The sequence below is a fragment of the Eretmochelys imbricata genome, chromosome 16, assembly GCF_965152235.1.
Source record: "Eretmochelys imbricata isolate rEreImb1 chromosome 16, rEreImb1.hap1, whole genome shotgun sequence".
Lineage (NCBI taxonomy): Eukaryota > Metazoa > Chordata > Testudines > Cheloniidae > Eretmochelys > Eretmochelys imbricata.
In genome coordinates this window covers 6,569,956-6,641,773 of record NC_135587.1, presented here as the reverse complement: position 1 = coordinate 6,641,773, position 71,818 = coordinate 6,569,956, and the positions used below count along the sequence as shown (strand labels likewise).

General features: G+C 48.3%; 1 protein-coding gene across 2 annotated transcripts; it reads right to left on the bottom strand.

Moving 5' to 3' along the window:
- Positions 1-26,059: 26,059 nt before the first annotated feature.
- TOR4A (torsin family 4 member A) lies at positions 26,060-59,180 on the bottom strand. Of its 2 annotated transcripts, XM_077836136.1 has the most exons (4): positions 59,071-59,174; positions 55,245-55,345; positions 41,174-41,463; positions 26,060-30,057 (listed from the first exon to the last, which is right to left on the bottom strand). In XM_077836136.1, exon 4 carries the CDS (start codon positions 30,018-30,020, stop codon positions 28,740-28,742), a length of 1,281 nt encoding a protein of 426 aa, XP_077692262.1. In that variant the 5' UTR covers positions 30,021-30,057; positions 41,174-41,463; positions 55,245-55,345; positions 59,071-59,174; the 3' UTR covers positions 26,060-28,739. The 2 variants fall into 2 exon arrangements, with proteins under 2 accessions (XP_077692262.1, XP_077692261.1); XM_077836135.1 differs by lacking the exon at positions 55,245-55,345 and having other exon boundaries at positions 59,071-59,180.
- Between the last annotated feature and the right edge of the window lie 12,638 nt (positions 59,181-71,818).

Below are 71,818 nucleotides of genomic sequence, written 5' to 3'. Positions count from 1 at the left end.
ACCATGTATAGTATTTTAAAAGATACACTCACCAGAGGTCCCTTCTCCAACTGGCGGGTCCGGGAGGCAGCCTTGGGTGAGTCCGGGGGGACTGCCTCCAGGTCCAGGGTGAGAAACAGTTCCTGGCTGTCGAGAAAACTGGTTTCTCCGCTTGCTTGCTGTGAGCTATCTACAACTTCATCATCATCATCTTCCTCATCCCCAAAACCTGCTTCTGTGTTGCCTCCATCTCCATTGAAGGAGTCAAACAACACGGCTGGGGTCATGGTGGCTGAACCCCCTAAAATGGCATGCAGCTCATCATAGAAGCAGCATGTTTGGGGCTCTGACCCGGAGCGGCCGTTTGCCTCTCTGGTTTTCTGGTAGGCTTGCCTCAGCTCCTTAAGTTTCACGCGGCATTGCTATGGCCTCTGTCCTTCATGCCCTGGGAGATTTTGACAAATGTTTTGGCATTTCGAAAACTGGAACAGAGTTCTGATAGCACGGATTCCTCTCCCCATAGAGCAATCAGATCCCATACCTTCCGTTCGGTCCATGCTGGAGCTCTTTTGCAATTCTGGGACTCCATCATGGTCACCTCTGCTGATGAGCTCTGGCCAGCGTGCTGGCAAGCTCTGGCCAGCTCTGGCAAGCTGCAGGTGACCATGCAAACAGGAAATTGAAATTCAAAAGTTCGCAGGCCTTTTCCTATCTACCTGGCCAATGCATCTAAGTTGAGAGTGCTGTCCAGAGCGGTCACAATGGAGCACTCTGGGATAGCTCCCGGCGGCCAATACCGTCTAATTGCATCCACAGTACCCCAAATTCGACCCGGCAAGGCCGATTTAAGCACTAATCCACTTGTCAGAGGTGGATTAAGGAAATCGATTTTAAGAGCCCTTTATGTTGAAAAAAAGGGCTTCATCGTGTGGACGGGTGCAGGTTTACATTGATTTAAAGCTGCTAAATTCGACCTAGACTCCTAGTGTAGACCTGGGCTTAGATAAAGGTTTCTTAGAAAAGCATGTAATTCTTACCTGTGTATTCCATGCCTAGGTACTATGGTGACAGATGCTGTAAGCAGGCAGACAGATAGCTACACTCTGGAGCAGTGAGTCGCAATGAGACCTGTAAGGGGGCCCAGGACTGGAATACCAGTGTGTGCTGCAGGTCCAGACTGTAGTGCAGTGACACACTTGCCACGAGGAGAGGGGTTTGCACAGCCCCTGCCACTAGAGCGGGGTGAAGAACAGAGTTTTCGGTTCACTGGAAATTCTGAAACATCTGAAAACATAATTTGAGGTAGAACCAAAAATGAAATTTTTTCCAAACTTTTGGCAAATTGAAAACAAAAGAAAATGGTTTGGGGTTGAACGAAATCTTTTGTTTAAAAAAAAAATTTTTTTAGATTTTTTACTATTTTTAAACATTTTTGATTAAAAAAATAAAAGTAAAGGGAATTTTTAAATGAAAAGTCATTTTGGACCAAAAAATTGAAATGCGTCAGAAAATGTTAAAACATTTAGGGGGGGTTTTGGTATGGTTTTTAGGTGAAGGGCGTTAAGCCAAAACAATTTGGTGAAAGAGACACAATTTTGCAAAATCTGTGTTGCCATATCTGATTTTTCTCCAAAAAATGTTTCCTACATACAATTTCACCCAGCTCTAGCTGCCCCCTTGCTGAGGGTCCAGAATGCTCAGGCCTTCATTTAGCGATTCACGTTCAGGTCCCCGACATCTCCCTTACTCCTTGAGTTCCCTCAAGCAGAGCAACTCAGAGTATTATGGAAGAAACAGGGGGAGCCAGGTGGAACCCTTCCCTCAACCTCTGCCCCAGACCATGAATGCTCAATGCTATTCATTTGTCTCTACTCTCTCATTGGTTCTTATTCCTTTAATGAAACCTAACGGGGTTCTGGTTTTGCATCAGGTTCTCTATGGAATCTCAATATTTTTGCCCCTTCTTTTGAAATAACCTCCACCAAGCAATTGCCTCAGCATTGTCCTCATGAGGAGCCCACTGGCTAATAGTGATGCAATAATCCCATGCACATATAAGGTTCAGAAACAGGTGTTGAGTCTGTACTTCTGCACAGCTAGCAGGGTAATAATAACCTGCTTCTAAATATAGAAAAATATAATTAGAGAATATAGAACCAAGGTGTTTTCAAATGCTGCCTGCCCCAATGCACAAGTATTTCCTTCAGGTGACCATAAATCCTTTGATTCAGATCTAGGCGTATATTCTAAAATTACCTCTCATAGTTATCAAACACATGAATCATTAGGGAGAGGAAAACATTAAGCTGGATTAAATGTTCATCTTTCAGGTGGGGTTTGCAGTCAGGAGTCCTGTCAATCACCAGCCATTCTCACAGAGCACCTAGATTAGAACAAGCGAGAGCATTATTTATATGGATAATCATAATGTTGGATGAGTCACTGGCCATTGTAGTATATCCCAGCTAGTTTGTAGGGTGTGGAATACAAAGGTGTATTCCATCACAACATGTCTGCCCTCCGTCTTCTCTTCTTCACACTAAACAAACCCAATTTTTTCAATCTTTCCTTGCAGGTCATGTTTTCTAGACCTTTAATCATTTTTGTTGCTGTAATCTGGACTTTCTCCAATTTATTCACATCTTTCCCAAAATGTTGGGCCCAGATCTTGCCATTTTTGTCAGGATTTCAGTTTACCCTCCCTGTTCTCCTTCATACTCCATTTGCAAGATTAGAGCCATACCCCCATCTGACTCCTCCTCCTCCTGGCATTGTACTTGGTGTTTCCTATTATTTCTGGTTGGGCTAGAAGTACAGTGTTTCAGTTGATCTCTATGCAGTACCCCCACAGGACTTCCTTTCTCTGGTTGAATTGTAGAGACTGGAGGTTCTGGGTTTCTATGAGCATCTACCATGTAGAGACTTGACTTCCACTTGTCCTATATTTTATTACTCCTTCAATGCTTATGGTTACATACCAGTACACGATCACCAGGTCTGATGAGAGCCCCCATAAGTCCTTTCTCTGCTTTGTGCTGTTTTGGGCTCTGCTGAGAGCAATTTCAGGCCATCCTCTGTCTTTCATGGTGACCTTTGATCCAGTCATCCAAGTTGGTCACATCTTCCTCCTTGGGACCTTCTTTGCTCAGGATGTCCAGTGGCAACCTGGGATCTCTCCTGAACATGAGGTAAAAGAGAGGGTAACCTGAGGAAGAGTGAACACGACCATTGTAAGTCAAAACTAACACAGGGAGGTGCTCCTTACATGTTCACTTCTTTTTGGGTGGAAGTGTCCTTAACATGCTGTGCATCGTCCTGTTAAATCTCTCACACTGAGGTTTTCCTTGCAGGTGGTGGGGTGTTGTCTGACTCTGAGATATGTCATACAGTTTACACAATTTGGCGATAATCTCTGACTCAAACGTAATCTCAGACTTCCCCTGGTCTGAATGCAATCATGATGGACAACCATAACATAGGAACCAGTGCCTTAGGAGAGCCTGGGCAGCCAGTATGGTTTCTGGTTGGAACAGCAATGGTAAACCAGGGAAACATGTCAGTGAGGACTCATACGCTTTCATACCCTTCTGAAGACCTTCCTTGCAGGGTGCAGTCCATTGCTACAACTCATACTGGGGCTGTAACGTTGGTGCAAGTTAAAGGAGCGCTGATACGAGGAAATACATCCTTGGCTAAGGCACATCGCTTGCGCTGCTTAACCCAGCACTGGACATCATTAAATATAGTGGGCCAGTAATAACTTCTCATCTCAAGGGTGCTCCTATCTCTGAAATGCCCTCGGTGGTCATGTTTAGCCTTGTTAACTTGTTGAGTAGTGATACTGGTACTACCGGTTGCTACACCTCTTCTCCATCTCTTTGGTCATATATCACCCAGAATAACACTCCATGGTGCAACTTAAGCTGTTCCCACTACTGGGTTAATTTCTTGGGCTGCGAGTGCTTGATTCCAAATGTCTGGTTAGGCTTTGTTTGCTTCATGACTGCTTCTAGGACTGATCCGATGTCACCCTGCTGCTGCAGAACCTGAATCTCTTCTCGGGGGTATCCTGAAGTTGTTAGGCCAATCCTAGAAGACACAGGATTTTCTCCCCAGTGCATTCTGGGAAGCCTGCCTTACACCTCTATCACCCTCAGGTTCAGGCTGCTCCTGCAACAGGAAGGCCGGCATGGCATCTTCAGGAATTATTAGGAAATATTTTTCCAAGTCCTCACTCTCCTCTGGTTCCTCTGTGAGGGGCAGTCTAGACAGCATGTTGGCATTGATGTTTTGTCTTTGTGGTTTGTAATGCACTTCAGAAATAAATCCTGTGAGCTGGGCCACCAATCTGTGCTCAGCAGCACCCAGGTATCAGTCAGGTATCAGAGAGGATTGTAGTGTCCACCATGAACTTTGAACATATCAAATAGTCCTTCAACTTTTCTGAGACAGCCCACTGGAGGGCAAGCAGCTCCAGCTTAAAGTCACTGTAGTTCTTGTTGTTTTTCTCTGAATGCCTTAACCCAGGGCTCGCATATACAACCACATGTTCAGCCCCTCCCGCCCCCCAATCCCTTTGTTTTTGACTGAGTACTGCACTTGTTCTGTGGAAGCTCCCATTTGTGGTTACTATGGAAGGCAGAGGTTTGCAAGTACAGGTGGTGTGCTTAACCATCATCTCAACTCATTGAAGGCTTCTTGATAGGTGTCGTCCCACACAGAGCGTAGCACTTGGTCCTTCCCCTTCTTTCAGATCAGTTTGGCCACTAGCTGATGTAAAGGTGCAGTAATGTGTGTGAATTTTGGGATGAATCGTCTGTAGTAACTCATGAAACCCAACACCCGTCTCACTTGCTTGGCATTCTTAGAGACAGGCCAGTTTTTCAATGCCTTGATCTTCTCTTTGTGTGCCTGGATGTCATCTCTCGAGATCGCATGGCTGAAGAATTTGACTTCTGCTTGTAGGAAGCAACACTTGCTAGGTTTCAGTTTCAAGCCATGATCCTTCAAATGTGTGAAGACAATCCAGCTTTTCCATATGACTTTTGAAGTATCTGGAGAACACAGTAATATTTAGATATGTCAACAAGGTGCCCAGAATGTCGTCTTCCAATGCTCCTTCCATTAGCTTCTGGAACATAGTGAAAGTGTTGCTCAAGTCAAATGGCATATGTGTCCATTCTAACAGCCCAAAAAGAGTTGTCATTGTGGTCTTTTCCCTGTCTTGTTCCTCCACTGCTACTTGGAAATAGCCTGAAGTCAGAGCAAGATTTGAGAACATTCTTGCATTTCCTAATGCATCTAATGATTCCTCCACACAAGGCAGTGAGTAGACATCCTTGCATGTCACTTCATTCAGTTTCCTGAATTCACAGTGGTACCACAGTCCACCATCCTTTTTCATCATGATTATTACAGGTGATGCTCAGGGACTGTGGTTTTCTTCAGGAACACTTTGTGATACCAGATCCCGGACATGCTTTTTAACCTCTTGAAACACTTGTGAAGAAATTCTATGATGTCTCTGCTTTATCGGGGTGATGTCACCAGTAGTTATATGATGCATTACCATGGTGATATAGCCGAAGTCTTGCTCATCCTAATAAAAGACTTCTCAATGTTTCTATAGCAACACTCTTAAGTCGGTCACCTGCACAGGAGTCAGACCTCAGAGCTCTGCTTGAACTGGAACTGGCAATTTCCAAAACATGTCTTCCTAGAGACGAAGCAACTTGTTTTCTTTCTCCGTCTTGTCGCCTGCAGCTCATTTCCATTCTGTTCAAAGGCCACCTTCACCGGAGGGACCACTTCTTCAGGAAGTGTACCTTTGCAACTCTGGTTCAAGGATACAACTCCATAGCCTTCATACTCGAGATTAGAAGTCTCATGATACCCTTCCTTTGATGGCATTAGCTAGTACATTGTCTATCAGGAGCCCATTAGGTAGGCTCACCCCAGAGGTAGGTTCTAAAACCCATGGTACTTTGGAATACTGCTTGACGTTTTCTCCTTTATCACCATCATCAGTATCTCCCCCTGCCGTATATCCAGTTTTTGTATATCCTCATTTAAGCTTTCTAATGTTAACTATGTCTGTGAAAAAGCTCTTTCCACGGCAGCTGAATTCACTCTGCCTCCACTCCTTGTACAGCACTTGGGCCCAGAATCACCCTTCACATGGATCTCTTCTTCTTCAGACCGCATAACATCAGCTTACATGGGACCATGGAATTTTTCGTCCGGCTGCTCCTTAGCTTTCCTCTTCATTTCATGCTGGAGGGAATCATCTCTGATTTCCATGACTGGCAGCTCCTTCAGCACTGGATCCACATCGGGAACTGGTCTTGAGTCCCAGTGCTCTACCTTTCTCATTCTCTCCTGGAGGTCATATGCACAGCCTGAATGGTCTCACCTGGATTCTGTGTCCTCTTCTAAAATTCCTTGAGTCTGGTTCCAATAGCCACTTTGTTTCCATACACTTCTAAGAATAGCTGAAATATGTTCCCTACATCTGTCTTGTCACTGTGGATCTGGCCAGGCCTTTGACATGCTCTCCCAAAAAACCATGTGATCTTCGGGTACTCTCAACACCTGCAGAGCTTCCTTCACTGACTTGAACCATTCTTCTTTTGTGATGTCCCCTGGCTTAGTTGAGAAGTTACTGAACATGGAGATCTTCCAGTCTCATGGAACATAAATGGTAGCTGCAGCCGCTTGCTGGTCTATCACTGCCTTGACCAATGATAAAACTTTCCTCTACTCAGTTCAAGCTGGCTGTGACACTGCAGGTTGGTCAGACAGCCTGCTCGGAAGTTTAGCAAGCTGGGCGCATAACTTCTCAATTTCAGCCATGGTGGGACTCCCAACCAGACCTGACACCTACAAGGACTCTGCACTGGAGAGCACGACCTTAGAACCTAACCAATTGACCACATGAGCGGACGCTATGGATAGGATCTTGTTTGTGATGCCAAAATGTACCATAGTTGGGGAATTTCTCTAAGCACACAGTATCCTGGCTGAACCGAGTGACAAAAGGATCCGAGTTCCCACCCCAATTCACTTCTCCCTGGTACTGCCCACCTTGACTTTCCCTCCGAGTGAGCAGGACTCGCACCACACAGGGAGGAGTGAGCCCAGGGCTTCCTGGGTGTTTACCTCAGTCTCTCCATGGGCAACTTTGGGCAGGGACGAGGGTGCTGCTACTCCAGGATACTCCTCATGCACCTGTTACCCTTTTAACCCTTACTCACTGCAATTCACTTAAACACACAGGCAATGTGTTGACACCAAAAACCGTTTCTTCGGGGAGAACAGAAGCCTTCACAGCACCAGCACTGAAATAAATGGCTTGGGAGTGGCTCAATGCAGCAGTCTCTAAAGTGCAATAAACCTTACCCCAGATTTAGGAGTGTGGCGTCTCCTTCCCAAGCCTGGAGATGCTGCTGTGACGCTGCTGGTGTAGCACTTCTCCAAGGCGGGCCGGACTTTGTGACAGAACCTGCTCTCCACCTTCAGTTCTGGCCTCCTGTCAGGCCACGTCCCAGTCTGGCATTTAATAGCTTCTTGACAGACGGTGGGAAAGGGCCCGTCTCTCCCTCTCCCCTAGACCAATGCACAGGACCCTGCTGCGAGAGCAGGAGACCCATGCCCCCACTATCGCCCTGATGCTTCTCCAGCTCCAGCTCTGGGCTGCTGCACACACTTCAGCTCTGCCCTGGCAGCCCCCGCTCACATGGACGATGGGCCCTGGGCTCTCAGCTGCCTCACTGGCTTGCTCACCCTGTCAATCCAGCTGACATGGAGTGCTGGCCTCTCCCCATTAGCCCTGCGGCCATGTCAGCCCCAGGATCCTGACTCGTCTTTGGCCTTTCCCTTTCTCCTGGTGTTGGGAGAGGGCCAACCAAAAAACACTAAGTTTCAGTGAAAGGCCAACAGCTCCCTGACACAAGGCAAATAAAAAAGGCTAATGTTGTGCCCATCTTTTAAAAAGGAAAGAAGGAGGATCCAGGGAACCACAGGCCAGTCAGCCTCACCTCAGTCCCTGGAAAAATCATGGAGCAGGTACTCAAGGAATCAATTCTGAAGCACTTAGAGGAGAGGAAAGTGATCAGAAACAGTCAGCATGGATTCACCAAGGACAAGTCATGCCTAACTAAGCTAATTGCCTTCTATGATGAGATAACTGGCTCTGTGGATGAAGGGAAAGCAGTGGACGTGTTGTTCCTTGACTTTAGCAAAGCTTTTTACACGGTCTCCCACAGTATTTTTGCCAGCAAGTTAAAGAAGTCTGGGCTGGATGAATGGACTATAAGGTGGGTAGAAAGTTGGCTAGATCGTTGGGCTCAACGGGTAGTGATCAATGGCTCCATGTCTAGTTGGCAGCCGGTATCAAGTGGAGTGCCCCAAGGGTCAGTCCTGGGGCCAGTTTTGTTCAATATCTTCATAAATGATCTGGAGGATGGTGTGGATTGCACCCTCAGCAAGTTTGTGGATGACACTAAACTGGGAGGAGTGGTAGATACGCTGGAGGGTAGGGATAGGATACAGAGGGACCTAGACAAATTGGAGGATTGGGCCAAAAGAAATCTGATGAGGTTCAACAAGGACAAGTGCAGAGTCCTGCACTTAGGACGGAAGAATCCCATGCACCGCTACAGACTAGGGACCGAATGGCTAGGCAACAGTTCTGCAAAGAAGGACCTATGGGTGACAGTGGACAAGAAGCTGGATATGAGTCAACAGTGTGCCCTTGTTGCCAAGAAGGCCAATGGCATTTTGGGGTGTATAAGTAGGGGCATTGCCAGCAGATCGAGGGACATGATCGTTCCCCTCTATTCGACTTTGGTGAGGCCTCATCTGGGGTACTGTGTCCAGTTTTGGGCCCCACACTACAAGAAGGATGTGGAGAAATTGGAGAGAGTCCAGTGAAGGGCAACAAAAATGATTAGGGGACTGGAACACATGACTTATGAGGAGAGGCTGAGGGAACTGGGATTGTTTAGTCTACGGAAGAGAAGAATGAGGAGGGATTTGATAGCTGCTTTTAACTACCTGAAAGGTGGATCCAAAGAGGATGGATCTAGACTATTCTCAGTGATAGCAGATGACAGAACAAGGAGTAATGGTCTCAAGTTGCAGTGGGGGAGGTTTAGGTTGGATATTAGGAAAAACTTTTTCACTAGGACGGTGGTGAAACACTGGAATGCGTTACCTAGGGAGGTGGTGGAATCTCCTTCCTTAGATGTTTTTAAGGTCAGGCTTGACAAAGGCTTGGCTGGGATTGGTTGGGATTGGTCCTGCTCTGGGCAGGGGGTTGGACTAGATGGCCTCCAGAGGTCCTTTCCAACTCTGTTATTCTATGATTCTATGACAAAGTCCTGGCTGGGATGATTTAGTTGGGGATTAGTCCTGCTTTGAGCAGGGGGTTGGACTCGATGACCTCCTGAGGTCCCTTCCAACCCTGATATTCTATGATTCTATTATTCTAACCCAGCATTGGTTATTTTTCAGTTTCTCCTGATTTCTAAGCTAATATCTTGAGGTTTTGAACCTGATGTGGGGTGGGCAATACGGACTCCTCTCAAAGAACAATTACCTAACTGGAAATAGGGCTGGTGCATAGGACTCCTGAAATGAAACCATAACTCATTCACATTTTAAACATGTAGCTCCAGCAGCTTGAGCGCCAGTAGAATCCCTTGGCCCTTTACACCAATTTTCTAATTCATCAGGAATCTCACTTATGTGGCTGTCCTTTTCAGACACTCAAACAAGCACAGCCCAAGATGCTCAGAAATGGAGGCCTGAAGGGAGGCTCTGACAGGCATGTTGAGGCATCTGGTAGGAAGCTGGATTGTTGAAAGAGCTGAGCCACAGGCAGCTCCCAGCCAAGAAGGCCAGTGGAAGCCAGTGACTCTGAGAACCAGGCAGAGGAAAAGATGGGCTAGTGAGGGAGAAATGGAGCTCGGGAACAGGTTTGCTGAACTGGAAAATGAAGAGGCAGGCAGTAACTGAAGGTGGGAGGGCCAGGAAGAAGAGAACAGCGGCTAGCCCTACAAGAAGAGGGGACATGTCAATGGAGATAGCCGGAGTTCAGAGCCCCAGGAGGACAGAGGATGACTTGCAGAAGATTGCAAGAGAGAACAAAAGACAAGAGGATTACAGCTAGAAAGAACAGAAAGAGGAATGCCGGAGAATTGCACCAAGACCAAGAAGAGACAGGTCTACTTGACTGGAGACTCCCTACTAAGAAGAACAGACAGGCCCATCACCAGAGCTGATCTGGGGAAAAGAAGGGTGTGCTGTCTGCCAGGAGCTAAGATATGGGATGTGGGGAAGAAAGCTAACAGAGGCCCCAGTGGGATAGCACTTGGGGTATGCTATAGACCCCCAGGATCCAATTTGGATATGGATAGAGACCTCTTTAATATTTTTAATGAAATAAACACTATTGGGAATTGTGTGATTATGGGAGACCTCAATTTCCCTGGCATAGATTAGAGGAAAAATGCTACTCATAATGGTAGGATCCAGATATTCCTGGGTGTGATAGCTGACAGATTTCTTCACCAAATAGTCACCAAACCAACAAGATGTGATACCATTTTGGATTTAATATTGGTAGAAGAACTGAGTGTAGAGGACAACCTTGGTTCAAGTGATCATGAGATAATTCAGTTTGGACTAAATGGAAGGAGGAACAAAAATAGGTCTTTGATTTCAAAAGGGCAAACTTTAAAAAATTTAGGGAAGTGGACTGGACTGAAGAACTCAAGGATCTGAATGTGGAGGAAGCTTGGAATTACTTCAAGTCAAAGTTGCAGAACCTATCTGAAGCCTGCATCCTAAGCAAGGAGAAAAAATTCATAGGGAAGAGTTGCAGATCAAACTGGATAAACAAGCACCTCAAATTGGTTGTTAAGAGAAAGTAGAAAGTCTATAAGGAATGAAACGTGTGATGGATCCACACAAGGAAAGCTACCTCTTGGAGGTCAGAAAGTGCAGGGGGAAAGTGAGACCTGCCAAACCTTCCCCAGGGTGAAGTCTGGATTGCTGGACAGCTATGTCCTCTCAACTTTTCCAATTGGAGTGCCTTTTAAACAGCTTCACTGTGAGAACTACCATTCCTGGTATGTTTACACACAGCCTCTAGTATGCAAAATCACTTGCAGCTGAATGATATGAGAGCTTCTAGCCAGCAAATCCTGATTTATATTGCAGAGTGACACCAGCAAAATCCCAGTGCCAGACTTGTCCCTAGAAATCTGTGTCTTGTATTGCCCAGTTCTTTCCTTTTGTGCAGTACAAGCTCATAGAAAGTCCATGATTTCATTAATAGAAAATGATATGTACAAACCCTGTTATCTCAAATGGAAGTTTCCTAACACTTCAATCCAAACACACACTGGTTTAAATAAAACAATAAAACAAGTTTATTGACTACAGAAAAATAGCTTTTAAATGATTACAAGTAATGAGGCATAAAAGTCAGAATAGGTTAAAAAGAAATCAAAGATAAAATGCAGACTGATACCTAACTTAACAAGCTAAGTGAACTTGAAACATGCTCACAGCAGTCTGACTGAATCTCTCAGCCAGGACAGCTCCCCCAGTTCAATGATGCTTCTTTTGTCTTTCAAACGTTGTTGATGCTGTGAATAGATATTAGGAGAGAGGTGATTTGTGTCCTCTGTTCACCCTTCTTATAGCATTTTTTTTCTTCTTTGAGAATCATCTCCAGTTGGGGTTCAGATGACAGCACGTCTGTCTGCCACAATGTAAATTTCTTGCTCATATCCTTCCTCCCAAAGAATGGCCACTCAACCTGGTAATAATCCACTTAATTATGTTGCCATTTGGCCAAGGTGCTGATTAACCTTTTGTCTCTGAGGAACTGTTTGGGTTGCTTTTCTAAACTTGAAGCATGTCTCAGCAATGTTGTACAGTAAAATATTATAACTTTACAACAATGTTGCTACACCCAATTTACCAAGATAATAATGTTCAGTAGATTATGAGTTTTCAAATGGTATCTCACAAGGCATACTCTTTACAAAATTTATCATAATCTTGTAAAAGTGGTGAAAATAAAGGTACAGTCTTTCACACCAGCAGAGTGAAGGTCTGGAACAACCTACCAAGGGGAGCAATGGGGGCAAAAAACCTAAATGGTTTCAAGACTGAGTTTGATAACTTTATGGAAATATTGCCTTCTCCAAATTCCAAGCACCATCGTGATACAGATCCTTTTGGTCAGGAATTTTTATTCCCTTCACCCAGAGTTCAAACTGTGACAGGATGAGGGTTTGTGCATCTCCCCTCTTCATGGGTTTGGGGAGGAGCAATCAACAAAGTCTTTTGTCCACTGACGTTCCACAATGGCTTGTCTGGTGTCTATAGACCTTCCTCTGTTGGGCAGGAGATGACATCCCCTATTATATTAGCAGGAGTGTTGTAAGCAAAACACAAGAAGTAATTTTTCCATTCTACTCCACGCTGATTAGGCCTCAACTGGAGTATTGTGTCCAGTTCTGGGTGCCACATGTCAGGAAAATTGAATGTGGACAAATTGAAGAAAGTCCAGAAAAGAGCAACAAAAATGATTAAAGGACAAGAAAATATGACCTATGAGGGAATATTGAAAAAATTGGGTTTGTTTAGTCTGGAGAAGGGATGACAGAGAGGGGATATGATAACAGTTTTCAAGTACATAAAAGGTTGTTACAAGGAGGAGAGAGAAAAACGGTTCTCTGTAACCTCTGAGGACAGGACAAGAAGCAATGGGCTTAAATTGCAGCAAGGGAGGTTTAGGTTGGACATTAGAAAAAACTTCCTAACTGTCAGGGTGGTTAAGCACTGGAATAAATTGCCTAGGGAGGTTGTGGAGTCTCCAACATTGGGGATTTTTAAGGGCGGTTAGACAAATATCTGTCAGGGATGGTCTAGATCAGGGGTTCTCAACCTTTTTCTTTCTGAGCCCCCCTCCCAGCCCCTCAAATATGCTATAAAAACTCCACGGCCCCCCTGTGCCGCAACAACTGGTTTGCTGCATGTAAAAGCCAGGGCCGGCATTAAGGGGTAGCAAGCCGGGCAATTGCCCAGGGCCCCTGGCCTCAGGGGGCACCATGAAGCTAAGTTGCTCAGGCTTCTGCTTCAGCCCCAGGTGGTGGGCTCAGGGCTACAGGCTTCAGCCCCATGCAGTGGGACTCCAGCTTTCTGTCCTGTACCCCAACAAGTCTAACGCTGGCCCTGCTTGGTGGACCTCTTGAAATCTGCTCGTGGCCCCCAGGGGTCCTGGACCCCTGGGTGAAAACCACTGGTCTAGATAATACTTAGTCCTGCAATGAGTGCAGGGGACTGAACTAGATGACCTCTCGAGGTCCCTTCCAGCCCTACAAATCTATGATTCTATATCCTATGGTAAACTAGTATTTCACCCTTGGTAATGCTTCTCTCCTGATTGTGAGGGTTTCCAGTTTCATAGCAAACACTTCTACAGTTACAAAGCAAACCCTGAAGTATTATCCTATAACATGGGATACACATATTATCAGTGAGATTAATGCATGCAAATCCAAAAACTACACACAGCTCCATAAGTCTAATAGCTATTTTAACACTACTAACACCCAGATGAGTCAGACCAGTTTCCTGCTGGGCATTTATCAGTGTTCAGTGATGCGTAGGGCTCTGCCAGCGTCACAAACCAAATTCTTTTAGAACCCACTTATACTTTCGGCCTTCACGACAATGAACTTCACAGGTTGGCTGTGCGTTATGTAAGTACTTCCTTATGTGTGTTTTAAACCTTATGCCTATTAATTCCATTAGGTGATCCCAGGTGCTTGCGTTACGTGAATAGTGTGTGTGTGTTGGGAAGCGTGTGTGTGTGTCCCTGAGTGAGAGTGTCAGAGCACTGTCTCTTTAAGAAGAGCATTCAGGAGCTTGTACAGCAGCACCAGCAGCTCCCACTCCGCACCCAGAGGCTCCAGCACAGACACACTCCCCCGACCACACCCCAGCTCAGCGGAGACCAGGTACACAGGTTGGGGGAGGGGGACACCCTGACATCAGCCCCACCCCCCACCCTCCCGCTCTGCACAGCAGACAGGAGCCAGGCTCCAGGTCCCCAGCTTGACCTGGGTGGCTCCATGGGCGGGTGGGGGGGGGGGCAGGAGCAGTGGGTGGCTGCAGATGGCAGTGGAGCAGGGTGGTGGGGGAGGAGGGGCAGCCCCGCTTGGGAGGAATCAGCTGGTGGGTCCAGCTGCCCCCCTGCAGCTCGGTCCATCTCTCTTCTCCAGATGCTGTCGTGCTTGCCTGGCTGCCGCTAAGCCCCACTAGCTGTGGGGCAGGGAGGTACCAGCACAGCGCCCCCTTGAATACCGACACCCTAGGCCCGCCCAACCCTAAGGCCAGCCAAGGCCCTCACAGTCTCACACATCTCTAGCTCTCCTTTCCCTGGCTCTGTCCCTTTGCCCCTCCCAGTCCACTGTTGTCATAATCAGGCCGACAGATTTACCAGTACCGGGACTCAACAATGAGAAGTGAGTGAAAGTGCGTATAATGTCACAATAACCTACAATATCAAATATTGGTGTGGAAAGGTGCAAAAGGGCGACAGAAAGACTGAATTAGTCCAGACAAAAAGGCCTCTTGATATTACTCAAGGACCGTGTTGAGATCATGCCTGGTAAACAAGAGAAGTGTGGCAGTGGAAATTAATGAACCAAAATCAGGTGTCAGAAATCAGGCCTAGTTGACAAATCAAATGAGAAAATGGGCTATTCCACCCATCGCTTCCTTTGAGGGTTCTTAAAAAGAGACTTTGGGGAAAAATTAGTGGATACTGGCCAACTGGGAGAACAAAAGGACTAACTGTCACCATGTTGGCTGAAAACCCCTGCCATCTCCTCAGACCATGGGATCCACTGGAACACTGCTGGGCCTTCATCATCCTGATCCTAAGAGATGTGCTGACCAGACCAGGCCAGAAGGTGGGACCCAGACAACATCACCACCTCCATTGCCTCTGGCTAAATCCCAGATACCACCAGGGATGTGAGCCTTTGTCATTTCTTTTCCCCTCCTTGTGTTTTTTTCCTTCCCCACTTTATTTCTTATTTTTTCTATCCCCTACTTTTGCCTTCAGTCTGCTGAGCCAGCCAAGACTGTGTGTATTTTTCTGTAAGCCTGTAAACAAAGAGGCAGCTAAAAGTAATGCCCTGAACCAGGAGCCTACCTACGTCTGTGGATCTGGGCCTGAGACTTCTGGGTTCTTAAACCACCTGAACCTCCACAGAGCTCAAGGTTCACTCAGCACTCACCATTACTGTGCCCAATGCAGCCTGTGTGTAATGGTCGAAACCCAGAGCCAGTGGAGGCTTCAGGGCTGGGCTGTGCATCCAGTAACCAAGCTGCAAAAGACAACGCCACCCTTGCTGCCTCCCAGAGTTCTGGCTGGCCATGTGAGTCTGAGTAAGAGGGTATGGGCACAGCACACTCATCTGTCAATAAATCAATGGGCCAGTAATTTGACCAGTCATCTCCATTATCCAGAGCTAGTCATGGGGATTAGAAAAAGGCAAAAAGAAGTGAGCAAAAAAGCCCAAAGCTGTTCTATAAAATACAGGCTAGAGAAATATCACTGGACCTAGCAAAGGCTCAGAACAGCCCTATGCACTGGCGACAGCCTAGCTCCTACCTGCACAAGTCAGTCCCGGGCAGCACACCCTCAGCTGGGAAAGTGAGTGTTCTCCCTGAGTCAGAGCAAGATAGTAGTTAATAGCAGCTTTCCTTTGCATGGCTGCCCATCCATCCCACCCTCTCTGCCCAGGCACCAGGGCTGATGGCACTGCTGTTTGTACAAAAGTTTTTATCTAGTAAAGTTCATGCATAGATCTCCATGTGCTATACCAGGAGTTCAGTATTGCCATCCACATTCTACAGGTCTGGAAGCTGAGGCCTGGGGAGTGAATGACTTGCCCAAGGTCACCCAGCAGTCTAGGAGCAGAGCTGGGAATAGAAAATGAACTCGAGTCTCAGTCCAGGGTCCAGTCCCAAGAGTAGCCTTGTCGTTTTAGTGATGAGGGGACAGAAGCAAGTTCGGACATGTGCACAAGACCTTCAGAACACTCCCCTTGACAAGCATCCCCAGGACCTCGTTCAGCACTGCATTGCTCTCAGGCTGCAGGAACATTGCCACTGGCCCGGACAGCACTGGCAGATCCCTGGGGGTGGGTAGTTCCCCTTGGCCTGGACAGATCTTTTGGGGATGATTCAGTCCCCACAGGCTGGATGGGAGCAGAGCACAGGATGGGAAGAGTATTGGAAGGGAGCACACAGGGTGAGCATGGGGGTGCAGACAGTGGAAGTAGAAAGCTGTCTGGATTATGGGAGGAAAAAAGTGTTACATGAGGCTATGCTGGAAGCTCTAGCTGAACGGCCGGAAGGGGAACACAGGACAAGCCGCTCAGACTAATTACAGCTCAGCCCGTGACTAATTACAGCTCTATAAGAATGGGCTGCGATGGTGGTTCATTCATCAGGCAGGGCTCCAGGAGTGCTAGCAATTAAAGAGTGTTCGAGCAGCCTGGCGAGAAGAGCAGAGACATGCCATCCCCAACACCCTTACCACACGCTGCAGGCTCTTGAAGCAAATGGTAACCACACCAACCACATACACAGGTGTAAATATTTACAGAACACAGCCACAGAAGGCCAAATCCAGCTCTTGTGCAATCCTGGCGACTTCCTCGGGCCTGCAGCAGCGGGAATAGGCTTTTAACGACTTCTCTTGATCTCCGAACCGTAACTGTATCCACCCAGTGGGGAGGTGGCGGGAATGTGCTTCCAGGCACACAGATCAGACCCCGCTCCCTCTCCCCATGCAGCATTTCATTTCCAGCCCAACACAAAGGGGTGATTCTGAGGAAGCTTGTCTTACTGTCACCCACCAGTCCTGAGTCATAGGGCACCCTGAGAAAGACAGCAGGGACTAAGTATCTGTTCAGCCCCTGTCATCAGAGAAACCTTCACACATCCCCTGCTCTTGGCTTGCAGACCTGCCCCAGAACCTGGATCTGTCCCTTTAAACTCTGGCAGTTTCATAGATGGTAGTGTCTGGTCTCAATGGACATAAACACTTCATGCCGAGGTAAATCTCGGTTCCTGCACAGCAGCTTCCTCACTGTGGTCCTGACCTGCTGAGCAGTGCCTGAGAATGCTAATGCCCAGCAGAGACAGCAGCTCTCCAGCTGGCTGCTGGTGGGTTTCTGGGGTCAGTGCGAAAACATGGCAGAACCTTGGCGACCCCTGGCTACGCACTGGAATCCAGGACCTGCTCTTGGTTCAGCAGTCACCAAGGCCAGAAGGGACCATTGTGATCGTCTAGCCTTGACTTTCTGTATAACACAAGCCATTGAACCAAGCCATCCCCCTAAATAATTTCTAGAGCAGATCTTTTAGAAGAACATCCAGCCTTGATTTAAATTTGCCAGCGAGAGAGAATCCACCACAACCTTTGATAAATTGTTCCAGAGGTTAATTACTCTCACTGTTAAAAATGTACATCTTATTTCCCATCTGAATTTGTCTAGCTCCAACTTCCAGTCATTGGCTGATTAAAGAGCCCGTTATTAAATATTTGTTCCCCATGTAGATACTTACAGACTGTAATCAAGTTATCCCTTAATCTTCTTTGTTAAGATAAATAAATTACGCTCCTTGTGTCTCTCACTTTAAGGCAGGTTTTCTAATCCTTTAATCATTTTTGTGGCTCTTCTCTGAACCCTCTCCAATTTATCAACATCCTTCTTGAATAAATTTGTTAGTCTCTAAAGTGCCACAAGGACTCCTTGTTGTTTTTGCTGATACAGATTAACACGGCTACCACTCTGAAACCTTCTTGAATTGTGCACATCACAACTGGACACCATATTCCAGTAGCGGGTACAGAAGTACCAAATACAGAGGTAAAATAACCTCTCTACTCCTATTTGAGATTCCTCTGCTTATCCATCAAAGAATCGCATTAACTCTTTTGGCCACAGTGTCATGCTGGGAGTTCATGTTCAGCTGATTATCCACCACAACCGCAAAATCTTTTTCAGAGACACTGCTTTCCATAATAGGGTCCCCCATTTTGTAAGAAAGGCCTGCATTCTTTGTTCCTAGATGCATATATTTACATTAAGCCTTATTAAAACATGCATTATTTGCTTGAGCCCAGTTCCACTAGTGATCCATATTGCTCTGTTTCCGTGATCTGCACTCTTTATTATTTACCACTCCTCCAGTTTCTGTGTCATCTGAAAACTTTATCAGTGAGGATTTTATGTTTTCTTCCAGGTCATTAACAAAAATGTTAACTAGCGTAAGGCCAAGAACTGATCCTTGAGAGAAGCCACTAAAAACATGTCCATTCTATGATGATTCCCCATTTACAATTTCATTTGTACAGAATGTGTATAAAGATTTATGGATATGTGCTCAAATTATGTTCTTAAAATGTGTTTGGCAACCAACGCATAAGCAAGTCTGCCTTAGACAAAGGAACATGTATTTGCTTGTCTGATCAGCCTGGTCAGGCAGAGACAATGAAGGTACATTTATAGAAAAGTTAAACAAACTCATCAAACTAGCAAGTGGAGGAGATAGCCTCTTACCTATTATGATGGGAGGAGACTGCAAAAATTAGCATGGAATCAGCCTGCTTGCTGGTTGACACAGCAAGCTGAACTCCCAAAAGCGCTTCCTGCCTCCTGGAGCAGGATCAATGAACTTTGGGAAGATATAAGGAGAAAAAGCCATTTCGGCATCCTTCATCTGATGAGACAAAGGAACTGAGCACTTTGAGATCTGTGAAGCACCCTGGCCAGATAGTCCGGTCAGCCAGACTGGAAAAGAGACTTGGTGAGAAACACTTATTTGAACAAGAGAATCTAATTTGTTAAATCAGGTTTTAGTCTTAGGCGCATATTTTTATTTGTGTTTGCTTGTGACCCTTTCTAACTTTATTCCTGAAACCAGGAATCACTTAATTCTATGTCCTTTTGTTAAATAAACTTATATTGCTTTTACTATAAGCCAATTCAGTGCACTCATTGAAGGGAAAAGTGTGTTAACTCCAGTGATGCTAACAGGCTGCATTGTATTGTCTCTTTAAATGCACAATGAAATTAACAACTTCTATGATTGTTTAGTAAGGGGGCTGGACAGTACAGAAAGATGTCTCTGGGAGACTCAGCAGTTAGGGTTCATTTTCCCCCGGCCCCCAGTCCTGCACCTTGGGATCCTCCATGAAGGCTTTAACTTGAGACAGGACATAGATGCTATGCCAGGGGGAGGAGGCAGCCAGCCTTCCAAGTGGCAGGCTGATGATTCATGGGGGCTGAGTAATCAGAACCCCTCAGGCTGGTCTCTTTAACACTGAATGTAAAGGGAGGTCATTTCCTCTCCCAGAGAGGGGGCATGCAGGGCAGAGGCAGATGAAGGTCTCCTGGGGCCCTGGGCCAGATCAAGGGGTGGGGCCCTGGTGCCAGAACCGTGGCCCTGCCCCATGCCTTCCACCTGTGGTCCTGCCCCCGTTCTGCCCCTTCCGCCTGTGGCCATGCCCATATCGCCACCCCTTCCACCGCTTCCCCTACAGCCTGGCCCTGCTCACTCCTTTTCTGTAACATTCCCTGCTTCCCTCTTCTGAGCTGATCAATCCCAGGTGGGGCACTGTTCCCCCCAGCTGCTGCTTGGCAACCTCCGCTCCTCTTCCAGTTCTTTTCCATGGTCCTCTGTTCGGACCCTGTAGCATCTGGCCCACCAAGATGCTCTGGCAGTGAGCTAATGACACTCTCCAGGCTGTCACCAGGGCTTGTGCCTCAACGGATGCTAAACTGCATACAGCAAAACCCCCGGCAGAAGGCTGTGAGACAAAAAGCAGTGAAACAATCACAATTTCAGGGCGATGACCTAGCTCCCCCCAAATCAGAGCGCCATGTGCTCTGGGGGCAGCCGGATGGCCAGGACGGTTGGAGTGGGAGTACTGCAGCCTCCACGCTGTCACTGTTGTTGATTGCTCTTAAACCACAGGGACCCCAAATTCTAACACAGGCTGCTACCTTCATGGCAGCAGGGGTCTGCCCTTTCTCCCTAGGGCTCTGCAGGGTCTGCTGACCTCCAAGTGCTGCCCCGGTTTTGTTGCTGGGACTCTGCCCCCTTCCCCTGCCCCATGTGCTCCAACATGGCCTTTATAATCACTACCCACTTCCCTTGAGTGCTAGAGCTCTGCTTCAAATCAGCCCAAATGCTCTAATGTTACACAGAGGGGTGCTTTGGTTCACAGCTAAGAACAGCGGCAAAAGGGATCCACAAGACGTAAAAGTGATCAAACCAAAACTGCCTCAAACTCTCTCCGGCAGTAATTATCTTATCTGGCCTCAGACTCATGAAGGAGCCTTGTTCACAGCCAAGACCAGCAACAAACCCCTGATGATTCTCCACCATTAGAGGATGGCCCCCGCAGTCAAACATTGAAGAAAGTATTTGCTGAGCACAAAGAAATGCAGGAACTGGCTGAAAAGTTTGTTCTGCTGAATCTTATTTAAGAATCAACTCCCTCTCCCAAGGCGAGTGCCTGAGCCATCCACAGAGAGTGTCTGAACTTGTACAGTGTTCTATTTCTGGAGCCAGCGGAGAAGGAGCTAGACAGGCAGATTCAGAGGGCTCTGATGAAAACACCTCTGTCTGCTGCGCTGGCTTTATTGTTCTGGCTGCAAAACTGAAATTAATGGAAAAGTGAAGCTGTGCACTGGGAGCGGGGAGAGTACCGAATATTTAAAGAGACAGGACATCACATTTGTCCACCTTGCTTTAAAAAGCTTTGTAAGCACGTATATGTTATCACTCACACGGCTAACATGAACCAGGATATAACCTAACTAAACGTTGCAGGTGGACCATTACAGACTTTTAAATTGCAAGGGATTATTCTGCCCTGGAATAGCAACCCACTAATTAAATTTACAAATTAAGGTGCACAACTAGTTTTTGCACTCACTTGGGATAACATGGTGATAGTGGTGTGGCAATTTCCTGAACAACAGGAACAGTTGGTGGTAAGGAATCAGCTGTATCTGGTACCAAAGTTTCTTCCATCAAAATTAGGAGTTGTAAGAGCAGGAAGTGCTACTGGAACATCCCCGGACTCTGGTACTAGTTGAGGCTTCAACTGGTCCTTAACGTCATTTCCATAAAATGCCATTGGATAGTTTTACCACAAATGAAACAGGTCCCGTGCATTTTACAAGTTCTCCAGGTACCCATTTCATTCCACAGCTGTAGTTGTGTGTCCACACTAAGTCTCCAACTTGAAAAGAATGATGATGAGTTTCACATCACTGATCAATTTACATATCTTGGGATTTGGCTATATGTGAGGCACCATCAGGATGCAGCAGGCCCCAACAGGTACACAAAGAGCACTTCAAGAAAAGAGTTGTGGTGACTCCTGGGTAAGTAGCATGTGGTGTGTTCCTGTAGACAAGTAAGAAATTGTCGAATTGCTGCTGATGACTCAGAATAGGCTTATTAATTTTTAAGGCATGCTTAAGTGTTTATACAAAGCATTCCACTGTCTGTTTCTAGCAGGATGGTAAAGAGCTGAGCATATGTGATATATTCCATTTGCAGCTAGGAACCTCTGAAATTCTTCAGAACAGAAACCTGAGGTTCATTGTCATTCACTAACTGTAAAAGTAAACCATACTGGATGAGCAAGGTACAAAGATGTCCAATGGTCTTAGTAGCTGTAAGAGAAGTCATTCTGAAAGCTTTTAGCCATTATGAATGAGTGTCAACTATGACCAAAAACATATAGGGCCAGAAAAATCCACATGAATACATGCCCAAGGAGTCTGAGGCCGTGACCAAGGGTGTAGATAAGTGGGGCCAGGATCATGCTGCATTTGCTGACACCTAGTACAGCACTTCACCTTCCTTTTTGTCAATCCTTGGCCATCAGATATGACTTCAGGCGATGGCCTTCATCTGTACAATGCCACAATGACCTGCATGCAGAGCTTCCAAAACCTGAGACTGGAGTGATTTTGGAATGATCACTCGCATTCCCCATTAGACGCCACCCTAATTCACAGATAAGTCACATTGACATGACATGAATTGTGTAAACTGGGGATTCTTTTGATCCAACATTGTACCTTGTAGTACTATCCCCTTCACAAGAGAAAGTACACCATTCTTTATTGATGTCAGTATTAGTGATGGGTAACCCTATCCATCAAATTGAGATGGAACACTTCATCTGACATTTCTTTGGGTTGACGAGAACTTGGGCAAGGCAGGCGCAACAGCCCATCAGCATTGCTGCGCTGAGTCCCTTTATGGAATTGAATAACATAGGAATGAGCTGAAAGCAGCAGTGCCCATTGTTGCATACGAGCAGCAGCTAATGACAGAATTGTAAAGTATAGAGTCTAGCTCTGGAACTTTCGAATTCCAAAGATAATGCAGAGGGAGTCAAGTGATCCAGTGACTTGCAACTGGGAAAAAAAACCCAGATCTTGAAATGCTTGGGCCTAACCTTTAACCATCCTCCCTCCACACCAGGCAACATTTCCACTGGTAAATAAAGTGCGTCAAATTCTGCCCTGAAATCAGTGGAGTTAAATCAGGCCCATCAATTCAAAACCCATCTGCAGTACGATCATGTGCCCAGAGGTGGCCTTTACAAGTCACTCCTCAATAGGGTGACCAGGCTTCCCAAAGGGAAAATGGGACACCGTGTGGGGCTAGCCCAAGCCATCCCCTGCCCCCATGGGGCTGGTCCAAGTCACTCACCCGAGCCCCCCGTCCTGCATGGGGGGCAGGCAGGGCTCAGGCTAGCAGGGATGCACATACTGGATAGGATGACCGTATTTCCCAAAGGCTGGGGCTGGCATCGCTGCTTGCTCAAGCACCTGCCTGCCCCCGACCTGAGCCCAGTCTCCCGCCCTGCATGGAGCTGGCATCGCCACTTGCCCCTCATACCCCACTTTTTTGACAAAAGTGGGCATTTGTCCCGTTTGCTTTTACCAACTGATCAAGAGCAAACAGGACAAATGCCCACTTTTGCCAAAAAAGTCAGGAAGGATGGGGACAGCACTTAAAAAAGGGACTGTCCTGGCCAAAATGGGACTTATGGTCACCTTCTTCCTCAATGACCTGCACATAACCAAGTCAATTATCTCAGCCCAGGGTCTCATGGATGAACTCCCAGCTGAATGCACACAGGCAGCTCAGTGACCGCCGGAAAGGAGAAACAGAGGAGGCTTAGTGAGGGCCCAGCGTTTTTGGCTGTACAACAGTCGAATTTCAGTGTTCTGAACACCACGGGAATGGAGGTTGTTCGTAACTCTGAACAAAACGGCATGGTTCTTTCAAAAGTTTACAACTGAACATTGACTTAATACAGCTTTGAAACTTTACTATGCAGAAGAAAACTGCTGCTTTTAACCATCGTAATTTAAATGAAACAAGCACAGAAACAGTTTCCTTACCTTGTCAAGTCATTTTCTTAAAACTTTCCCGTTATTTTTTTATTAGTTTACTTTTAACACAACAGTGGACTGTATTTGCTTCTTTTTTTGTCTTGCTGCTGCCTGGTTGCATAGTTCCAGTTGCAAATGAGGTGTGCGGCCGACCATTCCGTTCGTAACTCTGGTGTTTGTAACCTTGAGGCTCTCCTGTAGTACTTTACTCGTGGTGACTAAATAACAACCAGCGCTCTGCCCTCCTATAGAGCCTTCCATCTGGGAACCACAATGTGATTTACAAACATGAATGCCTCTGAGCTGCGTCTGTACCATTATCCCCATTTTACAGAAGAGAAGCCGAGGCTCCGAGACAGGCAGTGACTTACTCAAGGTCACACAACGAGTTCATGGTAGAACGGGGGTGGGCAAACTTTTTGGCCTGAGGGCCACATCTGGGTGTGGAAATTGTATGGTGGACCATGAATGCTCACGAAATTGGGGGTTGGGATACGGGAGGAGGTGGGGGCTCCAGCTGGGGGGGGGGAGGCATGTGGGGTTGAGGGGCAGGAGGGTGCCCTGAGCTGGGACCGAGGGGTTTGGAGGGTGGGAGGGGGATCAGTGTTAGGGCAGAGGATTGGGGCGCAGGAGGGGGTCAGGGTTGCAGGCTCTGGGAGGCGCTTACCTCAAGCAGCTCCTGGAAGCAGCGGCAAGTCCTGCCTCCGGCTCCTACTTGGAGGCGTGACCAGGCAGTTCTGCACGCTGCCCCGTCTGCAGGCATTGCCCCTGCAGCTCCCAGGCAAAGGTAGCTGGAGGGGCAGTTATTGGGGCAGAGGAGTGTGCAGAGCTCCCTGGCTGCCCCTACGCATAGGAGCCAGAGCAGGGGCATGCCACTGCTTCTGGGAGCAATGCGGAGGCATGGCAAACGTGGAGTAGGGCAAGCCCCCGACCCCGCTCCCCGGCGGGAGCTCGAGGGCTGGATTAAAATGTCTGACAGGCTGGATACAGCCTGTGGGCTGTAGTTTGCCTTCCCCTGTGTAGAACCTAAACGAGAACAGAGGTTGCCTGATTCACAGTGCTCCAGCCACTCATGCTCTCCCTCTAAACACCTAATAGGAAAGTGAGGCAGGGAAGAGACAAATTGTATACTGGTCAGGGCATTCACACTGAAAAACCCAGGATCTGGGCTTAACTGCACAAAGACAAAGAAATCCATGATTCAAATTAAAAACACCAAATGACGCTCCATCTCCAATGTGAACCTTGGCTGCACTGCATTCTGCATGCAGGCCTGGCTGGACAGCTACGTCTCAGAGCCCAGAGGAGAAGAGGGTCCAGGGTTACAGCAGCAGGAAGGATGATGGGGTGGTGTGCTAGATGTAGGTGGAGGAGACAGAGAAGAGCGGTCAGGGAGTGGAGTTGTCCCAATGGAGTGTGTAACGGTAAGAATGCCAGCTGCGGGGGGGCCGAGGCCACAGGCTGGGGTGGCAATGGTAGCTGGAGCAGAGCAGTGGGGAAACTGAGGCAGCAGGGATATCAGTGGAGGAGAAGCAATGGCAGGTGAGGGAATCAGAGGGAGCAGTAATGGGGGTTGGGGCTGTCAGGGGCAGCAGTGGAGATGGGCGGAGGGCGGGGAAGGACCAGGAAATATGAGAAGGTCGCAGTGTGGCTGAGAGTGCTGTGTGGGATCGGGGCAGCAGTCCAAGCACTGCAAGGGTAGCAAGGGCCAGGCACTGAGGTGGCAAATGTAGCAGGCAAATCTATCAAGGAGTGACACAGTGGAGTTGGGTAGCGGGAGCAGGGAAGGGGGCCGGGTACCAGTGGAGGGAAGGCTGAAGCAGCTGGGGGTAGGGGCTGGGGGGAGGGGCATGAGCCAATAGGGGTGTAGTAGTGGGCAGCAGGGGTGAGCTCTGGGGGAGCATCGGGAGGCAGCAGGGGGAAGCCATGGGGCAAAACAGACATGGAGCGAGGTGGCAGAGAGAGCAATGTGTTGGGGGTGCCTCCTACAGGCAGCAATAGCCTGTTGTCATGTCAGGGCTGATGGAGACAGACACAAACCCCGGCTTTTTTTCTTGAAAGGGAGTCATTATTACGGCTGGATCTCAGAAAGTTCCCACTGTGCTTGCTCCAGATTTTCAGAACAGCTGCCGGAGAGTGAGCCCTAAAAATTCAAAACCTTGCAGAATGATTTTTGAGTGCCAGTGAGTGAGTGGTGGTTGGGCTGCGTCTTTCACCAAGGAGAGGAGACAAGCTCCTCATGAACCCCAACACTTGAGCTAAAAGAAGCACTCGCGTTCGGCACTTAGGTAGAGCCAGCCTCTTCAGTTCAGCTTCCGGACAACAGACACACACCATGCCTCATGCTCATTCACTGGCGTCAAGGAGAAAAAATCCCTCTTGTTGAAATCAAAGGGACAGGATCGGACCCAGAACTTCCATTAAAATGTACAGCTGGGAAAGATTTTTGGTCTGAAACCTTTTTTTTTCTGATAGATGCAGATTTGCATCAACTGAAACATTTTGTTTCAATTGATGCCCTTCTCCAAAAGAAAAATCAAAACATTTTGTTTCGACATTTTCCAAATGAAATATTTGGGGGATTTGATTCAAAAGGACTTTTCTTTTTGAAATTGACTTCCATTTTATTTTTAGAATATTAAAAAAAATTAAAAAAAACCCCAGCTCCAAACCAAATTTTGATATATATTTCAGAATGCCCAGTAAAAAAAAATCCATTATTCACATAATTCTAATGAAATCAATGCAAACAGGTTTGGGCCTATACAAAAAATATCACCAACACCTTTGCTTAATTACATGCTATTTTCATCAATTCTTCCACAGCACAGGAATGTTCAAGGAGAGTTAACTGTACAGGAAGTGTGAAGGCAACAAACTGATTTTGAGCTAGACGGAGATGCAGAAAGGTTAGACAACAGACAATATTTCCAATCGGGGGAATATTATAAAGACCTGGAACTCCAAGGCAAGTGTATACATTTCCTTCAGACTTTGCTTGTATCAGATTTCCAAGCTAGGGTTACAGCAGGACTAAAACAGGGCTGCTGGTGGCAACCGTTAACAGTAGAGAGGTACTGTCACTCCAGAACAATGGCATTATAATACTTTTCAGTGCTGTTTCCTCTCCTATGCCTCCTGCAATTTAATATTTTTGTTTTTGACGGCTGCTGCATAGTGAGCACAGGTTTCACAGAGCTGTTCACATGATGCCCAACACTTGTTCTGGAGTAGTTTTTGAACCCAGCAATGTGCATCAACAGTTCAAAATGCGCATTACCTTGCATCTGTGAATTCCCATTTAAGGGCTCTCTAGATAATCAGTGCTGTGAATTGTACGCAGAAACAAACAAGCAGCAGAGTTTATACCAAAGGCCACATGAGGAAGACCTTAACAAGCAGGCAGCTGCATTCTCCACTAGCTGATGCTTCCAAGTAGTCTTCAAGGGTAGTCCCAAGAAAAGTGTGTTGCAGGAATCCAGCCTGTAAGTGACATAGGCACAGTCTGCATCAGGTATAAAGGGCTACAACTTCTAAGGTAACCAGAGATGGTAGCACATATTCCAGGAGACTGCTGTTGCCGGGGAATCCAAGAGCAGCAGGGGAGAAAAAGAACCCAAGAATGCATAATTCTGATACCAAAGATCAGTGGGTAACAGTCACAGTCTGCATCAGCTATTCCAAATGTTTCCCCTACATGCCAGCATCATCTCTAGCTTGGCTAGACTGATCTTAAGCCAGTTAGCCTTTATCCCAGGTCCAGCCAGACCCCGGAAAGGCAAAGAGATTGCAGATTCTGAGTTTGAAGACAAGTGAGACCCAGCTAAGTGTGCTGATGAGACTGTCACCCCAAAGGTCTCCCCATCTCCCCGACATTAAATCGCTCCTGCCGTGTACATATACTGGAGGATTTATTCTCATCTCCTAGACTTGTTGACACATCACCGATGAATAAACTCCTGGGCACGTGTGTAGGAGGGACACCAAAGAGGTCACAATACGATTGGAGGCTGTCTACATAACGATGTAAGCCTTGGGTTAGTGGGCCTCGAGTCAGCTGACCTGTGTCAGGGAACCCTGGGCTTGAGTGTCTACATTGCATTTTAACCCCAGGTTAAGGATTTTCTGACCCGTGCTCAAACCTAGGGCACTGGCATCCACACTGCAGGGCACAGAAGTTTGAGCTAAAATGAAGGTATCAGAGGAAAAACACTCCTTCACTGCCCACACACACACACACCCAGCCTGACTGCTGCTGGCTGCAGAGCGGTGAAGTGCATGGCCGAGGCTTGGAGTGAAGCATAGCTCCTGCCGCACCCTGGGAGGCAGGGATAAGGGATTCCCAGGAGGCTGTGGGGAAGTTTTGGGGGCTGGCTCCTACTCACCACCCTGACAGTGCACACTGCCCGGGTGCCCCTGCACATGCAGCCCCAGGGAGGGCAGGGTGGGCCCAGGAGCAGGGCACAGAGAGCAGAGAAGAACCAAGCTCCGCCCTGCACAGAGGGCAAGCGGCAGAGCTTCTGGCTCAGCCCGGCCAGCAGAGGGATGACCCCCGGGAGCCACCTCCCACCTGCCAGCTTTGCTCCCTGCTCCGGGCAAACTCCGCGCAGTAGTGAGGAGGAGCCGGAGCAGCTACTGTGAGAGGAGCAGGAACAGGGAGCGCGCTCTGCCAGGCAGTAATAGTGCTTCCAGCTGCTGCACTGGCTGCTTGCAGCGCTGCTCCTCTGCCGCCGGGAACTCTGGGATACATCCAGAGGACTTCCAGACCTAACTCAAGTCGGGGTCGCGTGCACACAAGAAAGCAATAGGGCTCAGATCCTCCAGCCCTGCAGGGTCCTAGGACCTTGGGTCTGGAGCCCTAGGCTAGCACATTTGCAGTGTGGACACAAGGGGTTTGGCTTGTGCCTGGGCTCAGACCCGGCCTCAGAGAGATATCCTGGCCTTAGTCAACAGGGGATTATTTGCAGGACAGTGGGAGTTCAGTGACTCAAGTCCGATAAATCAATAGGAGAACAGAGCTCATCTTTGAAGCAGTGACAGCTGCTGTTCTGCCTCCTGGAACCCTCTTATAAGGTGGTCACTGGGATAGCTTCATATCTGTCCTCTTGAGGAAATGCATCTTGGGCCAAAATCTGCTGTCAGTCATGCCAGTGTTCAGCCAGGCTATCTCCACTGAGTGCAAAGTGCTGAGAACAGGATTCGGCCTCTTATTTATGGTTGCTACTACAGTAGATTGACTTTGGCTCCGACCTGCTTGCAGCCAGTTATGGCATACTCCCTGCCTGCTGTAGTGTAATAGCTGAGCTGGCTAGCTAAATTCTCAATATGGCTCTGATCGGGATATAGCCCTTCCCGCATCATCTCCTCCAAGAAGCAGTTTATGACATGACTCTTCTCCAACAGACCAAATGGGATGATGTCAGCAGACTTCCAAAGAGGGTGGAAGTGGATCAGAATAGGCTGGATAACATACAGCAGTTCTTCTCTTTTTCTTTGCTGGTGCAGAAGGTCAGTGGAAACATTCTGGAGGACAAACGTCGTGATTTCATTGCCCCCTATGTTGCTTATTAGAATGTAGATGGCATTGAGGAACTCGTTGGTTTGGTTTGGTTGGAAGAATCTGCTGAGTGTATCCAACAGAACTGGAGACATGAGCTCAACCTCATCCAGAATAAACAATGGTATCTTCTCTTCTATTTCTGCTCTGGTGACCATCTCAGAAATCTTCTCAGACAAATCCAATTGGCAAGCAGGAGTAGCTTCCTTGTTTGGACAGTGGTGCATCACAAAGTACTGAAGCACAAAGTCATTGTCCATGACTGAACGGAAGTGTTTAGCCAGCAGCCATCCAACATGGCTCTTTCCAACCCCAGGTGGGCCATTAAAGGAGATCACTAATGGCTTGTTGTGTATGTGGGTGGCCAGGTATTCGTTCAACAATTCCATAATCCTGTCCACGGCCACCTTCTGCCCAAATACTTCCCGGTGCATGGTTTTCTCCAGCCCATCTAGGTCATACTTCTGAAGGTTGTCATCCAGATTCTCAATAGCATTTAGTATTTGGAAGCAGATGATGCCAATGAGCAAGAGAAGGCAGCGCTTTGCTTTACTCTTTTGCTCTGCTGGAAGGTACTTTTTGGAGCTTTCTGGATACAACACCACCCTGGACTTCCTGCGGCTCTTCTTCCGTTTGTATTTATTCAGAGCTGACTGGTCCACAGAAGTGTCAAAGGTGAAGTACTGAGAATTGGCAAAGGTGGCTTGATTAAAGAGGGACATCGAAGGGTTATACAGGTTTGTTTGGCTCAAGGAAATCTGCCTTTGAAGAAGCCTAGTTTGGACCAGCTCTGGAGATTGTTCTCTGGGAAGGTTCAGATGCAGGCGGTTTTTCTTCAGGAACTGGACTTTTCGTCGCAGACGGATGACTGCCCGCATGGGAGAGGAAAGCAGAGAGATCTTCTTGGGAGCCGTGGGAGACTCAGTGCTGGACTGACTTCCATCCATCTTGCTTTCTTCTCATAAACCATTCAAAGTGTCTTCTCTAAAAAACACAAAGACAGTGCGAAAATAAATGGACAAAAGAGCAAGAGGTGACTTGATCATGGTGCATAAATACCTCCCTGTGTAGAAAATATCAGGTTCTTTTATCTAGCAGAGCAAGGCAGAACAAGAACCAATGGCTGGAAGTTAAAACCAGACAAATTCAAACTAGAAAGAAGGCACACATGTTTAGCAGTGTGGGTGATTAACCACTGGAACAATTCACCAAGGGCAGTGGTGGATTCTCCATCTCTTTCAGGAAGATGCTTTAGCCACACACAAGTATTCGGGCTCAATACAGAGGCAACAGGGTGAAATTCTATGGCTGTTGAGCTCAGGCTAGATGGTCTAATAGTCCCTTCTGGCCTTAAGGACTATGGATTTTGAGAGAAAGAAGCTGTTAGACGTGCACCCTCTCAGGGGCTGCGTATCAATCTAGGTAATATTATGGCGCCCATCACTCTGAGCACCCAACGGACATTACTGAACTTGTCCTCACAACACCCTGTGAGTAGGGAAATGCTATTATCCCCATCATACAGATAGGGAACTGTGGCACAGAGAGATTAAGTACCATAGTTTGCAAAGAGCTCAGCACCCACCATCAGGGCCAGTTTTTCGAAAGAGCTCACTGCCCATTTAGAGACAGAAGTAAATGGCCAGGTTTTCAGAAGAGCTGAGCATGCTGGGTGCTGCGCTGTTTTGAAAACTTGGCTCCAGTTGTAGATGCTGAGCACCTGAAAACTGAACTCGGTGCAACACACCCAAGGTCACACAGGAAATCTCTGGTAGAACTACCAATTGTGTCCAGATCACCTGAGTCCCAGGCTTAAATCCACTCTTCCTTGACTAGATACAACCATACACACACGCAAAGAAAGAAAATGCAGGACATACACAAGCAAACATACTCCACACACTGAAAGGGAGAAACGTCTAGGTGTAGGAACCCACATGTGCACACACACATCCAAACAGAAGCTGTTGGACATACAAACAGAGAGAAGCTTATAAATGCTGGAGCTGTGCAAGCTAGTTAGTTGACAGATAAGGTGCCAGGAGATGGTACTCAGCAATATGTAGCACAGGTCCTGGATTTTGTAGGATCAATAAAATTGTCGTTGTGCACTGCAAATAGCTTGGGACGTTAACTCATAACATTAGACCAGAACCTAAAACACCAATATATGAATCACTGGGACGATCAAACCAAACACAGCAACAAGTTACACTGCCCAGATCCCTGCCCTGAACTATCCAGAGACCTCCCCGCAGTGATCCATGTTCCTTTCCAGCAGTAACTCAGGAGAAAGTTAAACAGGGGCTGCAAAAATAGAGCTTTTTAAATTTTTAAATGAGTAGGTCCAGAAAATTTATATCCAAGAATTTTTTAAGAGCTGACCAAGGAATTCTCTGGACTGTTAAAGTGGATTTTCTATAAGGCTGGGAACACTCAGCAGGTTCCAGAAGACTGGAAGAAAGTTAAAGTTGTGCAAATATTTTAAAAGGGTAAACGGGATAATCCAGGTAATTACAGGCCTGTCAGCCTGTCATCGATCCTGGACAAACTAATGGAGCAACTGGTATGGGATTCAATTAATATTAACAATTAAAAGAGCATAATATAATTAATGCCAATGAACATGGGATTATGGAAAACAGATCCTGTCAAACTAACCTTATATCTTTTTTTTATAAGATTACAACTTTAGTTTATAAAGTAATAATGTTGATGTAATACACTTAGACTTCTGTAAGGCATTTGACTTGGTACCACATGACACTGGACACTTTGATTAATAGATTAGAATGATATAAAACTAACCTGGCACACATTAAATGGATTAAAAACTGGCTAACTTATAAGTCTCAAAATGTAATTGTAAACTGGCAATCAAGTCTAGTGGGGTCTCGCAGGGATCGGTTCTTGGCCCTACGCTATTTAACATTTTTATCAATGACCTGGAAGAAAACATAAAGTGATCACTGATAAGGTTTGCAGATGACACAAAAATTGGGGGAGTGGTAAATAACAAACTCTCAGGAACTGAAAAGATGTCCCAGCAAAAAGCAACTAGGAAAATCCTCACCTTACTGTGGGAGAGACAGAGCCAGCATTGGCCTACACAGCGTCCTGCCAGTGGATTAGGAATGGACAGGAATGACAAATGGAGACAGGACATCATTCCCCAGCTAATAGGTAGCCATCAGAGGGTGGCTCTTATTGAGCTCTGACAGGCGTCACTTGTACAGTACATCGAATTCAAGTGATCACCTTTCACCCAGTAGGATTCCCAGGCTGTTGGGACTCCTTCACCCACCACTGAAATGCAACCACCTCTGGGATGAGATTGCAGCAGCCACGCTACACGAATACCCGTTTGCTCCCGTCCGGGGGTGAGGACTAACCTATCCCTAGGTACTATGGCAGGAATGGACTGCAGGCCACTCGCCCCCTGTCCCCAGCCAGGGGCTGCGCCGGCTGCTCCCCGGGCAGACTGCAGGCCGCCCGCCCCCTGTCCCCCAGCCAGGTGCTGCGCTGGCTGCTCCCCAGGCAGACTGCAGGTCGCTCGCCCCCAGGCCCTAGCACATGCGCACCTGTGGGAAGGCAGTTTGGGAGGCAGCGGGGCCAAGGAAAATGCTGCCGGCTGCGCCATTTAGTGGCCAGTGGTTTCCAGTGGCACACACAGGAAACCAGAGAGCTCGCCGGGCAGTGCAGAGCCAGCAGCCAGGCGCGGCGGGGAGCTCCTGCACTTTGCTGAGGCTCTCCTGTGAAGGGCCCGCAGCCAGGGCCTGCTGAGTGCCACAGGAGAGCCTGGTGGGGTGGCACAGACGGAGGTTGCAGGGAGACTGTCTGGGCCGCTGTCCGCCTGTCCCTGCAGCCCAGCCAGCTCCCACCTGCGGGCACTGCCGTGCTGCCAGCCTCCCCCGCCTTCCCCAGCTTGACTCCCGCCCACCCCGCGGGGCCTAACGGCACCAGGAGCCCGAGTGCTGGCCTCAGCTGGCCATCTCCATCCTCGGCCTGGTCCCCCTGTGGGAGCCCTGGACCCCTGTTCAGCGCAGGGGCGGCAGACATGCCTGAAGGGCTGGGGAGCATCCTGGCTGGGACCACTGCGGGGGTGGAGAACTGCTGAGGGGCGCCCCTGTGGGAGGAGCAGCAGCTGCAGCATGTGCAAGGGAGCAGGCGAACTGACAGGGGGTGTCCCGGGGCGAATGGCAGGAGCAGCAGCCGGGGGTGGGGGGGGGCAGGGGAACCTGGCTCCAGCCCCACTGGAAGCAGCAGGGTGAGGAGCAGAACCCTAGAAGGGAAGACAGGCCCCAGAGGGAGGGAGAGCGAGGAGACTGGGCAGATCAGCCAAGAGAACCTTGGCCCAAGTAGCGGGTGGCAAGGGGCTACCCCTCCTCATCTGACCCCTTCACCCACCGAGCAACAATTGTTTCTTCCCCCTTCCCAGACCATGCACCTGGAGGAAGCACCTCCATGGGGAGAGGGTATTTAATTCTCAACCCCCTTGTCATTTCTTGGCCTAAGCTCAGGCTGCCACAAAAGGGGACAGTTAGTGCCAATTGTGATGACCTTGTAGACACAGACCCCACAGGCCAATGAATGGTGGGAGAGAGAGTCTCCATTATGTGTCACCCTCTCACTCAGCCTGCTGGTCCCCCCAAGCTCTTTGCCAGGGCAGAGTATACATTTGCTTTTTGCCATCTTTCCATTTCGTTTGTGGAAGCCAGAAACATCTAAGCCACCTCTTGGTAAATGATTTATTCACAAGCGGTTTTGTTTCGCTATCATGAGAGTAAATCATGAGTCATTCACCACAAAACAAATTAAAAGACAAGACAACAAAACTGCACGTAGGGACAGTAAGCACTGAGGAATTCTGCCCAGTTCTCTGCCTCCAGGGAAGTTCGCCTCCAGCTGGCCTTACTCCAGTTACTCCTCTACTTTCTTCAGGCCTAGATATCACACAGGTTAAATATGGCTTAAGCAAGCTTGGGGAGCGAATTCATTCTCCCCCACTTCCTTGTATGAGGAGTACTCTGCTTTTCGAATAGTTGAGAGTTCCTAATTATTCCCTGGATAGTTCTGATTGGTAGATGTCTCACTGTAACACTAACTTTATTAGCCCTTCATCACTACAGCTGAGATCCAGCAAACTCTGTGCATGCAGGGAGTTTGAGGAACCATGTCACACAGACCTGTTGGAGACACTTATATTGCCAACCGCAAATGTCCAAAAATCATTAGGTCTACCAAAAATCATGATACTGGCTTTAAAATCATGGAGATTATGTACAAATAATATGGTGTTCTTTTTATGTGCCTTTTTGAGCCTGTCGGGTGCACTAAGATCACATTTTGAAGCTTTCTCTACATCCATGAGGGCTGGAAAGTAACTTTTTCTATAAGACTGAAGGCGGAAATCATTGCATATCCCACTTGACTCCAGGAGCTGGGACTTTAAGGAAACAATAATTACCATGAGACTCAGGACAAAATCACAAGAGTTGGCAACACTGAATATTTATTACCATGAAAGTGAGTCTATGGAACTTATGCCGGATAATGTCACCTTTAGGACTTTGCCAGAAGTAGCAGAACCAGTTAGATCAGATGTCTATGAGTAACCAGGGAAACGCCATGGGACAAGCCAGGAAGTGAAAGTCATTAAAAGCGAATGGTCCGGAGAGATCCTATTGGGCAGAGGGGAGTGCACAGGTTCCTAGAGATGCCTGGAAATGGAGGCTTCCCTGCACAGGCATAGGGCCCTGTCAGCTCAGTTTCACTGTTTCTTCCCCATCTCACAAGCTTTGGGTTTGGATGGCTCCCTGTGAGCAAGCATGTGAGGGAGGGAACAAGCTCCATCACTAAGGCTCCAGCCAGAGAATCTCAGACTGTCTTGCCATGTTTCACCAGGAACTCAATGCTACAGGGAGAGCCCAGAGAGCCCCGGCCCACCACAGCATGGTTCCCTGTCAGGCCTTGAGTGGGGGGTGAAGCGCAGATTGCACTGCCTGGAGGTGCTGGACCTTGGATCTCACCACTAGTCTGCCATGCTGTGTCACTGTGTCCCATACGCTTTTGCACTTTCTGTTAGCAGAGACCTGGTGCTGCCCTTATCTGTCTCCCTGGCTGGCTGAGAGAGTTAAGAGGAGTATGCTATGGCCAGTGGTAACGACACTGGTGCTGGATGTGAGGATTGTGTGCATCTTCAGGCCATGGTCCATAACCAGACGTCAGCATCCTAGAGAGGGAGATTTTCATGGAGCCAGAGGCAGACCTGACTTGGATGCAATATGCTTCTCTTGCATAAAGAAATGGTTCCTGCTCCTGCCTTACATCTGGGGAATCACAAAGTTAACTGTATGGGGGTTCTCTTTCTAAGAGTGTTAGGATGAAGTTGCGGGCGTGTCTGGGGTGCAGTTGATGGAGCTGTTTGATGCCAACACACTCAGAGCCAAGGTGAATGTTTCTCTCCACTCCCCCCATTTGATGCTGATTTGCCAGGTAACTGTACTGCCCAGTGGTAATGGATTGATCTATCTAATGCTGACTGTACTTTACCATGCCGTATGTAATGGTAGTAACTGCAGTTTTTGAGCCAGGTGCCCTGTGTGTGGTGTGTTTGGGTGACTGCTGGAGACTAGGAGGAGCCTAGAGCATAAATGCAGACAGCACCCAAGCTCTCCTGGGAAACCCTGAATATGGCTTCAGGTCTGTTCAGTTCAGCATGTTTGCAAAGCTGTAAATCTAGGGTGACCATATGTCTCATTTTGGCCGGGTCAGTCCCTTTGTTAAGCCCTGTCCCGGCCGTCCTGATGTTTTGTGCAAAAGTGTGCATTTGTCCCATTTGCTCAGTTGCGTGGAGCGGGGCTCGGACGGGGCAGGAAGTCAGTAGCAGGAAGTCAAGAGAGCAGCGACGCCAGCCGCGCACAAGGAGGGAGGGAGGCTTGGGCTAGCCCCATGTGGTGTCCCGTTTTCCCTTTGGGAAATATAGTCACCCTATGTAAATCCTGTTTTTACAAACTGAGCTCTCCAAACTCTCCCCCCGCATGGTGTGGGTGTGGCCCTGATTCAAATGGTATGTGCAGTGGTGGGATGGGGTAGAAGGCAGAGGGAAAGAATTCAGTTTCTGAGGATTGGTAAAGAGCATGTCCATTCCGTAAGTAAGGTAGACACAAGATGAAGTAATGAAATATTCTGAGTTAGAGTCTGGATTTCTGATCCTTAGCACTATTGTCTTAGTACCTTGGTTTTGACTGGATTTTCTGGGTCCTGTGCTGATTGGCTGTTTGCTTCAACCCTCCTCTCCACCTCAGCTCCACCAATCCACACCTGTCCCTCTCACCCTCCTTCCCTTCAATCTTCTTTCCATATAGCTGACCCCCTCCTAAGTAACACACCCCACAAAAAAAATCATGGCACTACCATGCCATTTGCTACCATCCCTCTGCTGGTGTGTTCTACCCATTTCCCTGTCCTGTCTGTCTGGTCTATTTAGACTGTAGGCTCTTCGGGGCAGAGATCGTTTAATACTCTCTATTTGTACAGCACAGAGATTGATGTGCGGGGTGCTTGATCTGCAAGGATACTCTGTCCCATTTGGGATTTGCCATGAGGGTGAGAATGATGATAGCACAATGGGACCCCGTTCTGAGGTCGCCCATCGGCACTACTTTCATAAACACAATTGATAATAATTCCCAAATTATTCTATAATGGACATTTCTAAACAAATTAATAGTAAAACTAACACAAAATAGGTCAGGTACTCAATACAAATTACCTAGCACTGCTACAGCTAGTTTGTTCTTATACTTCACTACTTAATTGGTTTTAATGTCAAAACTCAACAGTTCAGTAAAATTTTAGCCAATGTTGTAATGAATTCACTAATAAATAATGAGCCTAGCAAGCAAAACCAACCACCATGCAATCAATCTTAGCTTTGAAACACGCTCAGCAAAGAAAACTGCAGTCATAGGTACGCAAAGCAAACCAGGAATCTGTGACCAGAGGAGCTCTGTGATCAAGGTGACAATAGAAGTTCCGTCACTCACGAGTTTTTAGCCATACTCTAGGTCAGAGAAGTTGAATTAGATACTGTGAGAAAACTGCACGAGTTTTACCTCCACTGCAGCCTCTCCATGACACTCCCCAGTGGAACTGCACTGACAATACATTAGGGAGATTTGCTCTTAATAAACATGCCACTATTAATATTCGTGCGGTGCTCTAAGGCCTCAGCCATTTATTGGATGAGGCACTATACAAATGTACAGTAAACCTCAGTCCCTGCCTCCCAGCGCCTACAACTTCAAAACAAGGCACAATAGAAGGCTGACTGAACAAACAGGCCAGGGAAAGTCAATGGGAGTTAGGCACCTAACTCATTTAGATGCTTTTGAAAATCCCACTAGGCACCTATCTGCTTCTTTCGGTGCCTAAACACCTTTGTAATTCTGGCTCTAAATGCTTGCAATTTTTACCTTAAAACAGCTCCTTTGAAATATTTTTACTCATTTGCATTTTTGTGTCACCCTGTATCAGCCAAACAAAGCCACCTAGCACAACAAACATCCATACGTAGGTAAATTTGCACATTGGCTCCTTCAACAGGTAGGGTGGCCAGGTGCCAGGTTTTCAACCAGAAAATCCAGTCGAAAAGGGGACCTCACAGTGTCTTGTCAGTACTACTGACAAGTGCGGTTACTGCAGGAGGGGGAGGCGCCGGATCATCACCCACGCCAGCCCCTACTCAGCCGGGGCTGTCTCCTACCTGCATCGGGCAGCTGCAGCTCCCAGCCCCGGCTCTGCAGGTGAGTCCCTCCTGACCCAGGTTCAGGGGGGCGGGGGGAAAGCAGCAAGTGATGGGAGGAGGGGAAAAAAGAAGAGAATGGGGGCGGTGCCTTGGGGAAAGAGGTGGGGCAGAGGCAGGGCCTCAGGGAGAAGAGAGGGAAGGGGTGGGGCCTCAGGGGGGAAGAGGCAGGACGGGGGAGGTTCAGGCACTTCTGCTGGAATGTCCATTTTTTAAATATTACAAAGTTGGCAACCCTATCAACAGGCAAGATAGTGAAATGTTTCAGAAATTAACATAGGTAGAAAACTGCTCAAGTCTCTGTCAGTGAAACCAATGGAGAAGGGAATGTAATTTATAACGCCACACTAGAAAAGGAGCTCTTATGTGACTGAGTTTACACGAGGGGATTTTAGGAAAGTACCATCATCAATTGAGCTGAAGCTCAGGAAAGCCCGAGGGTAGACAGCACTATCTCTGCTTCTTGCATTTTTATCATCATGTTAACTAAACCTGCAGAAACGGAAATTAACAGTTTTCCAAGGATGTCTTCAAGAAAGTGCAGAATTAGATCCCAAAATGAGACTATACTGGCCATTCAGGGGAAAAAATAGTGATTGGTAGAGCTGACTGGAACATGGAACTTGTTGAAAATTCAAAAAATTGAGATCCTTTGGCTGAAAACCAAAAGCTGGAGGGGGACCACAGGCAGGTGTCATCAGAGTCACTGGCGGAGGAGACAGGGTAACAGATGAGGAGGGGGTGGAGGAAAGTCATACTGTGTCTTGTCAAGGCTGAAGGTCAGCCAAATGGTGGGCAAAGACGGGGTGATGGGAGAGTGAATAAGAGATGGCGCTGGTAGGTGTAGGACAGTGACCCTTAGGGCCCAGTGAACCAGGGCGGGAGGCTGATGCTCCCCCAACCCCACCAAACAAAGTTATCCCTCCCCCAATTGAACAAGGAGGATCCTTCTCCTTTCCCCACCAAATGGGGACAAGAGCCTGGCCCCTCTCCCAGCTGCCCAGTCAGACCGACCCCTCCAAGCATCTCTATGTGTCCTGTCCCTCCGAGAGCCAAACATCTTTGCACTCTGGCTCTGGTGGCAACAGCCTTGTTTCCTGCCCAGCTGTTTACAAGTGAACTGAAATGCTGCAAAGGTCTGGCAGCCATGGGGCCTCCTAGCCCCACTGCACCTCCTCCCTAGATGAGGAAATAGCCCAGGAGGAAATGCCAGCCAGTGTAAAGACTCCGTTACAATCACAGAGTTTGGCCTCTGTGGGCTAAGCTGCCGTTTCAGTCCCTGTGCTGGGGCAGCCTTGGCAAGGAGAGGAAGTGGCACTGCAGGGACGAAGTTGGAAGAATGCCATGGCTCAAATGTGGCCCCACACAGTGAACGCAGCAGTCTGGGGAGAGCTAGATACCACCTGGCCATGGGGACAGAGCACGCATTAGGGGGCCCTTGGAAAAGAAAAAGGCAACTCTGAGAGAGAGCAGGAAGGGGTGGGGAGAAGAGCATGAGAGCAAGAGAACAATTACCAGGGAGCTTTTTCTCTGGGTCTCACTGGGAGAACATCACTCCTTGTCCCTGCCTGCAAGTCAATGGAGCAGCAGCAGCAATCCAGGCAGGGTAAGTAGGGGACTCTGTAGCCGCAGACTCGCTGGCTGTCCCACTGAGCACCTTCACATCTGTCTAAAAGGACTTGGTCAGGGATTAAAGAGGAAATGACAAGCGGGAGTGGCCCCTATCTCCAGCACGTCCTTTTCCCAGCTGCACAAGACCTTATCTGTATCCTATTCTGCAGCTGTGTTTGCTGCTGGCCTGCTCATGTTCTCTGCAGCACGGACAGCGTATTCACACACTGACGGCTGCACACAGGCTGCACCGTGTTTTACTCCTGTTCTCTAAGCTGTTCAGAAGCAGGTCAGAAATATCCCCTCATGGGTAGAAGGAGCATTAAGAGAGAGGCAGCCATGACGCAGAGCAGCGTGCGAACAGGGAGTGGGGCAAGAGACAGGCAACATTATTGCCTACATCTGGAGGCATTGGAAAATAAACAAGAACAAATGCTTCCAAGTTCAGCTCTGCTGCTGCTCCAGCTGCACAACGTTCCCTGCAGCCTTGTGCCTCCGAATCCACTTGCAGGTAGGCAGCCATCCGGAAAGCGCAGCAGCAGGGCAGGCATGGGCCTGCCTAGCACAGCAGAACGTGGAGAAATTGGGCAGCTGCCACAGAAGATTAAAAATTACCTGCTATGAACACAGCCTGAGGGGAAAGGGGCAAGGCGGGGAAGCCAGGCTGAGCACATAGTAATGCCAGACGGCATCAGACCCGTGGTCCACGTACCCTGTCCCCAGCAGTGGCAGTAAAGTGCCAGGAATCTTGCACTAGGCAGACACAGGATGCTTTCCCTACTCGCTTTAGGGCACCTCCTAATCCCACAGAGTTAGAGATTGGTTTAAGGCAAGAAGCATGAGGTTTAATAACTCCTCCAAAACTTGTTAGCATGAACTGGCTGGGATGATTTAGTTGGGGATCGGTCCTGCTTTGAGCAGGGGGTTGGACTAGATGACCTCCTGAGGTCCCTTCCAACCCTGATAGTCTATGATTCTATGACAAATCTGGGTATTCTTGTTAGTCATATAACTGTCCAATCCCTTTTTGAAATGGTGGCTAGTTTACATATATTTTAAGCATTAAGTGTCAATATAGCAGTTATACAGCATGAATTAGCCTGTACCTTTGTTATAATCCTGTTCACATATGCTAAGTATCCCATAACACCTAATATTAGCTGAGGCAAGTTTTGGCTTCAGTAGATAGGGAAATTGTCAGTATCTCGACATACAGTTGTTTCCTTATAGCAACAGAAAGGGAGTTACTCTCACAAATCTGTTTATATTGGTACTGGCCTAGGAAGTGTCTTCATGCCTCTTAGTATCTGGAATGCATGTACCCAGAACAAAGATAAGAGGTACACTATGGTACCAGAAAAACAAGATAAAAAGCTAATTGGTTGACTCTAGTTTAAAATCACATATACGGTACCTTTTACTGGTAAACATGTAGGGTATGAAAAGATGGCTTTAGAAGTGTAACTTTGGAGAGCAAACCTTCTGCATAAGGTGAAAGTAACATCACTGCACAGGACAGCTCGTCAGACACCGAAACCATACAGAATTGTTTTCCTGTGCCATATTAATAAACCCGACTGACACTGGTTATTTGGCCTCTGGAGTAAATTTTATAATGAACCAAAATGTGGTCAAGCAACTGACTATACAATTTATCAACAGAGCAAACTTCCATGGACTTACCTAATTCTTTTTTGAACCCAGTTATACTTTTGGTCTTCACAACATATCCTGGCAACAAGTTCCAAAACCTCCTCTATTGACACCTGAATCTGGGACAGTTCCTTAGATTTGTCACCTAAAAAGAATGGCTCAAGTGTGGGAATCTCCCTCACATCCTCTGCAGTGAAAACTAATGCAAAGAATCGTGTTAGCTTCTCTGCAATGGCCTTGTCTTCCTTCAGTGCTTCTTTAGCACCTCGATCATCCAGTGGCCCCACTGATTGTTAGGCAGGTTTCCTGCTTCTGATGTGCTGTAAAAAAAAAAAAATTGCTGATCATTTTTGTCTTTTGCTAGTTGCTCTTCAAATTCTTTTTTGGCCTGCGTAATTATACTTTTACTCTTAACTTGCCAAAGTTTTTGCTCCTTTCTATTTTTCTCAGTAGGATTTAACTTCCTGTTTTCCAGGGATACCTTTTTGCCTCAAACACTCTGCTGTTTAGCCATGGCGGCATTTTTTTGGTCCTCTTACTGTGTGTTTGTTTTTTATTTGAGGTACACATTTAGTTTGAGCCTCTATTATGATGTTTTTAAATAGTTTCCATGCAGCTTGAAAGGATTTCACCCTTGTGACTGTTCCTTTTAACTTCTGTTTACTAGCTTCCTCAAGTTTGTGTAGTTCCCCTTTTTGAAGTTAAATACTACTGTGGTGGATTTCTTTGGAATTTCCTCCCTTGCAAGGATTAATTACATTATGGTCACTATTACCAAGCAGTTTAACCATGTTCAATATCTTCATAAATGATCTGGAGGATGGTGTGGATTGCACCCTCAGCAAGTTTGCAGATGACACTAAACTGGGAGGAGAGGTAGATACACTGGAGGGTAGGGATAGGATACAGAGGGACCTAGACAAATTAGAGGATTGGGCAAAAAGAAATCTGCTGAGGTTCAACAAGGACAAGTGCGGAGTCCTGCACTTAGGACGGAAGAATCCCATGCACCGCTACAGACTAGGGACCGAATGGCTAGACAGCAGTTCTGCAGAAAAGGACCTAGGGGTTACAGTGGATGAGAAGCTGGATATGAGTCAACAGTGTGCCGTTGTTGCCAAGAAGGCCAATGGCATTTTGGGATGTATATGTCAGGGCATTGCCAGCAGATCAAGGGATCTGATCATTCCCCTCTATTCGACATTGGTGAGGCCTCATCTGGAGTACTGTATCCAGTTTTGGGCCCCACACTACAAGAAGGATGTGGAAAAATTGGAAAACGTCCAGCAGAGGGCAACAAAAATGATTAGGGGACTGGAACACATGACTTATGAGGAGAGGCTGAGGGAACTGGGATTGTTTAGTCTATGGAAGAGAAGAATGAGGGGGGATTTGATAGCTGCTTTCAACTACCTGAAAGGGGGTTCCAAAGAGGATGGATCTAGACTGTTTTCAGTGGTAGCAGATGACAGAACAAGGAGTAATGGTCTCAAGTTGCAGTGGGGGAGGTTTAGGTTGGATATTAGGAAAACCTTTTTCACTAGGAGGGTGGTGAAACACTGGAATGTGTCACCTAGGGAGGTGGTGGAATCTCCTTCCTTAGAAGTTTTTAAGATCAGGCTTGACAAAGCCCTGGCTGGGATGATTTAGTTAGGGATTGGTCCTGCTTTGAGCAGGGGGTTGGACTAGATGACCTCCTGAGGTCCCTTCCAACCCTGATATTCTATGATTCTGTGTTTTTCTCTTAGACCAGATCCTGTGCTCCACTTAGGACTAAATCAAGAATTGCCTCTTCCCTTTTGGGTTCCAGGACTAGCTGCTCCAAGAAGCAGTCATTGACGTTGTCTAGAAATTGCATCTTTAGATCCCATCCTGAGGTGACATGTTCCCAGTTCATGGGTATAGTTGAAATCCCCCATTATTACTGGATTTTCTGTTTTTGTAGCCTTTGTAATCTCCATGAGTATTTCACAGTCACTGTCACCATCCTGGTCAAGTGGTAGGTAGTATATTCCTACTGCTCTACTTTTATTATTTAAGCATGGAATTTCTATTCATAGAGATTCTCTGATACTGTTTGATTCATTTAAAATTTTTACTATATTTGGTTACATGCTTTCTTTCACATATAATGCACCAGCACAACCTACTCTGTCATTCCTATGTATTTTGTACCCTGGTATTATTCTGTTTCATTGATTATCATTGTTCCACCAAATTTGGCTGTTTCTCTTCAGTTCCTACCTATACTTTTTCAACTTCTATCCCCTCCTCTTTACTAGGATATAGATTATTCCCCTTAAATCTTCCCCTAAAGGCTGTGTCTGTCTGAACCGTGTGCTCCTCTGCACCTGTCAGCTTTCTCCCAGCCCTTAGTTGAAAAACTCCTCTATGACCTTTTTAATTTTACATGCCAGAAATCTGGTTAAATTTTGGTAAAGGTGGAACCCATCCTTCCTGCATAGGTTCATCCTTTCCCCAAAGGTTCCCCCGTTCCTAAGAAACCTGAATCCCCCTTCCCAACACCATTGTCTTGTCCACACATTAAAACCTTGCAGTTCTACCTGTCTGGCCCTGCACGTGGAACTGGAAGCTTTTCAGAGAATGCTACCATGGAGGTCCTGGACTTTAATCTCTTACCTAGCAGCCTAAATTTGGCCTCCAGGACTTCTCTCCTATCTTTTCCTATATTACTGGTACCTACATGTACCACAGTCACCAGCTTCTCCCCAGCAGTGCACATATGGCTATCTATGCCTTGAGAAGTCTGCAACCTTTGTACCCAGCAGGCAATTCACCATGCAGTTCTCCCAGTCATCACAAACGTCACTATCAATATTTCCAATGATTGAATCCCCCATTACTATTACCTGGCTCTTTCTAATAACTGGGATTCCCTCCACCGGAGGGGTATTCCCATTCTCAGTACAAGAGGATACCATGACACTATCTGGAAGGATGGTCCTAACTATGGGATCGTTTCTCTCCACTCCAGCTTGATGTTCTCCTTCCCCAAGGCTTTAATCCTCCTCAACAGCACAGAGGCAATTGGACTGTGTGTGCGTGGTGGGGGGGCGGGGAGGGCGGTATTTTCATGGAGGAGTAATTTCATGGAATGTTCCCTTGTTCTTGTGTTATGAAGCAGGGCACTCCCAAATAGGAGTAGAGAAATGATTTTACCTCTGAAATGAGAATTGGTGAGAACAATACTAGACTACTCTGTCCAGTTCTGGTGACCCCTGACCCCTGATGCTGTTAACCCAGCGCGCTCAGCCCCATATAGTGCCCCTGGCCCCTGCTGCTGTTAACCTGGTGCGCTCAGCCCCATATAGTGCCCCTGGCTCCCTGCCACTCTGTCACAGTGAGGGGAGTGCCATGCAGTGCCTCCCCTGCCCCTCCTTGTTCTGCCTCAGACTCAGCTGAGTTTTGTCCAGCCAGAATCAGCTGGCTCTCACTTCAGGCCAAAGAGCTGTGGAGCAGGTGCTGTGAAACAATGGGCAGATGATGTGCCACATGAGCAAGTCAGTCCCCTCTCCCCTCCCCTAGTCAAATCAAGGGAGTCATCTCCATCCTCCCTGAGTGCTCAGGGAAAGGTGGATCCAGCTCAGGGGGAAGGGAAAGAGTGGAATGTATGTAACAGCTGCCTGTGGCTGAGCTTGGCCTGGGAAATGGCAGGGGAAGAAGCTGGAACCTGCTAAGTGGCCTGTTCACCTCTCAGTCCTGAGGGCCCATTGTATGTCAGAAAAATCTGACACCTCCTTATCCAACGGGCCTACAGCAGTGAAACTCCCTGGATCACCCCCATCCCCTTCCACAGTAACCCTCTGAGAGGCCCTGCCCTCTTCCCCTTGGCTGGGGTCCACTGCAGAGATAAGTTTGTGAGCGCAGGAAACAGAACTTTCCCAAGAGGAACAGGACCTGCCCTCTGATCCTGCAAGAGAGAAGAGACCACGGCCCTCACAGTGCTCAGAACTAACTGAAACACTCAGCTCTTAGCTTGGCTTTGCCTCAGGAAGGCCTCTACACACGCCCCCTCAGACACACACGTACACAGCTGCACACGCACACACACACAACAACAAACCCCACTCCCACCCACAGGCTCAAAACACCTGTGCACTCGCACACACCCCTAGGTCCACCACACACCCCTTCATTCACACACACAAAGATCAACAACACACTCACACACACAAATATAACCACAACCTCCCTGCCACAAACAATCGAGCTCCGAGGAGCTAGGTCGGAAGAGAGAGTGAGAATGTGAGAGACATTTTATTGTTATTTCTGGTTTGGAATACATGGGAGGTGCTAAGATACCTCACCAATGGCAGCTGCAGCTAAGGTTTTGTTGACAGCTCTATTTTGCATCTTCTCTGAAATCCACATACATATTAGATTGGTTTGAAATTTGATAGGCCAGGTCATGGACCAGGGTCGACTTTTTTGGGGGTTGGGGGAAGGGGATTTCAAGGCCATCTAGACAAGGGGTGCCCAAGATATAGCATCCCAAAAGTGAGTTGCTGTCAAAGACTTTAAAGTCGTCACTTACTTTTAGATAGGGAAAAAACAGAGGGCAGGCAGTATTTTTCTGGAGACGTATATTCCTGGAATGCCCTTTCCCTGAGAGGTAGCGCATGGTACCAAACCAAGGTCTAACAGCTGAAATAGTAAAAAGTTAGTAGACCATATTTTTGAAATATGGAGTGATGCAGCTCAGGTAGGGAGACCAGGTGTCCCAATTTTAAAGGGACAGTCCCGATATTTAGGCTTTGTCTTATATAGGTGCCTATTACTCCCCACCCCCGTCCTGATTATTCACACTTGCTGTCTGGTCACCCTAAGCTCAGGGCTCGGTAACTATTAAGAGATGACTGGTGCTCTGAGCCAGAGAATGCTCCCCAGCAAAATCCCCTTCAGACTGGATGAAGGTGCACTGGGTTGTGAGCCAAGAGCTCTGGACTAACATCTGTCACTCACAGGTGCCAACTTTGTCATTTCCCCTGGAGTGCTCAACCTCTACCCCCCCCAACTTCACCCCTTCCCCCAAAGCCCCACCCCTGCCTTGCCCTTTCCTGCCTCTGCTCTGCCCCCTTCCCCCAGTGCCTCCTGAATGCTGCTGAACAACTGATCATGGCGCAAGGGAGGCACTGGGAGGGAGGGGGAGGAGCTGTTTGGCGGGGCTGCTGGTGGGTGCTGAGCACCCACTGTTTTTTTCCTGTGGGTGCTCCAGCCCTGGAGCACCCACGGAGTCGTTGCCTATGCTGTCACAGACCATTGTTAGTATTTCTCTGCAGTTCACAACCCATATTGTGCTCCCAGGCCTCCTCCCCGTGACCTGGAGGAAGCAGCTATCATTCCCCCAGCTTAAAGCAAAGGTAACTGAGAGACTTGCATGGTACCTTTTCTGGCAGAGCTGGGAATAGAGCCCAGACATCCAATAGTGAAGACCCAACTCTCATCTGTTTTGCCACAAATAGGCCCAGTCTATGTGCTTACTTAGTCTGTCTGCAACCACTGATCTTAGATCCAGAACCAGATCCCAAGAACCCCAATTCCTCAAATCCTACAGGTGTCTAGCAACACTGTACCCCACTGATAAAGTGTGTGTAAGCTTATGGATGAGAGGGCACCTGAAGGCCCCTTGTTTAAACCCTCCTGTTGAACTAGCTGGAGGTGATTACCGCTCCAAATCACGCAGGTTTTGCTGAGTTAAGGTTGTGCAGCTGAGTTTCTGCTAAAACCAGATTTGCATCCTCTCTACAGTATACAAAACAATCAAATCTGCTGGAGAATTGATAGCTTGAGGCCTGATAGGGTATGTCTACACTGCCATTCGACAACTGACTCAGGCTTGCGGGGCTCGGGCTGCGGGGTTGCTTAACTGCAGTGTAGATGTTGCCTGAGTTCTGGGACCCTCCTCCCTTGCAGAGTCCTAGAGCCTGGGCTCCAGCCGGAGCCTGAATGTCTACACTGTAGTTAAACAGTCCCTTAGCCTGAGCCCCATGAACCCTAGTCAGCTGGTCTGGGCCAGCCATGGGTATTTAATTGCAGTGTAGACATACCAGAGAGGCTCCAAAAGGTCACAGCAGGCAGAACCGGGCCTAAAAGTGAAATCCTCCTACAACAAAACCAATGCTTAGTCACACTGCTGCTTGGAAAGACTAGATCAAATTTCCACACTTGTCTACGGTCTCTGCTGCATACCCACCTCTGCAAAGCACTATGAGGCATACAGATGAATTTGCCTACCAAATACTTAACACACGATGGAATTTCTGCGCAGTGAATGGGAAAGGGAGGAGAAAGGATGGTCCTCAGGCAATGAACAACCACCTGTAGCATTGGGCTAGTAATTTAACCCAGAATATTTGGCAGTGGCCATTAATTTTGGCAATAATCTATCTGTGTCTCCATTTCCCCTTCCTAAATGAGGGCTGATAATACTCAGAATACTCATAAAAATACGCATAGAGCCATAGAGTTTAAGGCCAAAAGGGAGCACGAGATAATCTAGTCTGACTTCCTGTATAACACAGACCACCAAGCACCCGTACTCTAAACCCAACAACCAAAATTACACCAAGGTATGGCAGGCAAAGGAGGCTAGACTATCGTACTACAGGTGAATAGGAGGGTGTAACACAGAGGCACCTTGGCAAAGGGTTCCCGGTTCTTTGTGAACAACTCTCACCTCAGACTTGACAAACTCAATACACCAAACACATGTCTAACAGGACATTTAACCATAAAGAGTGATAGTCCACTTGCGGCTAGGGATCACCCTTGGTTGTTAACACGGAGGCAGGGCTGACTTAGGAGAAAAGGGCGTAAAAGTCAGACGCAAGCAACAAGGGGAGCTAGCGAATAGGGGGCAGCAAACAGGGAGTCTGAGAGACAGGCTGTAGAAGGAAGAAAGAATAAAATCAGTGTGGTTCGGAAAGGCCGCATCGCCACTGCAGCTGTGTCCAGACAGAGAACCAGACCTGGGACACCCCTGCCCAGGTTCTGGTGTGGACTTGCAGAGTCTGTGGCCTTCATTTCCCCATCATAGAGAGCCAGGCTGGGGAGACCATCCAGTGTGAGAAGGGCTTGCTGGTAGAGTCTCCCAGGAAGGAGGTGGCCAGGCAGAGGGGCATCCATGCACACGAGGCTTTCACTGAACACTTGCATATGGAGACCTCCAAGGAAGCTATCCAGCTGGAGAGGACTGCAGGAGCACCACCAGAACAGGAAGAAATAGTTCCTTCGCAGAGAGGAAGCTAGCTGCTGGTTACTTTGGGCAGCAGGGAATGTTCCATCCCTGCTCCCAACCCACCATCCACAGAGATAAAAACCAGAGTGCCGCCCTGGCATTAAGGGCTAAGTGGAGGAGAAGAAGCCATGTACCCCCAAGGGTGGGAGGATCATGGCCGCCACCATCCAGGAGGAAACGAAGATGGTGATGGTCGGTGACTCCCTTCTAAGGGGAATGGAAGCATTCATCTGCCGGCCTGACCTGGCATCCCAGGAGGTGTGCTGCCTGCCCAGGGCACATATCGGACACATTACAGAAGGACTGCCGAGGCTCATCTGGCCTTCTAACTACTACCCCATGCTGTCCATCCACATGGGCACTAAATGATACTGTGAGGTATGACCATGAGCAGATCATGTGACTACCAGGCTCTGGGTGTAAGAGTGAAGGAGCTGTGGCTGCAGGTGGTGTTCTCATCCATCCTTCTAGTCAAGGGTAGGAGCCCAGGTAGAGACCGACACCCTGGAGGTGAATGCACAGCTGTTCAGATGGTGTCACCAGAAGGGCTTTCACTTCCTTGACCATGGGATGTTGTTCTGAGACGAAGGACTGCTGAGTGGAGATGGGGTCCACCTTTCAAGGAAAGGGAAGAATATCTTCGGACACAGGTAGGCTAACCTAGTGAGGCAGGCTTTAAACTAGGTTCAGTGGGGGCAGGAGACAAAAGCCCACAGATAAGTCCAAAACAAAGAGTTGTGTGAAGGGTTGGCCTCTGGGGGGAACATGGGCAATCACAGCAGGGACAAAGGAGAGACAAGGGAATACAGAGGGGAAATCTAATAAACATCCTAGATGTCTGTATATTAATGCAAGAAGAATGGGGAATAAAACAGGAGGAACTAGAAATACTAGTAAATAATCACAATTAGGACACAATTGGCATCATAGATGTGGTGGGATAATTCACAGGACTGAAATATTGGTGTAGATGGGCACAGCTTGTTCAGGAAGAGCAGCAGGGAGAAAAAGGGAGGCGGTGTTTCTTGCCTTGTATATCAAAGGTGTATACACTTACATTGAGGCTGAGACAGAAGTGGAGACAGACCTGTTGAAAGTCTGGGTAAGGATAAAAGGGGTAAAAACCCAAGGGTGAAGTCAAGGTAGGTCTCCTATAGACCCAGAACTAGGAAGAAGAGGCAGAGGAGGCTTTTTTTAAACTAACAAAATCATCCAAGACGCAGGACTCAGTAGTGACGGGGGGACTTGAATTACCCAGACATCTGTTGGGAAAATAACACGGCAGGGCACAGATCATCCCACAAGTTCTTGGAATGCATTGGAGACCACTTTTTCATTACAGAAGGTAGAGAACGTGACTGGGGAGAGGCTGTTCTAGAATCATAGAACCACAGGGTTAGAAGGGACTGTAATGGTCATCAAGTCTAGCCCCCTGCCAAGATGCATGATTTGTTGTGACTAAACCATCCAAGGCAGATGGCTCCAGCTTCCTTATGAAAACCTCCAGTGAAGGAGCTTCCACAACCTCCCTAGGCGTCTGTACCATTGTCTTATTGTTCTTACAGTTACAAAGCTTTTCCTGAAATTTAATCTACATTTGCTATGCTGTAGTCCTGCCCTCTGTGGCAAAAAAGAATAACTTTTCTACATCTTTTTTGTGGCAGGTTTTCAAGTATTTGAAGACTGCTCTCATGTTCCCCCTTAATCACCTCTTTTTGAAACTAAGCATACCCAGCTCCTTCAGCCTTTGCTCATATGGCATGCATTCCATCCCTCTGATCATCTTTGTTGCTCCCCTCTGGATCCTTTCCAGTTTCTCTACATTCTTTCTATACATTGGTGACCAAAATTGGACATAGTACTCCAGCTGAGGCCTAACCAGTGCTGAGTAGTGATACTATCATCTCCCGTGACTTCCAAGCTATGCCTCTGTTAAAACAACCTAAAATTGCATTTGCTTTTTTCGCAACAGCATTGCGTTGCTGACTCATGTTGAGGTTGTGATCCACCACCGCTCCCAGAGCCTTCTCAGCAGTGCTGCTGCCAAGCCAGTTCTCCCCCATTCTGTATAGGTGCATTTGCTTTTTCTTCCCTAAGTGTAGCACCTGACATTTGTCTTTGTTGAATTTCATTGTGTTGTCTATAGCCCAGTTCTCCAATTTAGCAAGATCCCTCTGAATTGTAGCTCTATCCTCCAAAGTGTTGGCAACCCCCCTAGGTTTGAGTCATCTGCCAATTTGATCAGTGTGCTCTCTAGACCTACATCCAGATCATTAATAAAGATGTTAAATAGCACTGGACCAGAACAGATCCCTGTGGAACCCCACTTGAGACCTCCCTCCAATCCAACATCATTCCATTACTAGTTACTCTTTGTTTGTAGTTGTTTAACCAATGTATCTACTTAATGGTAGTTCTGCCGAGCCCCCATTTCTCCAGCTTACTTATCAGAATGTCATGTCAGACTGTGTCAAAAGTCTTGTCCACCACATTCCCCCTATACACCAATCCAGTTACCCTGTCAAAGAAAGAAAAGGAGTACTTGTGGCACCTTAGAGACTAACGAATTTATTTGAGCATGAGCTTTCGTGATGAAGTGAGCTGTAGCTCACGAAAGCTCATGCTCAAATAAATTCGTTAGTCTCTAAGGTGCCACAAGTACTCCTTTTCTTTTTGCGAATACAGACTAACACGGCTGTTACTCTGAAACCTGTCAAAGAAGAAATCAAGCTGGTTTGGCACAATTTGTTCTTGGTAAATCCATGCTGGCTGCTAATGATCACCCCTCATCCTCCAAGTATTTGCAAATTTAATGTTTTATACATTGCTCTAGTAGCTTCCCAGGTATCTAGATTTGATTCTGACAAACAGGAAGACACTGGTTGAGAATTTGAAAGTGAAAGGCTGCTTAGGTGAAAGTGATCATGAAATGATGGAGCTCACGATTCTAAGGAACGGTAGGAGGAAAAACAGCAGAGTAAAGACAATGGACGTCAAGAAGGCAGATGGTAGAAAACTCAGAGAATTGGTAGGCAGAATCCCAGAGAAAGCAGGTCTAAGGGGAAAAAAAGGTTCAGTTTTTTAAAGAGATATTATTAAGTGCACATTAGCAAACTATCCTGATGCCTAGGAAGTTTGGTACGAGCCCACCCTGGCTTAAACAGGAGATCTTCAACAACCTGAAACTCAAAAAAAGAGTCATACAAAAAGTGGAAACTAGGTCAAATTATGAAGGATGAATATAAAAAAACAACACATGGATGTAGGGACAAAATTAGAAAGGCCAAGGCACAAAATGAGATTAAACTAGCTAGGGACTAAAGGGTAACAAGAAAACATTTTACAAATACCTTAGAAGCAAGAGGAAGACAGGGTAGGTCCCATTACTCAATGAAGAGGGAAAGACAATAACAGAAAATGAAGCAGTGGCCAAAATGTTAAATGCCTTTTTTGTTTCAGTTTTCCCCAAAAAGTTAGCAGTGATTGGACAACTAAGATAGTGAACATCAGTGTAAATGAGGTAGGATCTGAGACTAAAATAGGAAAAGAACAAGTTAAGAATTACTTAGACATGTTGGATGTCTTCAAATAGGCAGGGTCTGATTAAACACATCCTTGAATACTTAAGGAACTAGCTGAAGAAATGTCTGAGCCATTAGCAATGAGCTTTGAGAACACATGGAGGATGGGAGAGATCCCGGAGGACTGGAAAAGGGCAAATATAGTCCCTATCTATAAAAAGGGGAATAAGGACAACCCAGGGAATTATAGACCAGTCTTCTTAATTTCAGTATCCAGAAAAATAATGGAGCAAAGAATCAAGCAATCAATTTGCAAACAGCTAGAAGAAAATAAGGTGACAAGTAACAGCCAACATGCACTTGTTAAGAACCAATCAAGTCAAATTTTCTGCGGAAAAGGACCTAGGGGTGACAGTGGACGAGAAGCTGGATATGAGTCAGCAGTGTGCCCTTGTTGCCAAGAAGGCCAATGGCATTTTGGGATGTATAAGTAGGGGCATAGCGAGCAGATCGAGGGACGTGATCGTCCCCCTCTATTCGACATTGGTGAGGCCTCATCTGGAGTACTGTGTCCAGTTTTGGGCCCCACACTACAAGAAGGATGTGGATAAATTGGAGAGAGTCCAGCGAAGTGCAACAAAAATGATTAGGGGTCTAGAACACATGACTTATGAGGAGAGGCTGAGGGAGCTGGGATTGTTTAGCCTGCAGAAGAGAAGAATGAGGGGGGATTTGATAGCTGCTTTCAACTACCTGAAAGGGGGTTCCAAAGAGGATGGCTCTAGACTGTTCTCAATGGTAGCAGATGACAGAACGAGGAGTAATGGTCTCAAGTTGCAGTGGGGGAGGTTTAGATTGGATATTAGGAAAAACTTTTTCACTAAGAGGGTGGTGAAACACTGGAATGCGTTGCCTAGGGAGGTGGTGGAATCTCCTTCCTTGGAAGTTTTTAAGCCAAAAAATGACAAAGCCCTGGCTGGGATGATTTAACTGGGAATTGGTCCTGCTTCGAGCAGGGGGTTGGACTAGATGACCTTCAGGGGTCCCTTCCAACCCTGATATTCTATGATTCTATGAAGTCAAACCAATCCAATATCCTTCTTCAACAGAGTAACAAGCCTTGTGGATGGGGAGAAGCAGTAGATGCAGTATATCTTGACTTTAGTAAGTCTTTTGATACTGTCTCACATGACCTTCTCATAAATAAACTAAAGACATATAGTCTACACAAACCTCCAATAAAGAGGGTGCAGGACTGGTTTGAAAAGCTTAATCGGAGAATAGTTATCAATGGTTCGCAATCAAGCTGGAAGGGCATAGAGGGTGGAGTCCCACAGGCATCTGCCTTTGGTCTGATTCTGTTCAATATCTTCCTCCTTGTACAGCACCTGGCCATGGAAGGGTGGCCATGACAGACTGCAACCAGCCCTTGAACAGAGGGGCTAGACTTGAGGGGTTGTGGTTGGCCACTGCGGCAGGAGCGAACTGGAAAGACTGCTGTTAAACACACACACGCACCCCGGAAGGGGGCGAGTGTGGACTTGGGGGCACTGCTGGAGGGCAGTGTCCTGAAGAGGACACTGGGAGCAACGCGGGTCAAGATGCCAATTGAGGGTGAGAGACGGATGGGACACCTCCGGCAGGGGGTGCTCTGCATGAACTGAGCTAATTCCCAGAGTGAACAGCAGGAGGCGCTGTGGTGGTGAGTCCCAATCCCGTCACACCCTAATATTTAGTCAACCGAGGAAGAAGCATGGGGTAAAACAATTAGTCTGCCTCTTGCCACCCCAGACAAACAGTCTAGTGGAAAGGTTCCCTGGACTCTTAAGTCCAATGCTAAGAATATACATGGACAAAACAGCTGGATTTTGGGATGAGTTATTGCCTTAGCTATTATTTGCTTACAGGGAAGTACCCCAAGAGTCCACAGGATTTGCCCGGTTTGACCTCCTTTATGAGAGACAGGGCAGAGGCCCCCTAGATCTTGTTAGGGACTCCTAGAAGAGTGCTCTGAACCAGAGGGGAAGCCCATAGCTGAATACATAACCGAGCTCAGAAAGGATTTAAAATTCATGATAGATGTAGGACAGCAAAATCCAGGCTTCACAAGAAGAGTGGTACAACGGAAATGCCTGTGAACGAGCATTTGATGTGGGAGGCTTGGTACTGATGTTACTCCTAGTAAAGCAGCATGAGATGCAAAATTCTTGGGAAGGACCTTTGGAGGCTGTGGAGCAGGTTAATGAGTTTACTTATAATGTGCAGAAGCCCCTCAGGGAGGTTGCCCTATAGACTGTTCCCATACATAGACTAAAAGCTTATCACAACTGTGAGGCTGTTGAGAGTATGATATGTTGTAAAGAGGAGGACTGCATCACAGCCTCTCTAATAGATTTGGTGGTGGAGAGCTACGGGGAGAACGTTGATATATGTGAAGGGTTAATACCAAGGGAAAGGTTAGAAATCATGGCTGTGTTGAAACACCACCAGCAGGTGTTTTCATGCAATTCTAGAGCCTAGTAGCCCCATGGCATCCCCCGTTGTCATGGTCCACCGAAAAGGATGGACCTATAAGACTTTGGGTTGACTACAGAAAACTTAATGCTGTCACAGTACCCGTGCCTTACCCTATGCCAAGAACTCATAGACTCTGAGGACACACTAGACGTATTAAGCAGTGCAAAATTCCTGAGCTCTTTGGCCCTTACCAGGAGATACTGACTTAACCAGATGTTATGTGGACTACAGGAGTTCACACACGTAGGTAGATGAGATCATCATTCTTAGCCGCACTTGGCAAGACCACAAAAATCATGTGGGCATTGTGTTGCAAAGACTCACAAGATGCAGGTTTGCTGGCTCAGGTATCAAAATGCAAAACAGGAGCAGCTAAAGTCCCTTATTTTGGTCATTGGGTCAGGGATGCAAATTCATCCTGATCCCCTAAAAGTAGAATTTATTATCAACTGGCCTATACCCCAAGCTAGTATCACAGATTTGTAGAAGGTTTTAGTGATGTGATATATAAATTATCACAGATCTCTGTAAAAAGAATAATCTAGACAAAGTGGTTTGGTCTGAGACCTGTCAAAAGGGTGTTGATAAAATAAAGGTCTTGTCCAAAAAGTCAGTTCTGGCCAGTCCTGATTTTAATAAAGTGTTTGAGCTGTGAATGGATGTGGGGACAGTTCTGATACTAGCAGGGGAGAGCAACCGCACTGCATTCTTAAGCAAAATATTGACCACCACTGAATACAATGATTCTGTCACAGAGGTGGAGTGCTACGTGATTGTGTGGGTAGTCAAAGAGTGAAAATGTTACCTGTTCACCAGAATTGTAGGGTGTTAACAGATCACTCTCCATTGGTGTGGTTGCACAGGACCAAAGGTACCAACTCTAGGCAGTTGTGCTGGAGCATAGTGCTGCAGGAAAATGAGATTGTGCACTTCAAGGGGAAAGAAAACATAGCAGGAATTGTCCTGTCCAGAAAAGAGAGCCGAGAATGGATGCCTGCAGAATAGCCAGTGGCTAGCCCGACTGTGTCAATGTCTGGGGGAGCCATGCCACAGCAACTCTTGACAAAGGTCCCCTGTTCTTTGCAAACAACTCTTTTCTCAGACCTGACAAACTCACTACACCAAACATGTCTTATGGGATATTTATCCATAAAGAGTAATATGTAAAGGTATCTATGGAAAACGCATAACTCATCAAGATTAATACAGCAGGCAGGAGAGTGCCCTGGCTATGAATAAAGACAAAAGATTGTTTCAGTATAACAGAGTGTAGGGAAAGGCATTCTGGATCCATTCACTGAAGAAATCCCTTAAGGATCAGGTGGGCCTTTCATGAATAATGGGATCCTGATGCTTGTGAAACCAGCCAGCTGTGCCATGGACTAGTCTTTGTGGGGAGAAAGCCTATTTTATTAGATAGCAAAGGTAACTACTGATAAGTGTAGACCCAGACCCAGGTTTGCATTTTATTATTTTGTGCTGGAACCAGTTGTTTCCCCCTCACTGTCTCTCAATTCTAGTGAACTCTCTATTCTTTGTTAAGAACATAAGACCATCCGTACTGGGTCAGACCAATGGCTCATCTTCTGACAGTGGCCAGTCCCAGGTGCTTCAGAGGCAAACGCAACAGGCGATCATCGGGTGATCCATCCCCTGCTGTCCACTCCCAGCTGCTGGCAGTTAAAGGCTAGGGACATCCAGAGCATGGGGTTGTGCCCCTGGCCGTCTTAGCGAACAGCCATTGATGGACCTATTCTCCATGAACTTATCTAGTTCTTTTTTGAGCCCTCTTACAGTTTTGGCCTTCACAGCATCCCATGGCAACGAGTTCCACAAGCTGACTGTGCGTTGTGAAACAAACCTATTTTTGTTTTATAAGTGCTCCCAAGTGCTGTGTGGTTTACAGGTAAAGCTGGTAGACTGAGGGAGAAGAGGGATGGCCAGTACTGTTGTCAGGGGTGGAACCCTACGTGGAAGTCCCTGAGACTCAAAGTGATGTCTAACATTGTCTGCGAGGACTTGGTATCCCAGCCATGAGAGAGCAAACCCCTTCTGCTGACAGGAAAACCCTGCCAGCCGGGCTTATTTGCGTGTTTGGAAAGCAAAGGAAATATTGGTGACATATGACAGAGCTTTCTGTGGCACCAGAAACCCAGGCTGTCAGGCTGGCAGCGCTGGTCCAGGGGAGGATCTCCCTCACTGTCCTGCAAAGTGTTGTGCCCCTCACGACCCACCTCACAATGTGCCACTGCCTGGCTGTGGGACAAAGACCCACAGCGGGAGATTCCAAAGGAGCGTACATGCAGGAGACTGGAAATGCTGTGGGACCCCCACTTGGTATAAATGGCTAGCTGTTACCTTTGTGGCATGAACTGTATTTCTGATGTCAGGAATGTGCAGCGATAACATAACAGACATAAAGCTGTGTCAAAGGCAGGGAATTTGGTTCCTGAAATGAGTGACAGCTCTCCGGCCAGAGAAGTAACAGGACTTGGGCGTAATGTCCATAGACACAGAGATTCCAAGGGCAGAAGGCACCACTGTGATCTCTAGTCTGACCTCCTGTATAACACAGGCCAGAGACCTGCCCTGAATTAATTCCTTTGGAACTAGAGCAGAGCTTTTAGACAAACATCCAGTCTGGATTTAAAAATTGCCAGCGATGGAGAACCCACCATGGCCCTCGGTGAGCTGTTCCAAGGATGCCCTATTTCCACTCTGATGGGACAGGCTCTTCATTCGCTGCGCTGGCCACAAAGGGATTCTGTTTTCCCTTATTTCTAGCTTGCAGACAGCAGAGGGAGCAACTTGCATGCACCTTGTCACTGCGGATGGTCTGTCTAAACCCTGGCCTGGATTAGACACTAATAGAACAGGTTGATGACTACACCAAAGTAGTTAGCTTACATTCCACTCTGCTTGGTTTCACTCCATCATTCCTGTTCATACAAACACAATGGAGAAGGGGCCTGGGGCTGCACCCGCCCTCAGCCAGACACTAGAGAGAGGGAGGGGGTAGCCATGCACAGGCACTGGAGAGCAGCTAGACTCCCAGGCTTCCCCCCATCAGCTCACAGCAATCTTTTACACTTCCCCCATCACTGAAGTTCTTATGTATGTTTGCACTGCTGGGGCTGGTTAGGACATGCCCTTAGGAGCCTGCAACATCACACCATTGTGCTGAAACATCATCAGACACTGATGGAACATCCACAGCCAGAGGGTTATAGGCTTTTTCTTTGGTAGGAGTGACCTGAAAACTACACAGAAAAGACCCGCCTGTAGAGTAGGGCCCGAGGCCATGTGCCATGGCCTGGGCTGTGGGCAGAGCGAAGCCCAGGACCCTGAGCTGGGGGCAGCGGAGCGGAGCCGGGGCCCTGTGCCGTGGGAGGGGATGGCAGAGCAGGGCCCGGGGCCCTGTGTTTCAGCCAGGGGCAGCAGAGCGGGGCCTTGGGCTCTGTGTTTTAGGCAGGGGCAGCAGAGCGGGGCCCGGGGCCCTGTGCTGTGGCTGGGGATGGCGGGGGCCCGGGGCCCGGGGCCCTGTGCCGTGGCTGGGGATGGCGGGGGCCCGGGGCCCTGTGCCGTGGCTGGGGATGGCGGGGGCCCGGGGCCCTGTGCCGTGGCTGGGGATGGCGGGGGCCCGGGGCCCTGTGCCGTGGCCCTGTGCCGTGGCTGGGGATGGCGGGGCCCGGGGCCGTGGCTGGGGATGGCGGGGGCCCGGGGCCCTGTGCCGTGGCTGGGGGTGGCGGGGGCCCGGGGCCCTGTGCCGTGGCCCTGTGCCGTGGCTGGGGATGGCGGGGCCCGGGGCCGTGGCTGGGGATGGCGGGGCCCGGGGCCCTGTGCCATGGCTGGGGATGGCGGAGCGGGGCCCGGGGCCTTGTGTTTCAGGCAGGGGCAGTGGAGCGGGGCCCGGGGCCCTGTGCCGTGGCTGGGGATGGCGGGGCCCGGGGCCCTGTGCCGTGGCTGGGGATGGCGGGGCCCGGGGCCCGGGGCCCTGTGCCGTGGCTGGGGATGGCGGGGCCCGGGGCCCGGGGCCCTGTGTTTCAGGCAGGGGCGGTGGAGCGGGGCCCGGGGCCCTGTGCCGTGGCTGGGGATGGCAGAGCAGGGCCCGGGGCCCTGTGTTTCAGGCAGGGGCGGTGGAGCAGGGCCCAGGGCCCTGTGCCGTGGCTGGGGATGGCGGGGCCCGGGGCCCTGTGTTTCAGGCAGGGGCAGTGGAGCGGGGCCCGGGGCCCTGTGCCGTGGCTGGGGATGGTGGGGCCCGGGGCCCAGTGCCGTGGCTGGGGATGGCGGAGCAGGGCTCCATCTTTACTTGCAGTATCACCCTTTTAAATTTTATCTCAAGCTCAAGGCAGCTCTGAGGGACTCGTGTATCAGCCTGTCCAGCTGCTCAGAGCAAGGGGGAAGGGAGAAAAGTGCACTTCCTCCTTTCTCCTTCCTCCCTCAGCAGCTGGGATGGGGAAGCGGGGGAATCCTTCACCTCTTCCTCTCTGTGTGGCCCCTGTCCCTCCTCCTCTGTTTAAAGCTCCTCTCTCTAATTTTCAGGGTAGTTTTCTCTGGAGGGGCCTTGGAGGACAGAGGTTGGAAGCTACAGTCTCTACCTGCCCCCAAACTAACCCTGCCGTAGGTCTCACCTCAATGCGTCCCGACGAGCTGCATGTCTTCAAGCCCTCGGTTCCTTGGCTCCACAGAGCAGGGTCCCCGAGCTGGGTGACACCAGAACAGCACTGAGCTCAGTCATCAGGGAAGAGGAAACCACTACTCCGCACAGCGCTCTGCTGAGGGCGTGAGATAAAGTCCCCCTGCCCTTCCTGGAGCGCTAGACAGCCAGGCAAAGAATGCAAATCATGCATAAACAAAAATCTCCACTGACCAGTTCCTGGAAAAGCACCTCCAGCCTGTGCTGTGCTGGGGAAAGGGGACAAGGTGCAGTATCTGGCCCTGCTCTGCTCCCCGGTGCTTCTGCTGCAATTTACTCTGCAGCATTTTAACACAATGTATTCCCCCGAAGAGAGAGCTCACGGGTGCCCGCACCTCTGGCCACATCCTGTTCTCTGCAGACATATAGGGGCCAGGCTGCCCTGGGACTGCACTAAACTGCACCCAATTCAAAGTTTGGCCTCTCAAGGTGCAGTCTGCTCTAAATATGAATGCACCAGCCAGCCGGGCTGTCCCAGGGCTGCCTGGCTCTCGGGAACAGCCCCAGCCTTGGTCTCCTCACCCCACCATCTGCCCCTCGCACTGAGCTTGCTGCTCGCCTCACTGCACGAATGGCCCCTTGCACTGTTTGTCCTAGTCAGGAAGCTAGAGCTCACGCAGAACGTGGCTACCTGCCTGTTAGCAGGACTCAGCCCCAGGGGACATATTAACATCAGTTCTCCAGGAACATCGCTGGCTTCCTCTTTGATTGCAGGGATTCGCTTTGGTCGAGGGCCCCAGGCCATTGGCAGATGGTGCTCTGCCTGCTTCTGCAGGGGCCGTTCCTAAGTACCCTGAGTGTGGGGGCTGGGCACGCCCCTGGCACAATCAGCAGTGCGGAGGCTCCCCCCATGCCGCAGGTGTCTCTGATTCACAGGCACAGCACAACCAGAGGGGGGAAGTTAGGGTATCCAGGCACCAGTCACACCATGGCTACTCTGCACATCACACGCTCGGGAACCCCGCTCTGCACTTGGGCGAGGAGACCGAGGGAGAAAGGATCAGCTGGGCAGAGAGAGGGAGCGCAGGACCCGGGGGGAGGGCGAGAACGCATCCAGGGTTTTGCGGCTCCTGATGGGAGGTGTCCCAGCCGTGCACTGCAGCACCCCACCCCACATGCCATGGGGACAGCGCACAAAGTAACCGAGGGAGAGGACGAGGAGGGTGAGGCTGCCCCTGGCTCCAAGACAAAGGACAGGCCGATACTTTCCAAACAAAACTAGGAGACAAGGAAGAGCTCCCTTGGCCTCACTGAGGTGCAGATCAGCCAGCGGCAGGGGCTCATCCCAGAACCCTGGGGGAGCTGTATGATAAGCTGGATAGGAACCTGGGAATGATGACGCATTAGCCATGCCCTGCCAGGGTCTCCACCATTCTGGGCATGTGGCCCACTGCATCCTTCCCAAGGACCATGGGGTGCCATTGGAGTCAGTTTCTGTCCCTCGCTGCCTCGAGGGCTTCCTCGGTGCCCTAGTGAGGAGGGCAATGCAATGCCTCATAGACAAAAAGAAGCTTTTGGAGAGGATGCAGGAAGTGTACAAGACAGCCCACTTCCCCTCCGTGACTGGCTGGGACACACATCTCCCTGCGGTCCCGGTGTGGCCAGTGCTGCCTTCAGACACACACACTCTCTGAATACGTGCCCTGAGGAGCACAGATCCAGCAGCCCTCCCAGGGCACAACTGACAACGAGATGTGGCAACCCAGGAGCCCAGAGACAGGAAAGGTGCCCACGGGATCTGACTGTGTATTTGGCTCAAAGGAAAGGGCACTATAAGTGTGACCTACCTTCGTGGTTCCTCTCTGTAAGAAGTGCTCTAAAGGGGGTGACTGTAGGGCATGGGAGTTCACAGCCTGATCTTCCCCAAGGGAAATCAGCCTGCAACAGTCTCTGTACAGCAGCCAGGAGGGTCCACGATGAGCCACAGACTGTGGGGCTGAGCCCTGGGCAGGGAGAGCTACCTGTCAGATATCCAGGAATGAATTAGAAATGGTGCCTCAGGTACTAGGCCTGAGGAGACCATCTATTGGACTGCCCCCAGCTGGCCAAGCTAGGGACTTTTTTTTTTTATCTTCTAAGTAACTGTTTTAAGACACCATCTATGGTATCTATAACTGTTCCTTAACAGCCAGGTCTAGTAAATGATTCATGCTGTGGGTTGGCGCACTTATCGGCATCCACAAGGAATAGTGCCTCTCAGGCTATCAGCTGAAGTGCACCCAGTTCTTGGCCGTGGATTGTTGTGTTCCTGGTTTTTAGAGGACTAGTTAACCTGATCTCCGTTCACAGTGGCAGCATACACACCATCAAATACTTCGGGCAGGGGCGGGGCAGGAGAGGGGAAATCCAGGTGTGATAACTGTCTGTGAATTACAGTAATTGGCCAATTAACACCCCTGGCATTCCCCAATGTCCAAAGCATTTAATCATGTAGATATGCCCTAAAACACAGGAACCGCTGATAGTGTCTGGAGAATCTAAGTTTCTGGAGGTTGCAAAGTAGGACTTTAGCTAAGATAGACACATATGGGCTCTTTTTTTTGTTTGTTTCTTTGACTGTTTTGTTTTTTTTCCTTCTGGTATTTTGTTCCATTTGCTGCTTGTCACTATTCCCAGGGTCCTGAAGGAAAGAAATGCAGGTCATCAGTCAGCCCTCCAGGGCACTGACACCTGGAACACGCAGGGTAGTGTAACTAGACCCTGGCCTAGTCTAAGGTGGAAGAATCATTTGATTTCACCCTGAGATCAGCAAGGGCCAGAGACTGAACGCCAGAGACAAGAAAAGAGGCAGAGGTGCAGCTAGCCCTGTAACCAAAACCAGGTACCTACGCTGTGATCAAGTCACCTCTTAACCTTCTTTCTGACAAGCTAAACAGACCAGAATCCTTTAGCCAGGCGGGTTTTCCAGACCTTGATTATTCTTGGGGCCCTTCTCTAAACTCTTTCCAACTTATCAACATTATTTTTGAAGTGGGGCCAATAGAACTGGACAGAGTACCCAGTAAGAGTCTCCATTAATGCTGTTTAGGGGCATCTATAGCACCTCTGGGCTACTGCCGCTCACTAGTGCTCTGCTTGTTCAGCTAAAGAATAGCATTTTGGGGTCTTAAACACCTCACTGCACTGTGAGCTCATACTGAGTTCATTTGCAACATGATCTCTACTGACCCTTTGTGAATCGCTGCTTTCCAAACTACAGCTCCTTGCACTATAACAACCTTCGTGGTTCCTCTCTGTAAGATGGTGGATTCTCCATTCCTTGGAATTTTTAAATCAAGATTGTCTGTCTTTCTAAAAGATATGCTCTAGCTCAGTCCCTGAGCTCTCCCTGACACTGTTTAGGAAGGCAGCAAGCCTATCTGTGGTATCAAAAAGATTGAGAAACACTGCTCTAGCTCAACCAAAATGTATGGACTCAATGCAGGAATTGCTGGGCGAGCTTCTCTGGCTTGTGTTATGCAGACAGAGAGACTAGACAATTATCCCTTTTGGTTTTAACATCTATTAATCTCTTCCAGTAGTGGTCTCATCAATGCTTACAAAGAGGTAATACCACTTGTGACCCAAGATGCCTAGGATACCCCACACTGAAAATGCCAAGGTCAGAGCAGGCTGCAAAAAGAAGAGCAAATTCTCCCAAAAACTGGTGGTTAACACTGTAGTTAGATTCACCCACCAGTCACAAACTGCTCCTGGTCCCCCCACACTGGTTATCAAGAAGCTGAAAAAAAAGGAAATCACACAGCCCCCTTTATTGCATCCCAGTCTCTGGCTCCCAATCAACAAATAGGTCCAGTAAAGTGAGAAGTTATTTAAAACTCTATTCACTTTACAAAATGTTCTTCTGTTCCCCAAAGGGCCAACCACATTACCAGATCAATACTAGTTTGGATCTTAACAAAAATACCATGCTGCCAGCCAATCCTTTAATATCTAAAAACTAAAGCTTTTATTATAAAAGAAAGAGAAGAGAGTTGTTAAATGGTCAAAGCAATCAGATACGTACATATGACTTCAGAGTCCATATATCAGGTTCTTAGCAGCATTGGTGAGTTTGCTGGCTTGTAAAGTCCCTCTGGAATACATCCACAGCTTGGATGGGTCTATCAATCCTTTGTCCAAACCTTCAGTTTGTAGAGAAGTTACTCCAAAGGTGAGAGAAGCAGAGCTAAAGAAAAATGGAGACAATGCAGCTACCTTTTTTATATCCTTTTCCATGTGACTTGTATTTCCTTTATCCCAAATACAAACTCAAAGCGCATGGGCATGGAAAAGTTCTTGGAGTCCCCTGTCCACAGGCATGTCTCTACCTGTCCTGCTGACTCACAGGCATAGCCCCTGGCTTCTCTCAATGGGTTCATTGTACAGCTGATTGCCCTGGATGGGCCATTAAGCAGTCTGGATAGTGCTGATGCCAATCTGCCTGGCTGTGTCACCAAGAAACACAGCACAGGTTTGAGATACAGATATATCATACATATTTATAACTCACAATACAAAGATGATACATATTATATATAAACAAGATTATCATACTTAGCAAATCATAACTTTTTCACTTCCATGGCATATCTTGTAAGATTCATTGCAATTTTGTAATATTCATATCAATCATATAAATGGTCACCTATATTCCATACAAAAAGAAAAGGAGGACTTGAGGCACCTTAGAGACTAACCAATTTATTTGAGCATAAGCTTTCGTGAGCTACAGCTCACTTCATTGGATGTGTTATGCAGGCAGAGAGACTAGACAATTATCCCTTTTGGTCTTAACATCTATTAATCTCTTCCAGTAATGGTCTCATCAATGCTTACAAAGAGGTAATACCACTTGTGACCCAAGGTGCCTAGGATAACCCACACTGAAAATGCCAAGGTCAGAGCAGGCTGCAAAAAGGAGAGCAGTGTCACACCCCTAACGCACTCCTGCACAATAATCACCAATTGTCCCAAACTCCATTCTGGCCTCTGGGGGACACCACATTGTGTATCACAACTTGACCCTGGTCACATTAGTGCTGGGCAAACATAATATGATTTTTAGAAACCCACGTAATTCCTTCGTAGTTGGGTTGTGATAGGGGCTCAGACCTAACCATCTGGACTGAGCTCTATGCAGGGAGGATGATTATAGAGTGATTGAGGTAAATGCAAAGTTGTTTCCTTTTCCAGTACTTCTGCTTTCTTTTTTCAACAGTTTTGTTCACAAACGAACAAATATCTGGGGCTTTTAATCATTTTACTCGGAGTTTTCCAGGCTGCTGTCTGCAGTGTCACTGTTTCTGTCTTCTTGTCTAGAAGACATAAGCAGTTCCAACATGCTGCGTGTGCTGTATGGGCAGGGAAGTTGAAAATGCTTTTGCGGTTTTATAAAAAAAGGTGGATTATATCTATGGAGACCACACTCCCTCAGCCTCTCTTCAGAGACTTCCTCATTCTCACACCCAAATGATACAACAATGGCTCCAGTCTGCCTTGCCCCACTTCCACAGAACAGCATGTCGTCAGTGTGCACACAAGGCTGAGAATCACAGCCGATGCTGTAAACATGTGGTTTGGTTTATGTTGAGTCCCAGTGTCACAATGAGGCAGCCCTTCCTTCGTTTGAACCCCAGCATAAGCCTGCTGTAAACAGAAGTGGAGAGAAAGGGTAAAAGGAAATGTAAGAAGGAAAAACAGACCTCAGACATGAAGGCCGGATAAAATACTGGGGAGAGGAAACGAACATGAAACAAAAGGGAGAAAGTGAACCCTCACCCAGGGGCCTGGAGAGAAGCTATGGGCACTTCCTGATACTTATGGACCCCTCCATGTTCACAGCCTTGCAGCAGAACTCCTCCCACTTCCCCACCCACACGGGTCATCCCGTGGTGTGCAGACAAATTACAATAGGAAAAGCAGGAGGGAAGCCGACTAAGGAGCTGTGAATTGTGATGCATTCATACTCCCGCAGTGATCTGTGCAGGCCTAGGCCAGAGCCCGGGATGGAGCAATGCAGAGTGGTGCAGACGGAGGAAAGACAAGTGATGGGGACGATACAACAGCTGTTTGGAAAACACTCCTGGTTGGCTCCGCTTCCACGCTGTTGTTACCCGAGTCAAAGGAGAACGTACGGCATGAAATGTACAGCAGCCCTGCAGGCATGGAGGAGTATTACTGGGGGGGCTCGTTAATACAGTGTCTGGATCTACCCATCTAGGGAAAGAGGGAGGAGGCCCTTTCCAATAGTCACCTAGCAGCTAACACATAAGGGTTGTTAGGGATAATGCTGGCTCTAGCTGTGGGCGGTGGGTGAACCCCCCCTCACCTGCCAGAGCCCTGAGCGCCCACTTGAGGAGCCCCTGCAGCAGAAGGAGCCCCAGCCCGCCTGCCCCAACCCGCCACTCACCCCACCCAGCGCAGGCCCATGCCGCCGCCAGGCCTTCAAGTAGAGGGGGAGGAAGGGCAGGGCCTTGGGGCTCAACATGGGTGGGGCCACACCCCAGGTCAGGGGAGGCTTAGCCTGCCCTGGCCTAGGATACCCGCTGCCCATGGCTGTAATCCTTTCATCTTGGGGAGCCCCGAAATCAGTTTGAAGAGGGTGTGTCAGACCGAGAGGCAGACAGAGTCAAACAAGCCCACAGGCAGCTCAGGGGCTGGCTAGGAGAATAGAAACTGGTGCTAGTCTGTCCCTGTGACATCAAAGGGAAGCCAGTCTGACTTAGCTTGCAGTGAAGCAGAGACAAAATGTGCATGGTAGGAGTTTGTTGTTTTAAAACCCATTTTTCTCTGATGCTTTGTTCCAACTGCTAAATAAAAACCCTTTGTTGGAAGGAGGTTGTTGGTCACTGTCCCTGGATCCTGAAGGGAGGAAGCACAGCTGCCCTCGACCCAGCCAGGCCTGCAGAGTGAGAAGCAGTTGGTGTATACAGGGTAGCACACCAGGGTCCAGTCTGAGAGCTGAAGTGTCATGTGATTCCCCACTGAGATAGGGAACGGCAAGAAGCCGAACATCTGAAGTGGGTGCATTCAGAGAGCAGAAAGGACCAAAAGGTCAACTTGCCCCATAAGCATGGCAATTACATGTGGAACCCATCTGCCAGGTGGAATCGGCAGTAAAAAGGGCCTGGTTCAATATCCAGGGGCTCCTCTTAACGTTACAAAACAAACCTGGCTTGAGCCCCTGCACCTACACTCCCCCAACCCCATCTCTAGGAGGCAGTACTTCCCCCACTACAAACACTGAGTCCATGCACAACGAAAGAAAACTTATCATGAGACGAAACCACAGCATGAATTTGGGGAAACACTGCAACAATGAGCCGAAATTACACAAACAATAAGTAACACAGCTGCCCCAGAGTATCTTGTGCAATGCCCTTGGCCTCAGTTTCCCACCTTGAGGTGTGAAAGTCCAAGGGACGAAAGTCTCTAACATACCATTCCCCTTTCTTTCTGCTGTACCACACTCACAGTTTGGTGTCTGAGGCCAGCAATGTCCCAGAGTCCAAGGCTGGGTCCTTCTCCAGTCCCTGAGGGGGGTGGGGGTGGCCGAGTGACTCCTTTGCCTCTGCTCCCGGCTGTCACTGCGGCCTCTGCCACTGCTTGTCACTGTCACTGCTGCTGCTGCTGCTGCTGGCCATTGCTGTAACTGCCTCATCTTTTTACTGAAACCCTGTCTCTGTACCATGTCAAAGGCTCAACCCGTAAATCAGTGATTTCAGAATTCGTGATCAATGAGGTTAAAGTTATGGTGACCTCTCAATAAGGGCATGCTAAGGATACTTCTGCTGCCTTTTATTCATACAAGAAGAACATTTATTACCCCTGCGTTCAATACTAAAGTAAATTTTAACCCAAAACAGCCAAAATTGATCACTTACAGGAAAGCAGGTCTGTCTGCTGGTCACCTAGGCAGAGTGGCTGTGGCTATGCAAACAGTCTACTCCCGAGGTCTTTTCCCTTAGTTCATCACTAGATGTCAGGGGAGAGCTCATTCAAACCCTGATTACATATATACTGAACAAGAGACTCTTCTGCGGTCAAAGCACCAAAGTCTTGCCCTGCAGACTCTGCCGGGTCTGTAAATCCTGAATGCCTCCACTCCCTCTCCTGCTGGCTAAGGAAAAACGTTGCATTTTGTATGGACTTGCAGAGCACCAGTTAACACAGTGAAAAAATACAATCCCTTCCTTCTAAGGGTTTGACCTATTAACTATAAAGCTCAGTAGATTTCAAACCCAGACCTGCAGAGCTGCCAGGCAGAAGACAGCCTCCAGGCCAGCCTCCAGGCTGCCAACCAGCAGCGGCTGCCAGCTTATGCTCGCTACATACAACCTACAGCACCACTGCAGACCCCAAGGAGTCCCGCTGCAAGTGGTCTGAGAGGCAGTAGCCTCATGGCTCCTTGCCCTACATAAAGCCAAGTGGTGTTCCAGGAAGCAGGGGTCAGCAACGTGTCCGTACACAGACACAAGTGTTTGTGGTAAAAATTTAGAGGTCTGGGGTAATTTTTCAAGAAATGTTAAATGACCAAATGACATAACCCACCACCCGCAATGTTCGTCACTAAGCACAGTAATTTTGTCAAGTGTCCATCGCGCAACATGGCCAACCCCTGCCAAGAAGTGTCTAGGTAACAGGATGGATTTTCTGTAGGTGCCTGGCCATTCCTGCTCTTCAACCTCAGCTTGATTTGGACCGCGCCTCCTGACCTGGCACTTGAAACCCAACTCGATCTCTGATCCTCAAGATCAATCCCTGCCTGGAACTTGATGACAAACCCTGCTCCACTTTGCTCAGCCTCAGGCTTGACACTGCTCTTGTCAGGATTCTGACAGTTTGCCTGGACCACCTTAGCCCAGGGTGAAGATCTACCCTGTGGGAACATGGAGGCAATGGGCGCTTCCTATTCAGCATGCCCCAGATGATACTGGAGATGCCGGAAGGGGCTGACCAGCCCCAGGAGGAGTGCCTCACGCTGCGAGCCCCAGTATTGCAGCTTGCAACAGAGAACCAAAGCACTGCACAGGCAATCCGCCCAGCTCCGTGAGGAAAACGTGGCTCTGTGGGCCCAACTGGAACAGCATGCCGCACATAACCCACTGCCATGAGAGCAGGTGACCCAGCTACGGAACAAGAACACTGCACTCCAGACATACACTGCGGCTACGCATGCAGACCTGGGGCCACCAGTCCCCCTCCAAGAATGTTTTAATGGGGATCACCAAAAATTCAGGGGGTTTCTTAACCAATGCTGCCTGCAGTTTCTGCTCCATCTCCCTAGTCCTACCACACCAAAATAGGACTCATTAAAGAGGAGAGATGCATTGGACTGGACCTCTCTCCTGCTTGAATGAGGCAGCCTGATGCTAACCGAACAGAATGCCTTCCTCCAGGCGTTTTGTGCTCAACGATCCCCACAGAGCCCGCTCTGTCAAGGGCAGGGACCAGCCTCCTCCTGTGCGGCGTGTGTTCAGTGACGAGTCTCTTCCACTGAGTGGAACAAAGCGGCCCAGCTCTACCAATTCTGGGGGGACTATGCTTGGAGATTAAGGATGAGCGAGCTCATTTGGAGGCCCTGACCAACATAGACACCTTTGTCAATCTTGTCATACACATCAACAATAGGCTCCAAGAGCAACGTGAGGAAAGGAAGGGGTCTAGGCCACCACCTGACCAGCGCCCCTTGGTACCTGTCTCGGACCTGGGACCCACACTCCTGCAGCCTGATACCATTCACGGCCGTGTCGCCTCTGAGGAAAAAGCAACACTGCCACCACAGCCTGTGTTTCTACTGTGGAGGATCCAGCCACACTCGCACCAACTGCCCATCACAATCTTTAGCACAGCCCAGTTCAGGAAATGATCACACCCAGGCCTGGTTGAGGGGGTCGGCCTGGGAAAGTCCTGAGGTAATGCCCCCACTCCTCACCAAGACATGCTCCAGGCATGGTGAGCACTTCCTGCACCTCAGAGTTTGGGTCTGCCTCCATACCCGAGGGGAGCCATACTGAATTCCCCACAGTGGGCACTGGTGGATTCCGGGGCAGTAGACAACTTGACAGATGCTGATGCTGCCCAAGTCTTGGGTATTCCAGTACAACTGAAGACAGTCCCTGACCTAGTGGAAACTATGGATGGCTCACTCCTTTCATCCTGACCTGTGACACGATAAACAATACCTCTGGAAGTTGCCATTCTGGACCGTCAGGATGTCTTTCATTTCGCATGATTCACTCACCACACTTCCTCACAATCCTCAGCATTTCATGGCTGGCAGCTCATGATCAGCACATCCTTAGGCATGTATGCAAGGAATGCCTGGCAAGTCTATGGGCATGGGAGAACTTCTACAGATATCTGTGTGAGCTGGGTTCCTTTAAACTGATGGCCAACCCATAAACCTCTTGTAACCCTTATCAACGGGAAATACCTGGATCAAACATTGCTAAGATGCCAGCATCTTTTGATTGGGCTAATGCAACTTAACCCAATCACTGAATACATTCCTAGGTGCTGACACACTGTTGTAGAGCCCAGCATCACACTCAAATGCTGATGGGCTAGAGGAAGATGTAAAGGCTTACATGGATGAGGTGAAAACTTACACACCAGCGTCAGGTAGGCGACTATACCCACTACAAAAAACAACCTGGGCAGATAAGCAACTTCAAGAAGTTTTTAGTTACATTTGGGCAGGATGGCCCAAGTACCTAAAGAACACTGTGGCCATGGCAAGAGACTTTTGCTAGACACGGGCAATTAAGCAAGTCCAGTAGATTAGTGATTAAAGGGGATCACATTGTCATCCCAAGCTCTTTGAGAGGAGAAATTCTAGACTTCATCCATGAAGCACTGTGACAGGGTGGGGGTAGCCTGTCCAGGGCGGGGTGAATGCACCCCGTGAATAAGTCCACTGGACTGTCCTTGGCCTCAAGACTGTAATGACTAATGGTCAGAGCCAATGGAGTTGTCTCTCCTCCCAGAGCTATAAGACCTAGCGGTCAGAACCAATATGGCTGCCCCCTCTCTCGGGGATGAGCAGCCCAGTGGCCAATAGGGGAAGTGGGCCGCCACCTAGGAGTGAGTGATGGCAGGGGTATGGGGACCCAGGCCCTCCCTGCTCCACCAGGTCCTGGCCCAGGCCTTATCAATGGCAGTGTGTGTCACTACTGAGTCAGTGCGGCTCAAACTGAAACATTCTAGCTTCTTGCAGGACTATAACTAGTCCCCCCGGGCCGCTTCCGACCATGTCTCTTGGCCCTGGTCTATACTACGAGTTTAGGTCGAATTTAGCAGCGTTAGATCAATTTAACCCTGTACCAGTCCACACGACTAAGCCATTTTTGTCGACTTAAAGGCCTCTTAAAATCAATTTCTGTACTCCTCCCCAACGAGGAGATTAGTGCTGAAATCATTGCCAGGTCAAATTTGGGGTTGTGTGGATGCAATTCGGCGGTATTGGCCTACGGGAGCTATCCCAGAGTGCTCCATTGTGACCACTCTGGACAGCACTTTCAACTCAGATGCACTAGCCAGGTACACAGGAGAAACACCAGGAACCTTTGAATTTCATTTCCTGTTTGGCCAGTGTGGTGAGGTCATCAACAGAGGTGACCAATACAGAGCTCTTCAGCACAGGTGACCATGCAGTCCCAGAATTGCAAAAGAGCTCCAGCATGGACCGAATGGGAGGTACTGGATCTGATCGCTGTATGGGGAGACGAATCCGTGCTATCAGAACTCCATTCCAAAAGACGAAATGCCAAAATATTTGAAAAAAATCTCCAAGGGCATGATGGACAGAGGCTATAACAGGGACCCGCAGCAGTGCCACATGAAAATTAAGATGCTCAGGCAAGACTACCAAAAAACCAATGAGGCAAATGGCCACTCCGGGTCAGAGCCCCAGACATGCCGCTTCTATGATGAGCTGCATGCAATTCTAGGGGGTGCCCCTGCCACTACCCCACCCCTGTACGTGGACACCTGCAAGGGGGGAATCTCATGCAACAGGGATGAGGATTTTGGGAACAAGGAAGATGAGGAGGAGGACGAGAATTAAACCGTTCTCCCCGACAGCCAGAAACTGTTTATCACCCTGGAGCCAATACCCTCCCAATCCTCCCAAGGCATGCTCCCAGACCTTGAAGGCAGAGAAGGCACCTCTGGTGAGTGTATGTTTGTAAATATAATACATGGTTTAAAAGCAAACGTGTTTAATGATTAATTTGCCCTGAAGACTTGGGATGCATTTGCAGCCAGTACAGCTACTGGAAAAGTCTGTTAACATGTCTGGGGATGGAGCAGAAATACTCCAGGGACATCTCAATGAAGCTCTCCTGGAGGTACTCCCAAAGCCTTTGCAAAAGGTTTCTGGAGAGTTCAGCCTTATTGCGTCCTCCATGGTAGGATGCTTTACCATGCCAGGCCAGTAGCACGTAGTCTGGAGTCATTGTATAACAAAGCATGGCAGCGTATGGTCCCTGTGTTTGCTGGCATTCAAGCAACATCTGTTCTTTATCTCTCTGTGTTATCCTCAGGAGAGTGATATCATTCGTGGTCGCCTGGTTGAAATAGGGGAATTTTATTAAGGGGACATTCAGAGGTGGCCGTTCCTGCTGGGCTGTTTGCCTGTGGCTGAAAAGAAATCATCCCTGCTGTTAGCCACGCGGTGAGGGGAGGGGTGAAGTAATGAT

Coding starts and splice junctions, on each gene's coding strand:
- TOR4A (XM_077836135.1), bottom strand. CDS start 30,020: ATGGATGGAAGTCAGTCCAGCACTGAGTCTCCCACGGCTCCCAAGAAG.